At 38.3% G+C, this 72,089-nt stretch overlaps 2 protein-coding genes and 1 long non-coding RNA gene across 3 annotated transcripts in view; 1 reads left to right on the top strand and 2 right to left on the bottom strand.

The window, feature by feature from the left end:
* Window positions 1-887, bottom strand: part of LOC110884331 (probable beta-D-xylosidase 2) — a 6,571-nt gene extending 5,684 nt beyond the window's left edge. The window contains exon 1 of the mRNA XM_022132031.2: window positions 348-887. Coding sequence (XP_021987723.1) covers window positions 348-743 — 396 coding nt within the window. The 5' untranslated portion in view covers window positions 744-887. The remainder of the gene's footprint in view (window positions 1-347) is intronic.
* A 41,012-nt stretch (window positions 888-41,899) lies between these two features.
* LOC110884330 lies at window positions 41,900-45,162 on the bottom strand. The gene is made up of 4 exons (XR_002561077.2): window positions 44,849-45,162; window positions 44,232-44,282; window positions 42,925-43,216; window positions 41,900-42,297 (listed from the first exon to the last, which is right to left on the bottom strand). It is a non-coding gene; the product is annotated as an uncharacterized LOC110884330 (long non-coding RNA).
* A 20,633-nt stretch (window positions 45,163-65,795) lies between these two features.
* Window positions 65,796-69,085, top strand: LOC118482925. Its single transcript, XM_035978532.1, has 2 exons — window positions 65,796-68,220; window positions 68,810-69,085. Exons 1-2 carry the CDS (start codon window positions 66,751-66,753, stop codon window positions 68,825-68,827), a joined length of 1,488 nt encoding a protein of 495 aa, XP_035834425.1. The 5' UTR covers window positions 65,796-66,750; the 3' UTR covers window positions 68,828-69,085.
* Window positions 69,086-72,089: the final 3,004 nt, after the last annotated feature.

Below are 72,089 nucleotides of genomic sequence, written 5' to 3'. Positions count from 1 at the left end.
TTCATTTTTAAATGATCTTGGTAGTGGAGCAAGTGTTTAAATTAATTTATTTTTTTTGTTTGACAATATAGGCAAGGCATATTGCTTTTCCAAAAAGCCTTACACATAAAGGTCGAAACGAATATTACTAAAAATGACACAAATACCCCTAGTGCATTTGCCCAACAAAACCAATGACATGAAACTAATCAACTATTTCTATAATATATCACAATCGAAATTCGTTAAGTTTTAGTTTACTAATTATTATATCACCAATTATTCAATAAATCCTGTGTATTACACTGATTGAAAAAATAAAAATGATATAAATCATAAATCTCTAAATACTTTTTATAACAACTTACCCGTCCGATCTCTTCCCACAAGGACGTATTGAACGAAGCCGCGGTAGTAATAACCTGCGGGAACGCGGTGGCGCCAGGGAACTCGCCACCGAACCGTGTTCCGGGGCCCACATTGGACACTCCATGAAGAGCCTCGGACCACCACTCATACTCATCCATCCCCAACCGTGGCACCGCAGCCGCTTTGTCCACTAACAACCCAACTTTCTCCTTAAACGTCAACCGACTTAGCAAATCCCTCACTCTATCCGCCACCGGCAAGTGCACGTTGCAAAATGGCAACCCTTTCACGGCGGCGTTTCTTGGGTCACAAGCAAACGGCCGCCGTGCATCTGTTGGCCAAGAAATAGCCAAGAGAAAGATAATGAGAAGATAGTGGAGTATGGTGGTGGTCATGGTGTGTTTTGGATGATGAATGTGAAAACAAAGGAGGGTGTAGGGGTTTATATACAATCATTGAAGTGTGGGTTATGGGCATGCAAGAGAATCGCTTTGATCAGTAACTTGTAAAAAGGAAAAATAATAATAATAATTGCTTTTGGTGCAAGTTGTGTTGTAGCTGTACTATAATATATCAAGATAATAAGTCATGCATTTTTATGGAGGATTTCTTTTTTTATTTTTTTTAATGTTCAAGATTTTTGGTTAAATAGAATGGATTATGAGTTATGACAATAAATTAATTGGTGATGGAGAATAGTTTTTTTAGTGAATGGTCACAATGGAATATTAAGTGTTAGTGATAGAATCATGTTGATAAGATAAATCACACAGATTCACTATGTTTATGATTGTCTACTTACTAATTCTTGAACTTCTTGTCTTCACGCTTACCATCCTATCTAGCATTGTAAGTCTAGTTAAAAAAGAAGTTACATAAGCCGTTAATTTTAAGTAAAGAACTGAATAAATATATACATATGACGTATCTTTATTTATTGCTTAAGTTTATACAACGAAACTGGAAACTACCACTGAATTACAAAAAAGGTAACTTCATGTAATAGTATGAAGCATTGTAAATCCAGTTTAAACAAGAGTTAAATGCTATTTTAGTTCCAGTGGTTTGGATCATTTTGCCAGTTTAGTCCAAAGGTTTCATTTACCGTTGCCATTTTAGTTTACTGTGTTAACTTCATCCATTTTTTTGTTAACGAGAAGGCAATTCAGTCATCTTACATGTAATTGTTAACTAGAAGGGCAATTCGGCTATATAAAATGATCGAATTGCCTTTATCGTTAACAAAAAAAATGGATGAAGTTAACCTAGTGGACTAAAATGACACTGATAAAACCTTTTTGGATCCACAGACGAAAAATGAAACATTTAGACTAAATTGGCAAAATAACCCAAGACAAAAGGACTAAAATGACATTTAACTCTTTAAACAATTTATAGAATACATATTCGCGTAAAAAAATATGTCATTTCTCGTCAAAAGGACTTAAACAATGGAAATATCATGTCGTTTTTAGTAATACAAAATATATATGTTTAAAAGTATGAATGTAAGATTAATCAAATGATTGTTTATTAAAAATTAACCACATTCATCATTTTTAAATAATAATAATAATAATAATAATAATAATAATAATAATAATAATAATAATAATAATAATAATAATAATATAATAATAATGGACTCCTCAAATCGAAACAAAAAGAGAGAACGATTTCGAGCTTTCGTCTTTTTTTTTTTCAGTCACGAATCACGACTCACCATTATGCTGAAAGTGAGTGAAATAAAATTGGTACAATGAATTTATTTCTGTAGGGACACGTGGCAACATGTGATTTGATTTAGAGGTGGGCAAGTGGGGCCCATGTCCTTCCATAAACAAGGAGTAAGGGGAGCAGGTTTTTTTACAATGTCAAGTTGCAAATTAAAGCCTTAAAGGATAAGGTTGTATATTTTAGATTTTTTAGTACTGTTCGTAGGGATGGTAAAAATACAGTGTGACAGGTTACTGGTAGGTCCGCAGGATATTATTAATGATTTGAAAACATGACCTCTCAATCATATCGAGTTATCGACCACTCTATTGCTTTATTGGTTGGAACTCGTCGAATGAACTTAAACACGATAGGGCGAACTCGGCGTATAAGGCTATCGGGTCTGATGGAGTTGGGCCAACATAGACCTGATACACCCAACGTCACCCTTTATTTCTACAAGAGGCTGTTTCACGACTAGACCTCCAAGCCATATGAAGTCCTAACTAATGATTAAGATTATTTGAATATTACATATTACATAATTTTTAAATACCATATTGTACCCTTAGTTGTATCTGAAAAGGGGGAATTCTCGAAAATGGCCACTGACCAATCCTAATTTCTAAAATGGCCACATCTCAAGTCTTGGGAGAGACGTTTCACGGTTCCATGTGGATGGGAAGCGTGATTCAATACAAACATGACACGTGACACCTCCCAAAAGTCTCAGACGCCTCCCAGAAGTCTCAGACGCTTGCCAAATGTGAGGAGTTCAGAAGTCTCAGACGCTTCCCACGTGCCATGTTTGTATTGGATGACACTTCCCATCAAGGCCAGCCCTAAGATTTCGTGTACCCTGTTCGAGCTCGAAAAAATGTGCTCTTACGCCTTAACGAAATTAGGTATTGGGCTCACTAAAGGTCTAAACCTAATGCCAATAGGCTAATAACTAATCTAAACCATAAGAATAGTTTTGTAAGTGAGCCTATGTTGGTGTTTGTATGGGTATACCTATTAAAAAAATATATTTTACATATACATATCGGGTTTTTTTCATAAAGTAAAGTGCCCTTCGAAGTATCGGGCCCTGGCCGGTGGTCCTCCCCGCCCACCCCCAGGGCCGGCCATGCTTCCCATACACATGGCAATGTGAAACATCTCTCCCAAGACTTGGGAGGTGGCCATTTTAGAAATAAAGCTTGGTCAATGGATATTTTCGAGATTTTACTTTGAAAAGAACAAATAATAATCGATTACCTAGTTTTTTTTTTTTTTGAAAGAAAACTTCATTAAAACACAACTCCGACCCAAAAGGGCAAAAGGCCAAACAAAAAACAAATCTCTGACCCAAACGGATAAAGGGTAACAAATTACAATATATACAAAGGATATCTACACCATTCCTCCCATCTAGTGTATTTACAAGAAGATCTATTTTTAACCCACCCGAAACCCCTCGATTTAATCTCCCCTAAAATATCTTGAACACGTCGGTTTAGCTGCTTGAAGATCAATTCATTTCTACCTTTCCAAATACACTAACAAGAGATCATCACCATGCCTTGAATAATTTTCTTCGCTTTCTTACCCATCTGAAAGAAATTGTGTATGTCCATAATGTCTTTGAAACCGAAAGAATATATAGGAGGAATTTTGCACCAAACATTAAAACCCAACCAAACCCTATTGTTGTTCGAACAAACGGAAAAAAGATGATCCATCGTTTCCTCATATTCTTCGCAGAACAGACACATAATCGATGAGATGTCCACTCCCCTTCTTCTTAAATTCACTCTCGTAACTAACATGTCAAGATTGTCTCTCCAACCCATTATGTTGCATTTAAGAGGAACCCATTTACACCATTCGAATTTAGGGAGATTGTTCATCCCTCTATCGTCAAGTAACGCCCTTTTGACAAACTTCACCGAAAACCCTCCGGCCCCATCGCCTTTCCACAACCAAGAGTCCTTGTTACCGGAGAGGGTAACCGGATCAAGAACATTTTGACACTCCTGCCATTCTTTAAGCTCCGCATCCGTACCTGGCAGTTTCCGCCAGTTCCAAACACGACCGTCGAAAACCTGCTCCGAAGTAATCCTATCTGCAACCCTGCCAAATTTAAACTTCTCTAGACCGAACAGGAGAGGCCATCTTTCCATGAAAGGAATATCGCCCACCCAAGTGTCCACCTAAAAACGAATGTCCAAACCATTCCCCACCTTACCGGCAATTAAACGATTAAGACCCTTCCCGTTTAAAATAATCGATTACCTAGTAGTATGATGGTATGATGATTGTCCCTCACAAAAGTTACGTATGTATAAATTCCCGCAATTACAAAATTACTTAGTATTTAAGTGTAAAAATTACAGATAAAAAAGAAAATAAAATTCGGAAGAAAAAAAAAGCAAGTGTAAACAAATTCAAAAGAACAGAAAGTATATTGATTTCAAAAGGAGCAGAATAAAATAGTAAGGCATTTTTAAAAGACTATTTTATTTTACTATCCATAGACTAGACTGCTAAAATGGTTACTGAGGTTTGGTCACTTTTGCCATATTAGTCCAAAGCTCAAATCTTTTGAATCTGAGTCCCTGTGGTTTTAATTTTATTGCCATTTTCATCCAAAATTAAAATCCGGTCAGATTTTTTAGTTAACGTCCAACTTTTATGTTTTTTTTCTCCCTTTTAATGAAGGGCAAAATGGTCTTTTAACGTTCTATTATAACAAATTAAAAAATTATGACAATTTTGCCCTTCATTAAAAGGGAGGAAAAAGACAAAAAAAAAAAAAAAAAAAAAAAACTGGATGTTAATTGAAAAATCTGACCAGATTTTGCTTTTGGATGAGAATGACAACAAAACTGAAATTACAGGGACCCATATTTAAAATGTTTGAGTTTTGGACTAAAGTAACAAAAGTGACCAAACCTCAGCACTATCCATAACTACAACACCAACCTATTTCTTAGTTTAAATTTTCTTAGTTTAAATTTTAGTTTGTGTGTAATGGTTTAACACTCATGCCATGCAGAGCCATGAGTGACTGAGTGGGAGTGAAACACCGTGCAAAGGGGCGTGATAGGCAAGTCCGTGAAAGGAGTCACGTTGTGAAAGAAGTGAAGTGTATGGGGCCAAGTTTAAACCAATTATGCCTAATCATTTCCTTTTTGTTTCTTTAATGAAATTTGTACGTGAAACTTTTGCACACAAAAGTGAAAAGAAGTGAGCGAGAACTTGTCTCTATGTGCCAGTGATGTCGCAGTGAAAAAATAGACCCGTTACTATCTAAAAAAGAAAGTTCGTTCACAATAGTCATTAATCAGTTCAACCATTAATCCGGATTACTTGTTCAAATCCCACTTATAAAAAATGAGGGAATCCACACCAAATAAAGCAGCTATGAGTCTGGTTCACGGTCTAAAGAGGCATTGTGGAATGTCATTAATACCCTCGTCTAGTCAAAGAAGAAACATAACAAGAGTGTAAAACTATGTGAGGGTTAAAGAGGGTTATTTATGAGTATAGTTGGTGTTAAATACGAGAAATATCATGGATATTTAATATTTACTTGAAATAATAATATACTTTTATTTTATTAATAATATACTCTTTGGCCAGGATCATTTCAGAACCATAAATATTTACAGAACTCGCAGAACTCCTAATAAACAATCTTTTTATTTATATATTTTTATGTTTAGGATAATTTTATCATTTATTATGTGTATTTTTACGATTACATACATGTTAAGAGTAATTTTATCATTTTTTATATGTAATTTTATAATTACACATATGTAAACTAGTTTTTTTACATATATGTAATTAGTTATGACACATATATGTAATTTTGGTAATTAAACATATGTAAACTACTTTTAACATGTATGTAATCAAAGAAATACATATAATAGATGATAAAAAGATCCTAAATACAAAAACTTATATATAAAATGATTTTTTATTAGGAGTTCTGAAAGTTTTATAGTTATTTAGAGTTCTGAAATGAACTCAATCATATACTCTATTACGTATTTCAACTTTATTTTTTACGACAATTTTGGATCACATACAAATTACTTGAGTATCATCGTGCTACCAGAGAATTAGAGAAGCCACACGATCATATCCATCTTTACTAGACTATAATGTCTATACACATATTCAGAATGAAACCCAATAAATATGGACAAATCACCCTTATGGGAATCGAACCAGGACCTAATGGTTTATAAGTCTTATTCTACCCCTAAAATGCAACTAAACTATATTGCCATGGGCGTATTTCAAGTTCATGTAAAAAAAATAATAATATATGTTATTATTACTGAATTTATTAACAAAATATAACAATTGTAAAGTAGAAAACGTTGCTACACATTACAAAAATCCAAGATATCTAAGTACTTCTTATGGCCCGTAACGGTAGACGGTATCCTTATTTTGAGTTTGGACATGTGGAATTCGGCCTTATCAACCGAGCCATCAAGATTAGGCCTTGTACTTTTTATATAAAAGGACTTTATACTAGTGAGGACCTTTTTTATGTCTGATTCCTACTAGTATTTTCTTCTCTCTACATCCTCTAGCGGATCTTGTAAAGATAAAGATATGGGTAACACCTTAGTCGAGACTACTCGAAACCGAAGGCTCGTCCTCCACACTATTATACAAGTCCCGGTGTTGCTTCTATAGACTTTTGTAGCAATTGTAACAAAATAAAAATACATTTTGATTAGCAAAACAAAGCATGTTAATACTCCCTCTCATTAGAGAAAAAAACATAAGATAGATACTACGCATGTGTTAAGAGGGTGATATATGATCCATCCATCCATAATCGTTAATGTATGAGTAGGTTTTAGATACAAGAAAATGTTATAAGTATAATATCATAGATTTTACTGGTAAATTAATTAAAAATAATAATATATTGTTTCTATTTTGTATATACGATAAGTTAAAAATGTAAATTTATGTTTGTGGTAAAGTAACAAAAAATCAAAATAAAGCATGTTATGATTAATTAAATAAATTGTTCCGTTGCTATTATTAAAAAAAAATTATAAAGTCTACAACAAAGTTGCTAATATAAGTATCGAATTGCAAAATGCAAAGAATTAGTGTTTTTTAGGGGTTTTTATATGTTTTAAATTACTAAAAGATTTTTTTCTTTTTTTCTTTTATTATTTATTTATTTATATTTTTTGCCACAAACGAGTAGTACTTGGAAAGTGTAGTTTTGCGTTTTGAAGGAAACAAGAAAAACATTTGTTACGCAAAGCAGAAGGCTTATTTTGGAAGAAATGTTGGTTGTAACCCTAATTATGTTACCAACAACCTTACCTCCACTTCACTTGTTTGCTTCCCAACCAATCAATCTATCTATCTATCTATCTATCACAATGTTATTGATATTTTAAACAATCACATTTCCAAATCAAAGTAACGAATTTTTATACCTTTATTTCAACAACTCTTATCACTATTATTGATTAAACAGAAAGAAAACGAAGACCTCCAAATAACCCTACTAATATAAATTTGATCAGAATCAACGGATCGATCTATCTAGTTTTGCTCATATCAACGCTATATTGCTTTCAGGGGGCGTATTTAGGAATTTTTCTCTTACCGGTTTGGAAATTTTTGAAGGACGGACGATCGATTGTCTATCACTAAATTTCGGCTTTTTCTGTTCCCTCGGATTTAAGACAGTAAGGGTCATGTCACATAATAGAAATTCATTAAAGTTAAAGATTCAAATCCTTCAACTTTCTTAAAGGAAGATTGTCCAAATCAATAAATTTACGCATCCTAAAAGTTAAAGATAAGTCCTTAACCGTTTCTTTACGATATCGTTCTATATTCATAATTCAAACCCTAAAATACATATTAACACACAAAATTCACACATTTATTATATGAATATAAATCTATAACCATAAAATTATTATTTCAATCATAATTAAAAAAAAAAAACTAATGTTTCTAGTTTCTACACAAATAAGGAATTGAGAGGCATTGAAAGTGAATAAAGGAAAATAAATATACATGCTCCAACGAGGTGGAGACTGGAGAGCGACGTCCGACAAGGTCGATGATGTGAAGTTGCTTCTTTTTTTTTTTAACGGCCAACAAACTCAATCCCGAGCACTCTTGGGGCACCCACTGGACAAACGGAGTACTCCGAGAGTAACCCGAGTCCACCACCAATTCCGGGGAAAACCCGGTAACCCACCCGCCCGTAGGCACGACAGTGAAATTACCGGTAAAACCCGTTTGGCTCAAGGATCCAACCCAGGTTTCCCTGGGTCTCCTATCATTGCCCACCAGTGCCTCACTCTGCACCAAGTGGGAGTTGAACCTGCATCTCTCAAGAGAAATGCAAGCCCTCCACCACTTGATCTAGAGATCATTGGCATGTGAAGTTGCTTCTGCGAGACTTATTTGTTGCCTCAATTCTTTCCTATTTCCCTTTAGTGGTTTATTTGTTCCTTCTTTAATTTGATTTAAATGGTTTACGGGCTTAAGTCTTGATAAGTGAATGTGGGCTAAATAAGTTAATGGGTTATTTTTTAGTAGAATATGGACTTAATAAGTTATTCTTTTTAATTTAAATGTGAGTTAAGGTTCATTGTCAAATTTTCTAAGGTTCGGTGTCAAGTTTTCTAAGGGTTCAGCGTCAAGGTTTCTAAGGGTTCGGCGTCAAGGTTTCTAAGGGTTCTACGGGTTCGATGTCGAAATTTCTACGGGAGCGATGTCGAGATACGCACATATAGCACTAAAAAAGTTTTTTGGTATAGGTTTGGCCAATCCCGTAGCCTTCTGTGTAGCTGCGCCCCTGATTGCTTTTATGTCATGAATGTATTCATTTGGGGATTTCTGCCATAAAATTTGCGTAAAATATGTGTGGTATATGGTAATGATAATTGTGTCTATATATATGTATATATGTGTGTATATATGTATTATAAACATAATTTACATATACATGAATATCATATCATCCACTTGCTTTGAATATTGATTGCAAACATGATGACCCATTGACCCTAGCTTTTGACAACTTGCAACATCAGTAAGTTACAAACTCATTTAATTATGCCCAACGAGACTTGCCATTTATCCAAAGGGCCCAACATAACAACCCAGCATAACAACTACACACGATGGAATTATATAATACTATAATTTGAAGCTATAAACTTTAAAGCTTTTTATTGTTGTGTTCGAATTAGAATTATGGAATATATTAGTTTAGTTATATGTTTAATGTTGAATTCAACTACAGGCGGATCTATTCCTTGAACAAGAAAAGCAATACTGGAAGACTCGACAAGTTTATCCACAATAAACAACTGTTTGATTTCATCGCCTTCATGACGCCCGTCGTTTTGGACGTTAGCACCGGAAGCGGTCAGGCCGTCACCTCAGTAGTAAGGTATTTTTTCCCTCACTGGTTAATCGAGATTATTTATGTATTATAGTTGTTATCATTTGATTTGTGATTTATATTTAAGTTTTTTTTGTTATATATGTAATTCGAATTATTATTAAAGTCCTATTGACTTTTATAAACAGTTTGTATTTGTTCTTCGCAGCTTGCGAGCATATACAAAAGTGTAATCGGCACAAATGCAAGCAAAAATCAACAAGAATATTAAGAGTCCAGGATCCGGCAGGTTTGACGGAATTTTGGCCCCGAGATAACCGATTCGGTAGAGTATTATTGATAAGAAAGGAGTAGAAGAAGAATCGACACCGAATAAGTTAATTTAAACTGGTTTCTATTCAATGATTTGAAGATACATACCCGCGAAACCAATTGGACAGCATCTCCCCCCTGGGAACCAAAGCTTGTCCAAATGAGAAACCCCTCATCCCTTTATATAGGCATTGTCCATCCGCACAAACCCACTAATCACGGATGAACTTATAACAACGAACGAACCTAGGAGCGAATGGACTTTTTACGGATGGACCTGATGTCCATTCGCACGGATGGACTCCGTCTGTACGAATGTACATTTTCATCACAAAACCTTGTCCGTTTTCACACTATTCTATACAATATTTAACACACGCTCTATCTAGCCTATTCGCACAGTGGCGGACATACTAAATATGCACCAACAGATTCCCCCTTGTCCGTCGCATTCGAATCATGTCTTTTAAAACTTAGAGTCGTGTTTTGAATATTCTGCAAATTCAATCAGACATCTTGAAATCTTCAATAGATTCCCCCTTGATTGATTATTCGGGTTTGCATTATCTTCGTTATGCACAAATTCCCCCTGAAATGAATCTTTAGGTCTTTGTTTGCACAGTTCACGACTCTCCTCTGATATGCTAAACTGCAATCTTCACGAATAACCACCAACTTGAAATTAATCAATGCAGCTTCTCTGTTTCCGCTTTAACCACATCCACGTTTGGTTTTTGATATACCATTTCAGCACCATCGATCGCGCATTCCGCCTGCTTGATCTTTTAATGTTCAAAAACCCAACCGACAATTGATAGAAACTTAGAACACTACAACAATAACCTTCAAGTTTAGGAATATCCATGAAAATCTGAACTCCCGTTTTCCGTGATCACCTTTAAGCACCTTCCTAAATGATAGATCCGTATAAACGGTATTCTCCACAATCAGCAAATCTTCATCGGATAACACATCATCTGGTAATGCATTTAGATCTCAGAAACATTCACCCACGATCAGATTCACATTCTTCTTCTTCAGTCACGAAACAGATATATAATCTTCTCCGCTAGTTCTGGCAGCAACTTAATCAACAAACATCATCTTTCCCCGACGTTTAGTCCAAAAACAATTCATCTGCTCGAAGCTTAACCATTCTGACACTTTAGACTATCACACATCTGTGATATCTTATAAGCATCCTCAATACAGATGCATCTCCTGATGCTAATCCTGCTGACCGGCTTGACGAAGACCCGTGACTCAAACCCTAAGATGTCAATCTGACCCTAATCTGTAGAGTCTGCACTTCCTATGATCACGAATTCACAAATCCAGATCCTATGCATCTCCAGACAATCTGAAGTCGGAACCACCCGAATGTTGTTGCATTGTCACGAATTTCAAAAATGTTGGAATTTCAATATGAAATTTTTATTCCCTCTCATTTTTTCAAATTCTGAAAAACTTGACTATACTGAATTCCCCCTCAAATTAGGCAATCCAGTTCTTTCTGTTCTCTGAAAAACTTTACTATACTGAGAATATGGCAGTATTTTCCTAAACGTCAGTTTTTCATCATTGCGGGTTTTTCTTTACGGCCCATTAGTAGTCAGATAACCCAGATGATAATCATTCTGCACCAGTATCATGACGACCCCATTAATTTCCACAATTTGTGATCGCATCATCAAATCTGTTCGCTGAAGCCCCAAACGGTGTCCCTGAACAACCCAGCTTGTAAACAAATGTTCATTCCCTGCATTTACAAAACTAATCAAACTTGTTTTGATAGGTTAGTAAAATATAAGTTCATATCTTACATACCTTAGATGTATTGAAATATATGTGTTTTTCATTTCAATATTTCCTCGCTTAACACATGCTATATCAAATCGATAAATTCAATAAAGATATATAAATTCATGAATAGATAGTAAGAAATACTAATGCACAATTGCACTTAAACATGGTACGTCTAGACCATAAATTTAAATTTCTTTCATAGGAGACGATAATAGTCATTTTCTATATCAAGTAATTGAACAACCTTTAATATACTTAGAATAACGTATTAAGCATGTATGAATGATTGTTTGTTTGTGATTGTATAAAGTATGTGTGATTGTGTACGTTTTCATATTGTAAACATGTTGAACCCAAATGTGGAAAACGTAAAAAGGGTGTCGAGTATACTCACAGTTTTGAAAATCTGAGTTTGTTAATCCGCGATTTGAGAAGTTGACGAGAGCGCTGGAACACTGAGGTTACCCTACATTTAGGTAAACGTAGGTGTGAGTCATTTGGAGTTGAACGGATGATTCGAATTTGGATTAAAGTATGAAAGTATGTATGAAAATACGAAAATATATCCCGTCTAAGCACTCGTTGTGACACTAAGTTACTGTGATTTCATGGGTCCTAGTTTGCCCAATAGAATCAACAACGAGAAACTCAGAATTGAGATAAACAGAAAACCGAAGCATCACGACACTGTTCGTGCGAATGGAAAGTCCATTCGTGCAAACAGAAGTTCGTTTGAACGTTTTAACCATTATTCGGTTAACGTCGTGTATTCAGTTTAGTTTTATACGTTATATAACATAGTATTAACAGTCCAATAAGTCATGGAGTTCATAGAAGTCATGCATGGAGGTATAACACCTCGTTATAAGTTTCACCAAAGCACAAATTTATTAACATTGTTAACAAACCAGTTGGACATGAAGATAACAGAAATAGATAAGTAAATATAGATACACCAAATAGCTGAACAAGGACAACCCAGGCATGTCATTCCTAGTGTTGGAGGTGAGGCGGGATTTGGTTACGAGTTGATCTTCAGCACCACACTTCATCTCGTTATAGAGGTTACCCTCGTTAACAGATGAGTATTGAGCTTCTCGAATGTGGTTTCGAAGATCGTCCATGATTTACAAAGATTTGAAGAGTAGTAGAAAAAGTAGAAGAATCAAGTAGAAAATGTTGAAGTTAGTGAGCTAGGACTCACTTAGGAGCTTTTGAAATATCCTGCTAAAGTGTGCGAGTTTGAAGTGTTGGAGAGAATTCAGAGTGAGTGGAAGGTGTGAAGTGAGGGTGAAGGTTCGTATTTATTGGCGGAGGGAGTGATTGGTGCGAGTGAGATGGGGCGAAGGGGCCCTTCGCACGAATGGTGCCCAATCGTGGGAAATGTTAAGTTTTGATCGTTTTCACGTATTTCTGTCGGTTTTAAGTATTTCATACAAATGCAATGTATATGTATAAGTATAAATAAAATGCATGTATAAACTGAGGTTGCAAGTATTACATGTATGAGTTTGTGTATATAAGCATGTATCGATGTTTGCAACGTATAACGAGTATGTAATGAGTATGTAATAAGTATATAACGAGTATGTAATAAGTATGTAAAATAATCGAGTTTTATTATGATCAAAGACTCGGATTACAATGTTTGGAAAGAAAATACGAATACAAAGGAATTACAAGTTTCCAAAAAATAGAAATACAGACTTTCTAAATAAGGAACGTACCAAAAAGTGAAGCGTTACAACTTTTATATTTATTTTTAATAATCCACTCTTTTTTCTATAATTAATCTATTTTTACTGTCGTAATAATTAAATTAATAGAATATATCTAAAAATAATATTTATTTATAAACCAAATTCTTTTAACAATTTAAGTTAAAAGTAAATTTTATATTATTATTTTTTCCATAAAAGACTTTACATATTTTATAGAAGTTTACAATATTTCATTTTTTCTAATTACTTTACTATATCTTTTTTTTAAATTAAACTTCATTAAAACACACCTCCGACCCAAACGGAAAAAAGGCCAATACAAAACACCACCCCTGACCCAAACGGGCAAAGGGCAAAAATTACAACATATACATAAGATATTTATACCACTACTTCCAACCAATATATTTACATGACAATCTATTTTTCACCCATCCGAAACGTTTCAATTTAATCTCTATCATAATTTCTTGCGAACTTCTACTGATTTGCTTGAAAAACAACTCGTTTCGGCCTTTCCAAATACACCAGCATGAGATAATAACCAATCCATGAATAATCTTCTTCATTTCCCCCTTGGATAGAATTATGAATATCCATCAAATCTTTGAATTCGAACGCGAAGATCGGGGGAATGTTGCACCAAGCACTGATAGCCGTCCACACCCGCGTAACCACCATATAAGCTGTAAACAAATGATCCACCGTTTCCTCATATTCGTCGCAAAGAGGGCACATAACCGATAGAATATCCACGTTCCTTCTTCTCAAATTGACTCTGGTAACAAGTCTATCTAAGTTACCTCTCCAAGCCATAATGTTGCATTTAATTAGCACCCATTTGCTCCACTCGAAATTAGGGAGGTGGCTCACTCCCCTATCAGAAATAATAGCCTTTTTCATAGAATTCATCGAGAAATCATCCTGTCTGTCTACTTTCCAAAGTTATGTGTCACACCCCAACCGAAGGCGGAAACCTCGGGGCACGGCACTAAGCGAAACAGATTGTTCAAGAGAAATTCCATAACAACTACATTACCAGATAGTAAATATTATGTCCCATACCATAACCCATCAAGCAAATTAAGTTATTATAGACCGCGATATCTCAAAAACAAATAACATGTTCCGATCTCGCAACCCCCGATCCCAAATCCCCGGGAACGGGCGGCCGCGAGCCAGTTTCGGTGGTATCACGTTATTTGTCTAATTTGGCAGCGGAATTTACATCAGGACTGTAGTTAGAAAACATTTTATCAGAGTAAAATACCACATTTCCATAATATTAAACACATGGGTAAAACCCAAGTTTTTCAGTACACACAATTTCATAGGAATAATCAACAAAAACATCTATTTTATTCTTAGGTAACTTTATTGCCACTTTTCCAAGCCTTCAGTGCTGTCCAACTGGCTTCTATTTGGCTTTCACATATTGTTACCTGAAACGCGTTTTAAAACATTTTGTCAGTGGGAAATACTGGTGAGTGAATCCGAGTTCAATCAAGTTTAAATAAAAACCATTGTACAGTATTGAGGGCGATCTCGCAGTTATATTTGTTTCCAAGTTATATCAATTATCACCCGTGGTAATGTCGTACTCAACTTGTGGAAATGTTGCTCCTTGACTAGGTGGTAACAAATTTTGTATAGAAAACCCCAACATACCCACGATAATTGTATTCTTACAAATACTCAATAACTGCTTAGTATATTTAATTAAGTGAGGTTTTGTAAAAACATTTAACAAAAAGAGGATTACTCACATTGCTGTCTTAGGGTTTTCAGTAAGGATTTCCTGGGAATAATCTATAAATTACACAAATGCACGTGTGTTAGTATAATAACCCATTTTAGCATTAGTAATACTCTCCCCGAGACGGCATTTCAACGACTACGTCGGGCAGAACCACGACAGCCGTTACGGAACCCTAGATCAATCGGGCAGAGTATCTAATACGTCTCCAGGGGTTATAATACTTACATCGTAGTAGAACCTCGCTATTTAGGGGGTATTAGACCTGAGTATAATGCCCACTATTTAGGAAAAAAGAAAATGAACGAGCAGACTGAAGATCCGATGCTCTCCATTTATAGGGCCGATATTCGACTTTTACGCGGCCCGCGTAAGAGTAGCCAAAGGGCTACGCGGCCCACGTCAAACCCCGGTCAAAGCGTAGCTCGTCCGGATCAGGTAGTAGGCTCGACACGATGATGACACGTGTCGGCCTGGGGTGTTTTTGCGTTCTTGGTCTCTCGCAGCCCGCGTAAGCTTAAGGGGTGGCTTACGCGGCACGCCTTAACCCCTAAAATTCAATTTTTTATTATTTTTATTAATATTTAAAGTATTCGGGACCCGTTTTTACGTATATGGTGTTTTTAGGGACATATTGGGATATTTTAAAATATATTAGGGTGTCGGAAAATATTCGAGGGTGTCGGTTTACGTTAGGGTTGTTATATCCTCCCCACCTTGTTTTAGAGCTCGTCCTCGAGGTCTACTGGAATAGGTGTGGATATTTCCTTTGCTTTTCTGATTCAAGCTCCCATGTGTACTCAGGTTCTCGTTTGGAGTCCCACTTCACTTTGACCAGAACTAATTTTTTATGCTTGAGATTCTTAATTTTCCTATCTTCAATCTGTAGAGGCCTTTCTACAAATTTTAACTGTTCATTTACCTCTATGTCCTTAAGAGGCATTACGAGTGATTCATCAGCTAAGCATTTCTTGTGGTTAGATACATGAAATACATCATGTATTCCTGCCATTTCCTCTGGCAGTTGTAGCTGATAGGCCACAGGTCCTATTCTTTTAATAATTTCAAAAGGTCCAACATACTTGGGACTTAGCTTTCCCCGTTTGATGAATCTTACCACTCCTTTCCAAGGAGAGACTTTTAACAATACCTTATCACCTATCTGGAATTCTAATGGCTTTCGTCTTTTATCAGCGTAACTCTTCTGTCGTACACGTGCTGCTTTTAGTCGTTCTTTGACTTGAATGATCTTATCGGTTGTTTCTTGTACTATCTCAGGTCCAGATAGTTGTTTCCGCAATTTTTGTCCAACAGACTGGGGTTCTGCACTTTCGTCCATAAAGTGCTTCGAATGGTGCAGCATTGATACTTGTGTGATAACTGTTGTTATAAGAAAATTCTATTAAAGGTAAGTGATCATCCCAATTACCTCCGAAATCAATTACACAAGCTCTAAGCATGTCTTCCATTATCTGGATTGTCCTTTCGCTCTGTCCGTCTGTTTGAGGATGGTAAGCTGTGCTTAGATTCAACTTGGTTCCCATTTCTTTTTGGAAACTTGCCCAAAAATGAGAGGTAAAACGGCTATCTCTATCAGAAACAATTGATAAAGGTATTCCATGTAATGAAACAATTTCATTTACATATAATTTGGCTAATTGTTCCATACTAAAAGTTTCCTTCATTGGTAAGAAATGAGCTGACTTGGTTAGTCTATCTACAATCACCCAAATTGTATCATTACCTTTTCTTGTTTTGGGTAACTTGGTAACAAAATCCATTGTTATCAATTCCCATTTCCAAACTGGCATTTCTAGCTGTTGTAACAAACCTGAGGGTTTCTGATGTTCAGCTTTGACTTGAGAACAAGTTAAACATTTAGAAACATAAGCTGCTATATCATTTTTCATTCCTATCCACCAGAAATTTTTCCTTAAATCCTGGTACATTTTATCACTACCTGTATGCATCGTATATTTAGATTTATGGGCTTCTTCTGATATGCGATGACGTAGGTTTCCTAATTTAGGTATCCACATTCTCTTTTTATGGAATCTCCAAATTTCATCTGTTCCTTGTTCTAATTCTTTAATCATTCCTTTTAATTTTTCAGTATCATCCTTGATTACTGATTCTTGTGCTTTTCTTATTTGATCATTTAAATCTACTTGTAGATTTAATTTAAGAGAACGTACCCTTTTTGGCTTTTCGTGATATTTTCGACTTAAAGCATCTGCCGCTACATTTGCCTTTCCTTCATGATATTGAATATCACAATCGTAATCACTAAGCAATTCCATCCAACGTCTTTGTCTCATATTCAACTCCTTTTGCCCGAAAACATACCTTAAACTTTTATGATCAGTGAATATGGTAAACTTACTACCATAAAGATAATGTCTCCAAATCTTAAGGGAAAAAAATATAGCTCCTAGTTCTAAATTATGGGTTGAATAATTCTCTTCATGATTCTTAAGTTGTCTAGAGGCGTAAGCTATAACCTTTTGACGTTGCATCAACACACATCCATAACCTAACTTAGAAGCGTCACAATAGACTACAAAGTCTCCAGTTCCTTCTGGTAACGCTAGTATGGGTGCATGGGTTAATCTTTGCTTAAGAATTCTAAAGGCTTCTTCTTGTTTTGGTCCCCATTTAAACTTAATGGATTTACAGGTTAACTTGGTTAAGGGAATGGCTATTCTAGAAAAATCTCGAATAAATCGTCTATAATAACCGGCTAATCCTAAGAAACTTCTAACCTTAGTTGGTGATTCAGGGGTTTTCCATTTGGTAATTGCTTCGATCTTTGTTGGATCCACATGAATTCCTTCATGATCGACTAAGTGTCCAAGAAATTGTACCTGTTCTAACCAAAACTCGCACTTTGAAAACTTAGCATAAAGCTTTTCCTTTCTTAATAAATTTAAAAGTAGGTGCAAGCGCTTTGCATGTTCCTCTTTACTCTTAGAGTAAATTAGAATATGATCAATAAAAACAATTATGAATTTATCCAAAATATGGCTTACATATTCGGTTCATCATGTCCATAAATGCAGCTGGGGCATTGGTTAAACCAAATGGCATGACAGTAAATTCATAATGGCCATACCTTGTTCTGAATGCAGTCTTAGGAATGTCCTCTTCCTATACCTTTAATTGATGATATCCTGGTCTTAAATCGATTTTAGAGAAAAATCGAGCTCCTTGCAGTTGATCGAACAGATCATCGATTCTTGGTAATGGATACCGGTTCTTAATCGTGACCTTGTTCAATTCACGGTAATCAATGCACATACACATTGATCCGTCTTTCTTTTTGACAAACAGTATCGGTGCTCCCCATGGCGATGAGCTTGGCTGTATGAATCCTTTCTCCAACAATTCGTCTAATTGTTTCTTCAGTTCTTGCATTTCGGCGGGTGCCAAACGGTAAGGTGCTTTGGCAATCGGTGCCGTTCTTGGTAGTAAGTGGATTCTGAATTCAACTTCTCTGTCTGGTGGTATTCCTGGCAATTCTTCTGGAAATACATCTGAAAACTGGGACACAACTGGAATGTCTTTTAGTTCTTCTCCTTTAGTGTTAGTGATTATAGAAATCAAATACACTATAGATCCTTTTCTTATATATCTTGCAGGTTTCATCACAGAGATGAATTTAGTGGATCTAGATGGTTTATTTCCTTTAATTGTGATCTTTTCACCCCTTGGTGAACTTACTTGAATTGACTTTTGATCACATAAAATACTGGCTTTATTGGCTATTAACCAATCCCTTCCTAACACGACATCAAATCCTACCAGATTCATTGGGTAAAGGTTTGCAATAAATTTTTGATTAAAAATTTCTATTCTTGCTTCCTGCAAGATTTCAGAAATCCTAACGGTTTCTCCATTTGCGGTCTCTACTAGACATTCTTGTGGTAGTCTAGTTAATGATTGATTTAGAAGTTTGCAAAACGAAGTGTTTATAAAACTTTGGTTTGCACCAGAGCCAAATAATACTTTAGCAAAAATATCATTAACTAAAAACGTACCAGCTATGACATCCGGGATCATCTTGGCTTCATCTGCAGTTAGAACAAATGCTCTAGCATTTTTAGTGTTCTTATTGTTTGCAGGTGGAGCTAACTTCGGACAGTTTGGCTTGATGTGACCTTTTTCTCCACAAATGAAGCACATTCCATTACTAGATTTCCTCCTGCAATCTTCTTCCTTGTGTCCTGGTGCCTTGCAGTAATTGCAGTGAGTGGAGCATCTTCCGGAGTGCTTCTTTTTGCAGATCCTGCAGTATGGTGTAGAGGTAGAACCTACATTCCTACGGTTGGAATTCCCAGAACGGAATTCTTGAGTAAGCCTTTGAGTTAAGTTTCTCCTCTGGTCTTCTTCTCTAGTACGGATTAACTCATCTGTCAAGGTATTGGCTAGTTCTACAGCTTCTTCTATGGTATAGGGTCTAGCTGCTTTGACCACATGTCTAATCTCCCCGATTAATCCCCAGATGTAACGGGAGATTATTACCGGTTCAGGTGATGCAAGGGTTGGCACTATTCTAGCATATTCAAAGAATGTAGTAGTGTATCCCTTACTATCTACTCCGGTCATTCTAAGGTTCAGAAACTTATTTGTTATCTGCTCCTTTTCATTGGGAGGGCATAATTTCCTTTCTACCATGTTTTTAAACTCCTCCCATTCCATGTTATAAACCCTATCACTTCCTCTTGACTGGAGGATAGTGTTCCACCATTCTAGGGCTGAGTTCTTAAACAGATTTGAAGCAAACATTATCATATCTTCGTCAGCACATTTGCTTATCTTCAGAACAACCTCAGTCTTCTCAATCCAGCGTAGAGCTGCAATGGGTCCTTCATTGCCCGAGAATTCTATTGGTTTGCAGGACCTGAATTCTTTGTAAGAACAACCATATGGCATGGTTCTTCCTCTTTGGGGAACGGGCACTTGAAGTATAGGTCCATTGTTTACGCTGTGTTCAGGTTCAATTGGTCGCTTACTGCTATGCTTACTTTTATTATCCGTTTCCTTAACAGTTTGGATAATAAATAGCATTGCATCTATGATTCCTTGTGCCACTATGTGTTGGATGGAACTATTATCCACTTGATTTCCATTGCTATTGTTGTTTGGATTCTCGTTATTCAGATTATCATTATTTGAGTGGTTGTCGTTCTGGATATTATCATTCTGGTTTTCCTGATTCACTTCATTGTCCATCTGAATTTTAAACATTTACCACATATTAATATCACCAATAATATTTGAATCTAGTCAATCCCATGACACGCACTTTGGTCAAAAGCGTCGAGCATTGCGACTTTTACTCTATTCATATATTATGCGTCTATTACACACTAGTACTGAAATTAAAATTACAATACCAACTGAAATTTAAAACTACACTACTAGTAATAGGCATCCGTAGTTTTTTAACACATACACACATATATTATATTATTATTATTATTATTATTATTATTATTATTATTATTATTATTATTATTATAATTATTATTTCTATCGTCTCCACCATCGATTCAGGGATATGGATTCATCCAAAAATCCATATCGCGTTCATCGTATTTCCATATGAGACGCTCTCCCACTTGTCGCATTCTCTCACTGCTTTCTAAAATTTCCTCACCAAAAGTCCTAAGTTCTTGTACGTTTTCTGCACTCATTGGGGGTGCAGGTTCTAGGACTGGGTTCAGAATCTGAGGTGCGGGTTCCTGGTACGGGGCTTGGTATGGTAAGGATTCTCTAAGATCTCTCTAATATATGCATCGTTATCAAAATAAGGATCTAGAGTATCTAAACCTAAGTAGGCTCCTAGGTTTTGCATCGGCATGTCTTCTGGAATAGGGTAGCATTGCACATAGTCCCTGTTATCGTCCCACCATGGGTCGTAATTTGGGTATAGGGGATTTGGTGCAGGTATCCTAGGTATTTCTTCTGGATTGAAGTCATGCATTTCTACTTGGTTTCCAGGGTTTTCTATCTCCATAGGTTGGTCAGGAATTGGTGGTTGTGGTTGGGGTGCTAGCATTTGCTCCAGGTTTGGGTCAGCTGCAGTGGTTGCTAAAATATGGATATTAGCTATACCCCTATTAAGCATATCCTGGGCATATGCATCAGTTTCTCTTTTTGCTGCGGCTAGTGCTCTCTGCTCTTGTAACTTTTTCATACGCTTTCTACGCTCGTGTGCTCCTCTACTGAACCATCCCCTCTTTTTCCGAGGAAATGGCTCTTCAGATTGAGCCTTAAATACGAATATTCCTTCTTCTGTATCAACAGAGTACCCTGAGAGGGCAGGCTGAGAAGAGGCACCTTCGCTACTAGGCGAACCAGACAATTGACGATACGCGTCAGATAGTCCTTGGTCTCTCATACTGTAAACTAACAAATAGTCAGATAACACATAACAAGAAAATACAATTATACCTGTATTCCCGTTATTTATTTCCTAACACTTTGAATTTTGATGTCAGCAGAACACTTCGGTGGCTGAATCAGTAGCATAGCTCTGATACCACCTTCTGTCGCAACCCCCGATCCCAAATCCCCAGGAGCGGGCGGCTGCGAGCCAGTTTCGGTGGTATCACGTTATTTGTCTAATTTGGCAGCGGAATTTACATCAGAACCGTAGTTATGAAATATTTTATCAGAGTAAAATACCACATTTCCATAATATTAAACACATGGGTAAAACCCAAGTTTTTCAGTACACACAATTTCATAGGAATAAATCCTATTTTATTTAACAAAAACATCTATTTTATTCTTAGGTAACTTTATTGCTACTTTTCCAAGCCTTCAGTGTGTCCAGCTGGCTTCTATTTGGCTTTCACATATTGTTACCTGAAACGCGTTTTAAAACATTTTGTCAGTGGGAAATACTGGTGAGTGAATCCGAGTTCAATCAAGTTTAAATAAAAACCATTGTACAGTATTGAGGGCGATCTCGCAATTACATTTGTTTCCAAGTTATATCAATTATCACTCGTGGTACTGTCGTACTCAACTTGTGGAAATGTTACTCCTTGACCAGCTGGTAACAAATTTTGTATACAAAACCCCAACATACCCACGATAATTGTATTCTTACAAATACTCAATAACTGCTTAGTATATTTAATTAAGTGAGGTTTTGGAAAAACATTTAACAAAAAGAGGATTACTCACATTGTTGTCTTAGGGTTTTCAGTAAGGATTTCCTGGAAATAATCTATAAATTACACAAATGCACGTGTGTTAGTATAATAACCAATTTTAACATTAGTAATACTCTCCCCGAGACGGCATTCCAACGACTACATCGGGCAGAACCACGACAGCCGTTACGGAACCCTAGATCAATCGGGCAGAGTATCTAATACGTCTCCAGGGGTTATAATACTTACATCGTAGCAGAACCTCGCTATTTAGGGGGTATTAGACCCGAGTATAATGCCCACTATTTAGGAAATTGAGATTGAGAAAAGAAAATGAACGAGCAGACTGAAGATCCGATGCTCTCCATTTATAGGGCTGATCTTCGACTTTCACGCGGCCCGCGTAAGAGTAGCCAAAGGGTTACGTGGCCCGCGTCAAACCCCGGTCAAAGCGTAGCTCGTCCGGATCAGCTAGTAGGCTCGACACGATGATGACACGTCTCGGCCTGGGGTGTTGCCGCGTTCTTGGTCCCTCGCGGCCCGCGTAAGCTTAAGGGGTGGCTTATGCGGATAACCCTTAAAATTCAATTTTTTATTATTTTTATTAATATTTAAAGTATTCGGGGCCCGTTTTTACGTATAGGGTGTTTTTAGGGACATATTGGTATATTTTAAAATATATTAGGGTGTCGGAAAATATTCGAGGGTGTCGGTTTACGTTAGGGTTGTTATATCCGACAACTCAGATTTAAAATAAAATAAATTGTTCGTTTGTTTCTATACTCTTCCTATCTCGGTTCCACCTAACAAGCATCCTAGCAGATAGCATCCTAAACACCTATCACATACGTTAAAATACGGATCAATACACATAGTGTAAAGGTGAGTATACAAGTTTGATATAGCATAATAGAGTTCGAAATCGTTTGCGCATAACCAGCATGTACAACGTATAATGTGAAGCATGTAAGTTATTGACAAAGATTCTATCAATACCAATGACTGCGATTTGACTGGGAGTACCGAGTGCGCAACACATGTTCACCACTGCGAACACGTGAAGTAATATCCTTAACAACCCCTGTCCATATCAGGTGCTGAGTCCAAACTATAATACTATTTTTGCTAAGGCAGGTAGACAACAATCAATGTGTAAACATAACAAACATGCATTCATCGAGTCACGTATAACATGCAATAGTGGTTAGCGTATAAATAGTGTTTGCGTTGTGTGTCGATTGTGATTTGAATATAGATAACGTATGTAACACCCAAAAGTGCGTAAAGCAAAAAGGGATCGAGTATACTCACAGATTGTGTTTAACAAGTAAACACTCTTTTGGATTGAAGGGAGCGCTAAGAAAGATTAGCCTGAACAGTTAACGATAGCATAAACGATAAGCGGCGCGTAAAACGATGCAAAGTGATGAGTGTCGGATGGTAATCCGATCGGGTGGCCAGTCGATCGGGCCAGTCGATCGGATGTCAATCCGTTCGGATGGTCATCCGATCAGATGGCCATTCGATTAGATTGACACCTCGTTTGGCGAAGACGTGTTTATGTATGATGGTTCATTTTTTGAAGTTTTCGTTGTAGCATTTTGAAAATAGAGAAGTATCTCTACCCTTCAGGTCAATCGATCGAACGACAGTTTGATCGGGTGACGATCCGTTCGACGAGGGATTTCTCAGAGAACAAGTTCACAGCAGTGTTGTCACTCGATCGGATGGTCTACCAATCGGGTGGCAATCCGTTTGAAGTGGTAATGCATTGAACATGTTGAAAATTGTTTAAGTGTTGAAGTCCCAAACGTCACATGGTCGGATGGTCGTTCGATCGGATTGCAATCCGATTGGACGGCAATCCATTCGGCGTTCACAACTTGAATAGTCAATTAAAAAGTTTAAGTGTTGGAACCACGTGTAAGCCGATCGGGTGACAGTCCGATCGGATGGCAGTTCGATCGGACGGCAATCCGTCCCGTGACCTGATCATCTTTGACACTTTGATTGTGTTGTTAGTTTGTAGTTTTGATCGAGACGATGTGATAACGTGCTAAACAACAGAAACCTCGTCAAGACTCAAGTGACCCGATCGGACAGGAACCACCCTGGTCCGACCAGTTAACTGTTCGAGACGGTGTTTCATGTTTAACCCAAAATCGGTTGTCTCGTTGACAGAATCCGGATCTTGAACCAACACAACACCAAGAAAGAGTAGAAGATTAGAACGAGCTCAGATTCTATCGGTTTTGAGTGCATTGAGTGTAAATGAGTTGAAAGAAAGTTAGAAAACCATCTTTCAATCCTTTTCACCATGAATATGTTTATATCTATGCAAGATCTTTGTTTATTCATATGGAAATCGTCCAGATCTAAGTTGTTCTTGGTGGATTGAAGCCAAAACATGATATGAACTCCATGATGACATCACCCTAGAACACCTCAAATCCACTGATTTCATGATTAAAAGTTAAGATTCAAAAGATAGAAAGATGAAGAAGTGTGTGTAGATCATAGAAGTACAAGATTTAGGTTGAAAACTTACAAGAATCGTGAGAAATCGAGAGAAAGAAGCTTGAGAGAGCGGCTGGGTCGAGTGAGAGCTATCACATCATAAATGATGTGTTGGTGCACTACATCTCTTGATTTCGTCTTAGATTGAGTTTTTCATTGTATTGTATAGATTAGGGCGCGTTTTACGAGAAAACTGGAGAATTTACGTGTTTTAGAGTGTAGGTCCGCTTATACGGACATGCCGAATAAGAGAACCTACCTGGTCCGCTTATACGGACATGCCGAATAAGAGAACCTACCTGGTCCGCTTATACGGACATGCCGTATAAGAGGTCCACCTCACCTATAAATACCATATGAGAGGTCCACACTTGTAACTTTCCGGATTCCATACCGAGGTGCTGCCGGTGTGAGAACTGAATGTAAACGCTGTCAAATTAATCAGAAAAGTGATTTAAGAAGAATATCTAGCTGTTTCTACGTCAGGTACTTGTTTTCCGCACCTGTATCTGATCAAACTTCTCTGATTGAATCGTTTGGGTCAGAATCCGATCCTACAAGTGGTATCAGAGCTTCAGGAGGAGGAGTTCTATTGAAATTTGCTGGATTTCGTCACATATTCTTCTTCTACACCTTCTTTCTTCGCCAGAACAGGTTTTCATGGTCCGTTTCAGCTGATTTTTGGATATGTTGTGCGCCTATACCTGATCTAAAACCCTACCAAGTTTCAGATCGAAACTCCAAACCGTTTAGGAGAAATCGAGATTTTTTCATTCGAATTCGCGTCAAAGTTGCAGACTTGAACCGCTTATTTGAACAGACGTGAACTGCTTTTTGGTCAAAGTTTCAGGACCGCTCCATAATTAGTTGTTTAGATCGCTCATAGGTGTAACAGTTGAGGATTGCTCCAAAACAATAAGTTGGTTCGCTTATTGTGTAAAATTTCAGGTCCGCTCAAAAGTTAACAAGTGATTCGCTCATTTGGTTAATCTTGCAACAGTTGTCGGCCACTGTTAAAACTCATGTGATTTTTAAGAAAAGTCGAATAAAAGGTAGTAAATAATCAGTCGCTGTCATCATTCATATGTTGTGAAGTAGTGGGCCAATTTGTTATCATTTAGAATTTTATCACCGCCCCACTACATACTTTGACTCTATAATACTTGCCACCCACTATCTTTTTGGCCCAATAATCGTTCAATCAACATTGCCGCCCATATGCATGTTTTAAAGAAAAAAATGTTTTGATATTAATGTTTGTCAGACATCATTATAACTATGCATGTGATAGTAAATCAAAGTTGCCGTCAATTCAATCAAAAGGTGCCGCCCACTTTTATATCTATTGGCTTAGTTAGTTGGCCCAATAACAAAAAGGCTTAGTGGAATTATTGGTCAAAAACAGTTTGAAGTGTGTTCAGGTCGCGTGAAAAGATCCAATTCATTTGAAAGAAATCATTTCGCTCGGAAGTTTGTTCTAGTTCGTACGGTTCACAATTGTCAAAAGTCTATCAGTCCATTCACAGTGAATCTGGTCGTTCGAGTTTGATTTGAGTCAGCAGTTCACACAGTTTGTCAAATTTCAGTCTGCACAGTTTGTCAACATTCGGTCCGCACAGTTTATTCATCAGTTCGAGTGATTCAGTTCGGACAGAGTATCAGTTTGATTCAGTTGCTTTGATAAGTGTTTTAAACTGATTTTGTTTTGTTTGTTTGTTTCAGGTGTTTCACGAGGTGAATTATTTCATTCGAAAGGGGATCTAGTTTGAATTTGATATTTCATTTTAAGTGACTGTCTCGATAAACGTGTTTCCGAATCATGGACTTAAAATTCTTTAATATGACTAGTGAAACAGTTAATAGAATAAATGTATTAAAGAAAGAATTTGATTTGTTTTCAGGTTGTCCAGGAGAAAGTACAAAGAGTATCATTGAGAGGTATAGTTATCTTGTTCGCTTAATGTCTGAGAAGGGTATTCAGAAAAATCCAAATGAATGGGTTAAGAGATTAGCCAATTCCATACCTCAACAAGAATGGGGTACATATCTGTTGGAGTTAAAAAGAAATGGAGAATACTCTAGATTGTCAATTTGTCAATTCATTAAGAAGCTTGAAGAACAAATGAAGAACAATGATGTGAATAAGAAGAATCAAGAAGAAAAATCCGTTTCATCTGATGAAAGTTCAGAAGAATCAATTGTTGTTGATCAAACATCAACTGATTATGGTTCTTCAGATGAAAGTTCCGAAAGAGCATTCGTTTTTGATCAAACATCATCTAACTCTGGTTCTTCGGATGATAGTTCTGACAAATCAGTAGTGTTTGACCAATCACCAACTGATAATAGTAGTGTTAATGAGAAGATTATTGAAGCAGAAAAGGTGACTGAAGCTGAGAAAGTTGTTGAAGTTGAAAAAATCATAGAGATCGAAAAGATTGTTGAAGTCACAAAACCTTGTCTTACGTGTTTAGAGTCTTGTAAACAATGTATAGAGAAAGACGAGAGGTTTAGTGAGTTAGAAAAGTTGAAAGAACAATTGTTATTTGATGTAAAGAACTTGAAAAAATCATATGATGTATTGAATAGGCATGTGAATGGTCTGGAAAAGACTAACTCTGAACGAGAGAAAGCTTTGAAGATGCTAAATGCAACAATGATGACAAAGCAGAAAGAGATCAACATGTACATAGAAGAATGTGCAAAGTTGAAGAAAGAGTTGGAGAATGAAGCAGCTGAGAATGAAAGAATCTGAAGATTGCTGCAAAGTTACAAAGGTTGTGACTACGTAATGGATAGAATTTATCCAACAGTTGAAGGTTTTGAGGCATTTAAAGATGAACAACCAAAGAAGAAAACGGATACTGGTAAGAAACAGGGTGTCTGTTATAATAAGTGTCCGCCTCCGATTTGGGAAGGGTACTCGCCTAGAAAACCTAACGAGGAAGAACTAAAACAGGCGGTCAATATTAAGTTAGAATCCGAGAAAACCGATGTTTACCAGACAATATTGACGTCACGTTCACAGCGTCCGACACAGATCATGAGTCTGAACTGATAAAACGAGTGGTCGATCAAGTGTTGGATAAGGATGAGGAGTCAGAGTCAAAGTCTGAGTCCGAAAGTTCGTGTCAGTCAGTCAGGAGTTCGAGTTCGTCTGAAAAGAGTTCGAAATCATCGGGAAAACGGGTTTACAATAAAGAGTTTTTATTGTCAAAATCTAATTTGAATGACGAAACGTTTGAAGTTGCATATACTTTGAATGGTTCTGACAAATTATATTTTGATAAGGAGTTTCTAATAAGAGGTGTTAAACCAGAAATGATTAAAAAGGTTTTCAAACTAACAGAAATTAATATTTCTGAAATAAAAGATGAAAATCTTATTGTAAAACCTAAATTTTACACCTCAAGAGTTCAACAACGACTAAACAAGAAAAAAGGTTACAATTCTGGTTCGGGTTTTCAAAAGAAACCAAACCAAAATCGTAGCTACAAAAAGAAAGGACTTGGTTTTACTCCACCAAAAAACTATAAAAACAGAAAATTTTCTAAAACAAATACAAAATTTGTTTCAGGTACAAGCTCGGAAGAGGAAGCAAAAAGCTCATTCTGGAAACAAACAAATCAAGAATTTCTAACCGAGAAGAGAAAGAATGGAGCTTACGTGAAGAAAGAAACCAGAACCTGTTTCCGATGCAATGAAGCCGGTCACATTGCATGGAATTGTCCGAAAGCGACGAACACAAAACATGGAGTTTCTGGAAAATTGAAAGAAGTTGTTGTTGATAAAACCGAACCACCAACTGAACAATTTAAAGTTTTCAAAAATTCAACATTTGAAGTTGGTGAATGTTCGAAGAGATTTTACAAGCGAAGTGTAAAACTTGACAACCAAAAATGGGTTGTTAAGAAATCTGAGGTAAAATCTGGCGATGAATCTGATTCCACAAAATCAGAGGAGCCACAGTTTGATGAGAGTGATCAAAACTCAGTTCCTTCAATGGATGACGAGAACTTTCCACCATTGAGGACTGAGAATTTTAAAAGAAAAGTTGGAAAGACTGAAGTCTCAAATCAGGATTATTCTGAAAAGGATAATATTGATGTTGAGAAGGTTTTTAATGGGAAAGTAAAGAAGATTTTTGGAAAAATGGTCGATGGGAAGGTGAAAGGGGTAAAAGACTTCTACGCTACAAAGAAAGCAACTTACACCCCAACAAAATCTGAATTGAAATCACCCAAGGCTGGTCAGGCTTGGGTGGACATTTTCTTTGCTTGAAAAACCTGACTTGCCGGAGATCCCAAGTTTGTAATCGTGGATCAGGAATCGGCATTATTCATGTATTTTGAGTTTGTATGAAAAATTCTTAAAATTGTTAAAACTTTACAGGTTGAATGACTACGCCGGAGCTTCCAGGTTGGTAAGTGTGAAGCAGGAATCGGCATTTTGTATATACATACAAGTGATATTGTATGGTTCTTTTTACAAGTGGTACAGGTTGCTTGATTGCAAAACGGTAAATCAGGGACATTGAGTTGTACTTGATTTACTACATTTGATAAACTGACAAGATGATGAACCAGATCCCCGTACTCAAACAAAGTGATAAACCTACACGTGGTTTTATCTTAACAAACTCATTTTCCGGAAAAATCATTTTGATTAAAACAAACTTAAGTGTTTTGAAATATAAATGAGAAAATGGTTTGTGAAAGGGGGAGTTCAGATTGTTTATGCATAGTGAATGGAGAATTGAGGCGATTTGATATTGGTTGTCATGATTCTATACAGTTTGTGTTGTTTTCTATGTTTTCAAGTGGGTCCAGAATCTAGTTATTTTCAAATTTCCTTTGAAATGTGTTTGCATTTTAGGGGGAGTAGGGAAATTTCAGAAAATCCAAAAACATTAGAAAATTTGAAAAAGTCAAAAACATGATAAAATTCAAAAAAAGAGTTTCGTTGTGAATAGAGAAAATGATAGTACATCAGTGGACTGTCACAACATGCTAAAGAATGTAAAGTAAAACTGTGATAAATAATCTCACTGCGGATATGCCAGTAGGTTTTTACACATTTAGTAGATTGTGACGAGATATAAACCTAAAATTCAAACTTGCTTATTCTGTGGGTTAACAAAACTGCTTGGATATATAGGTAACCCCTGAAATCTTGTTTGAAAGGTCCCTTATTCTGAGATACTAGGTCTTTATGCTCAGTGATATCTGGGGTATTATCCCGGGACTTCTGCTGTATGGAAGTACTGACCTAGTCCCCGGATAATGCTTTCCGCAAACGCTTTGAAACATAAGCGTCGCCCTCAGCAAGCTGATGAAACAATAAAATTGATAGTCGCTGCTGTTGAAATTAAAAGATCATCTAAAGGGGACACACCGAAAAGTCGAAGCCGTCATCTCTCTGCGTATACGGAAGTATCGACCTGAGCTCTCACGGCCCTCGCATTTAACCCCTGAACAGATATCATCTGTGGTATACTCACCTGTAAGACTGAATATTGGGATCTGGATACGGGAGTATATTCAAGTAGTGGGACACACGGATAAGTTTAAGTTCTTAAGACATTAATATCGTATCTCGGATCAGTTGAACTTTGTGTGAAAATTTAAGTGGACAAACATACTGACAATCTAGGTGAATTGTTTAGAACTTAAAATGAAATGAAGCTTAACGGTGTTGGTGATTTGTCTCAAAAGCTGATATGATTCTCTTACACGAACTCACAAAAATATCGTTTGTAAATATTTCTTTACTGCATTACATATTTCTTTATTCCAAAATTCAAAAAGATTTTCGATAACTGATATTGGAAAGCTGATTTTCAAAATTCCGAGTGCTAAACATGATGAGCAATATTTGAGGGGGAGTGTGTGTGTGGAATTAAAAGTTTTCACAATTTAACCTTTCAAGTAGTTCATCAAGATTGTCACTGATAAAGTTTCAGTTTGATTTGTAGAAGAGTTTGTTTTAGTGCATATATCTTTATTCTAAAAATTGTAAAACTTATGTTTTGGGTAGAGAATTTGCAGGAAAAGATGAGAAGCTGTTAGATGAAAAGACAGACAACGATCCTGAAGATATTACTGAAGAACAAAGGAATGCCAGTAAATCGAGAAGGGGAGTCTGAAGATAGAGAGAAAGAAAGCCCAGAGAATGATCAAGACTGAAGATGTGAAGACACAGCATTGTTGTGACTCGATAGTCGACTCCATCAACATCTGAGGGGGAGTCTGTTGGTGCACTACATCTGTTGATTTCGTCTTAGATCGAGTTTTTCATTGTATTGTATAGATTAGGGAGCGTTTTACGAGAAAACTGGAGAATTTACGTGTTTTAGAGTGTAGGTCCGCTTATACGGACATGCCGAATAAGAGAACCTACCTGGTCCGCTTATACGGACATGCCGAATAAGAGAACCTACCTGGTCCGCTTATACGGACATGTCGTATAAAAGGTCCACCTCACCTATAAATACCATATGAGAGGTCCACACTTGTAACTTTCTGGATTCCATACCGAGGTGCTGCCGGTGTGAGAACTGAATGTAAACATTGTCAAATTAATCAGAAAAGTGATTTAAGAAGAATATCTAGCTGTTTCTACGTCAGGTACTTGTTTTCCGCACCTGTATCTGATCAAACTTCTCTGATTGACTCGTTTGGGTCAGAATCCGATCCTACATGATGTGACAGGCTGGTATTTATAGGGTTTCCCAAAAAGGAAAGTGCAAAGGATCGAGTGGGTCACCGATCGGATGGTTGTCCGATCGGGTGGTTGTCCGATCGGATGGCAATCCGATTGGATGACTATCCGGTCGAGTTGTCACTCGATCGAGTGGCTCCGACGATTTGAGTTTCGGCGTTTCGTTTCGTGCATTGAGTTTTGCGATGCGTTTAAGTGAGTGATGCGATAGAATTTCCCATTAATCCCAATCACTATATCTAACATACAATCACCCTAAGTAAGTTGTTTTTAGTGTCTGCGATTCGATTGCGATAGAGTTTGCGATTGCGTTACGTTTAATCACCACAACATAAACATAAATAAACATGCACAAGTAACACATAAGTAGCACACACACGTAAAACAATATCCAGCACGCATAAATTCGGGTTGCGAATGCGATTGCGATGCGATAAGCGATAAAGCGATAAAACATGCGATAATTAGCGATTAAACCTCGATTATTAATAAGTACTCCACATAATACAACTAATGCGATAAAATAAATAGAATATCTACTAGTCAAAAAAGTCAAAATAGTAGTGGAGCAAGGAGTGACAGATCGCAATTAACAATCTTTTCTTCCTTTGACTTCAATCTTGACTTTGACTTTGAGTTTGACTTTTGAAACACGGTGTGTTACACTATGAATCCTTATCATTTGACAATCTCATTCTGTTGATAGCTTCTTGACATTCCTGCCATTCCTTAAGCTCTATATCAGACTCGGGATGTCTAACCCAATTCAAAGAATAGCCCCCATTTCCTTGTCCTGATCCCAATCTATCCGAAACCCTGCCAGATTTTTACGATCCCAGAACAAAAAGATATGGCCATCTTTCCACGAAAGGAAGATCGCCGACCTAGGAAGATCCCCACTTTACCAAGAATCACCCAATTTATACCCTTCGCATTTAATTTCATTTTGGATATTAATTTAACAATATTATTCCAGCAACCTGTAGATTTTCCGTTTAGCGGCAGGAAGCTTCTTTGATTGTTTTTACTAGACAAGCTTCCACCACTTTCCTCCACAGATTTTGTTTCGACCCTATATCTCCAACCCCACTTATATATAAGAGCCTCATCGTAACACCCCAACCCGGAAGGGCAGACGTGTCATAATAACGGTAACATAAACAAAAGTCATAATTCCATTTATTTGATAATGATACAACCACACGACCATTAAAATTAAGATTAATATACAAGCGGAGACATTCATCTTAATTAACTAACATCTTCAGATTTATTCCTAGGCTTTATTCTTCTCTCTTTTCCCCTCCCAAAGTAACCTGTGGACCTGTATATACAAAAAGTTTACGGAATGAGCCGAATGCTCAGTACGGAATTTTAGGCTCAAATAACAAATAATGCTTTATATGAAATCTTATCCGGATGGAACCTTATGCGAAAATGATACGATGCAAGAACATAATTTCATAATCATATCTTACGGATGTACCCATGAGCAAACTTAAAACGTGACAATACACAGGTAGCTACTCCTGCATAATTATCACATGAGATGGCGAATTGGCATACCCGTTATCCACCTCCTTATACTTAAATCCTAGGATCGATCCATACGCCTCCTAATAGCCTTATGTACCACACTTGTACTTAAGAGACGCCGTGAATTGATCTCTCCGTCACGGATGGAGCACATGATGTTGATGCCGCAACAACATGCTCGTGGGACACTCCACGAGAAGCGATACTCAGGGTATCAGAGTACAAATGGTCTTATTTACATAACTTATAAAACTTATTTTCATAACAAAACGGAACATATATTGGAACATGCGATAATGAGTATAACATAATACTATCGCATGACATGAAAGCTAAATCAAATGATTAGGATAGGAATCGAACGGACTGTCAAATGAATCGATAATCAAAGACGTGAGGAGTTTTTAACAGATATAATAATTTAGTGGTTTTATAACAATTTGAATATGAAGCAATAAAGAGTGGGGTAAGGATCCGTACCTTAATAACTCCAAAGTGAAGCTACCTTGTGCTAATCTTTTAGATTTATATGGGCAGAGTTTAGACTACTGATTAATCTTTTAACCTAATTTAAATAACATGCACACAAACTAGGTTAGTAACTTAATACAGCATTTACGATAACTCACGAGATCAAATTCTCACAACGAACGACAAAGTGCGATACTTAAACATCCATCGAATTAACGACGAACGACAAAGTATGATACTTAAACTCATCCATCGAATTAACGAAGAACGACAAAGTACGATACTTAAACTCATCCATCGAATTAACGACGAACGACAAAGTATAACCCTAATGTGGGCAGCACTTAAACATCCATTGGATATATTGATCGATCGGACAATGAATCGTAATAGCGTTCGAGTTATTACCCTGATTGTGGCAGCACTTCGTGAATTAGTGTGTGTTGTGGACTGATTTAACTATAACTCGACGTACACAGAACTTATGAGCGTCGTTTCAACTTCCCAGATCAAGTCCCAATGTCCTCTATTTATACTAATTTTTGGGACATGCTTACCTACCTGCTTGACATGCCTACCTATCTGCTTGACATGCCTACCTACCTGCTTGATTGACATGCCTACCTACCTGCTTGACATGCCTACCTACCTGCTTGACATCCCTACCTACTTGCTTGATTGACATGCCTACCTACCTGCTTGATTGACATGGCTACCTACTTGCTTGATTGACATGCCTACCTATCTGCTTGACATGCCTACCTACCTGCTTGACATGCCTACCTACTTGCTTGATTGACATGCCTACCTACCTGCTTGATTGACATGCCTACCTACTTGCTTGATTGACATGCCTACCTACTTGCTTGATTGACATGTTTGGGTGTCTTAATTAGGGTTTTCTAGTGGTTTATATTTACTATTATTCTTTTTATTTCTAGAATAATGATTTTAAATTTATGGGTATTACACTCATTGGCTTCTTTTAGTCTGTTAATACCCAACCACCCTTTCTTCTTGGGCCAAGTGACCCAAACCCAAGCGGCGCAGTTCATTTTGTTATTTTCACTAGATCCCGCCCAGAGAAACTTGCTCATCTTAGCCTCAAGAATCTTAATTATACCGACTGAGGCTTTATATAAAGAAAAGTAATATATAGGTAGAATCTCTAGAATAGATTTAATCAAAATAAGTCTCCCCCCTATAGACATAGTTTTAGCTTTCCAAACCGATAATTTTTTTGTTGAAAATCTCAATAATTGGATACCAATTGCTGATTCTGTTCATGTTGACCTCAACCGTGATATCCAAGTAAAAAAGCGGAATGTTATCAGTATTACACCCAATCACTTTAGCCATATCCTTGATATCACAACTATCCACCCCCAACCCATATAAGTTGGATTTGTGCATATTAATTTTTAAACCCGAACACAAGTTAAAAATTCTGAGGCATCTAGCCACATAATTTACTTATGCATCGAATACAACTCACTAAAGTTACAACTTACTTATGCATCTTAATTAACGTCTGAAAGGCAAAAGCACATTTTGAATGGATATAGGATATTTTTTTTTGAAAAGTATACTTCATTAACGAAACTGCTGACCCAAACTGGGCCGACAAAACACAACAACAAAACAGCTTACATATTTACAAAAGAGCACCACTCCCCTCACTCTATCCCTTCATAATTCGATCTATTCAAGAACTAAAGAAAACCCAAAGCTTTGACCTCACTCAATATACCTATCTATCTTAATCGATTTATTAAAGACTTTAAAGTTCTTTCTACCATGCCATAAGCTCCAACAAAAAATAGGATATAGTTACGTTAAAACTAAAGAAAAAGAAAAGTCAACTAAAAGTCAATTTTATTTATTGACGGTACCCACCATAATTGTGCATTTGGTTGCACGTATTGCGTGCGGCTTCCGGAAATATCATCATCTCCAATGGTAAGTTTAGAAAATGCAGTGCCAAAGAAAAGCTGAAGCTAATAAAAATACTTTTTCTCTCTAGAATCCGAAACGTCGCCGGTGTGTTGCCGGAGACTGCCTATTCGATATAGTGTGTGAGGTCCCGATCTTCTCCTCGAAGGTTCGGTTCGTACCTTCCATCCTATCTTGCCTTAGCGTCTCCCCCACCCGGCCGATTTCTCTTCCTTTTTTCTCGGCAGTTGTTACGTAATCTCCTCTACCCTCATTTCCCGCAGTGGTTTCTGGATTTCTTCGGGGCTTAGTGGGTCTGATATTGGTCGCGGCTGTCTGAGTACAGTTTAGCTAGATCGATTTGAATCCCATTAACACCCTTAGGGTCGAGTGGCCATTGCTTCTTTTGTTTGCTCTGGAGGGGCGAGGGGTGTTACCTATTTGGTTGGTCAATCCTTCAACTAAAACTTGTGTACATCATGGGGAGAGAGGACGATAATGGTGGCCCTTGGCATGAAGTGCAATACCGGAAAAATAGGAAAAGCAAAGGAGATGGTGTTGAGTGGACTTTTTTGATTCAAAACCTGGCGGATAAAGTTAACAGGAATATCCTATGGAGAGCCTTCCAGCAATATGGGTTTATATCGGATGTCTACGTGGCCCGGAAAAGGGATGCTCGAGGGAGGTGCTTCGGATTTGTCAGGTATGTAGGGGTACAAAATATGGAGGAGACTCTAGCATCGATGAATGCAGTGAAGATGTTTGGCATGAAAGCCATGGTGTCGCTAGCAAAGTATGATAAAGATCATAAGAAGTTTAATTATTCCCCGGATACTTATGTTCGAAGCGAATGGCGTCCAAAGGAACCAACTAACTCTGTCAATAATCGAGACGGTGGAACCAACGTACAAGGGAATCCCTCCATGAAGACCTGTTCTTCGGGTCCAAGTTCTGCAGGGACTGCATTTGTTCATAATGGTATTTCATATGCTGACCGGGTCAGAAGTAATCACCAGGGGAACACCCATGGTGCTAAGGTCGTCACGGTGGAAAGTAAAGGAGCCCTATACCCGTTACACTGTATCGGTAGGTCCATTATCGGCTATGTCAAGGAGATGCAATCTATTAGCAACATCAGGAAGGCATTGTCCGCTGAAGGGTTGGTAGAAGTTGGTCTTTCTTATATTGGAGGAGTAATGTTCATGATTACATGCAATGACAAGGCAGGTGCTAGGGATTGTCTGGAAAAACATTCTGCATTTCTCCATAAGATGTTTTCTAAGGTTTTCATATGGAATGGGGAGGATATCCCGCTTGTTCATTTGGTAGATCTGCGCATTATTGGTGTGCCGTTTCTTGTCCGGGATGGATTATTGTATGATAAAATTGGCAATCAGTTTGGCGAGGTGATACAAAAGTCATCATTCTCCTGGCAAAATGAGGATAATTCTACTAGATCAGTAAAGATAGTTACGTCATGTATGGCAAAAATTGATGAGGTGGTGGTTATAAAGTGGAATGAGAAGACCGTCACGGTCCGGGTGGTGGAATCATGTGAGCAATATTTATTCAACTGTGATACTGATTCTTCGACGGACTCTAGTGACTCTGAGCTAGAATCAGAGTCGGAGGACGATGAAGGTCCGGTAGACATGGAGGATGCCGAGGAAGGTGAAATTAGGGAGAATCCGTCTGGGGATTACCACAACCAAACCACAGATGCCCAACCGGCGAGTGTCGAAGAGGAGCCGCCGACCGGAGGAAATGAAACGGCTCCGGTGGTTGTTGACAGGTTGCCGGAAGTTCATGCGTCGCCAGCTGGTCAGGAGTTGAACGGTTTTCTAGGGAATGTGGAGAAGTGCAATATGCATGGGGAAGGGGTGCACGTGTCTATCTGTTCTAACATTAATGATGTGAATTTGGGTATGCCTAATAAGTCAACTCCTGATGGTAACGATGAGAATAGTGGCCCAAATAATAATACTTCTGGTGAGAGGTCAAGTGGGCCTAACAACCTATTTGATGGGGAAGACTATACCCCGGCCCAACACCTAGGAAAAAGGAACAGAGATGAAAGGAGCCCACCTTCCTTTGGGTCTATCCAAGGCCCGGCACAACGTCCTGTTTACCAATCACACATCCTCCCTGATGTCCAAATTGACCTGAACTCCCCCCTTGGCGACAATTATGGTTTACAGGAGGTTTTCTCTGATCTCCCTGAATCACATGGTAATAATCGAGTGGCCCGGGATCCGGGTAGAGCTGATGACACACGCGATACAGATCCGGTGGAGAATAGGGTTCAGATTGAGCCAAACCAACTGTCCGATTTGAAGGAGGAGGTACGAAAACTATTCGTATTGGGGCTGCTATTGGTATCAATCTCAACGGTTTCGAGTCGGAAGCTGAGAAATTAGTTATTGAAGAAGGTGTTGACAACGGTGCATCATGAATTGTCTGTCAGTGAATTTGAGGGGGGTGCGAAATTCTCGCAAGTCGGAATGGATACGTGGTCTAAAAACTAGTTATGGGGTGCACTTTCTTGCTATACAGGAGACAAAGTTACAAGATTCGGAGTCTTTCAGGTTCAACCAGTTTTGGGGCAGGGCGGAGTACAAATTAGCAGTGGTGAATTCGCAGGGCAGATCCGGGGGACTTGCATGTCTCTGGTGTCCAGGTGTGTTCAGGTGTGATGATGTTCTCTATAATAGGTATTTCATTGTAGTTTCGGGTACCCTTGTGCAAACAGCGTCTCGAATTAATTTTGTCAATGTCTATGCACCTAACGATGCAGCCTGTAGGAGGTCTGTTTGGTCGGAGTTATTGGGGGTAAGGAATTCTAGACAAGGGTGGTGGGTTCTGATGGGAGACTTTAATGAAGTACGTTATGCGCATGAAAGACTGAATTCGGAATTTGTTGAAGGCAATGCCGACGAGTTTAATCACTTTATACTAGCGGCTGGTTTAACGGAATACAACATGGGAGGTGGGAATTACACTTACATATCTGATAATGGGAAAAAACTGAGTAAACTGGACCGATTCCTGGTGTGTCTAGGTTTTATGGAAAGTTGGCCAAACACATCGGTAATTGCAGTAGACAGAGTTGTATCGGACCACCGGCCTATCATCTTGTCTACAGTTCAATCTGATTTCGGACATATTCCCTTCAGGTTTTTTAACTCATGGTTCGAGCACCCTGGCTTTCTTGATTATTTGTTACATATATGTGGTTCCTTCTCTTTTTCTGGGCCAGCGGATCTTGCCTTAGCTATAAAACTTCGGTGGTTAAAAAATCGCGTAAAGTACTGGATCAAAGGGGTCAAGATAAATAAGGAAGGCTCTTATGAAGGTAAAAAAAGCAGGCTGGCTGCTATTGAGAACTTGGCCGAGGAAAGAATGCTTTCGGAAGAAGAACTAGCCGAGAGAGCGGAGTGCAGAATTTATATGGCTGAATTCGACAGGTTGAAACAAATGGACTTGTGCCAAAAATCTAGGTCCAGGTGGGCATTAGAAGGGGATGAGAATTCTTCGTTTTTTCATCACGTTATTAAATCGAATATTAGCACGAACAGGATTAATGGGTTGATGATTGACGGTACTTGGGTGACAGATCCGCTTTCTATCAAAGAACATTTGTTTGGTTTTTTCGAACATCAATTTTCCGAGCCTCTGTCTCATAGACCGTCATTAGTATGCTCTATCTTGGCTTCTCTTTCCGTTGATGAGGCGAATATGCTTGACGCCCCTTTTTCAGTTGAGGAAATCAAAGCAGCAATCTGGGAATGTGATGATGATCGAGCTCCGGGACCGGACGGGTTCAATTTTAAATTTATAAAGAAATGTTGGTCGGGCTTTCGGGATGATTTTGTGAAACTTTTTGAGCGGTTTTATGCGGATGGCTCGCTTAATAAATGCTGCACCTCTTCCTTCATTGCCTTGATTCCTAAGGTGAAGGACCCTGTTAGCCCGGTGGATTTCAGGCCTATAAGTCTCATTGGTGTGATAAACAAAGTGATTTCTAAAGTCCTTGTAAATAGACTAAAAGGGGTTTTGGGGAATTTAATATCGGAACAGCAATCGGCTTTTTTGGCCGGAAGGAATATAATGGATGGCCCACTCATGCTGAATGAAACTCTAAGCTGGTTAAAAAAATATAAGAAGAGTGGTATGTTCTTTAAGGTCGATATAAAGAAGGCATATGATTCGGTCAATTGGGCGTTTCTTGACTCGATGATGCAGCAAATGAACTTTTCTAGTAGGTGGCGAACTTGGGTTATGGCTACACTTCGCTCTGCCAAAGCCTCGGTGCTAGTCAATGGATCCCCAACCAGGGAGTTTACTTGCTCACGTGGACTACGCCAGGGAGACCCCTTGTCTCCATTCCTCTTCGTTATGGCCATGGAGGCCCTGTCAAGTATTATGAAAGTGGCTGACTCTACGGGCCTGTTTAAAGGCATTAAAATCACTGGCGACGGTCCATATTTATCCCACCTAATATACGCGGATGATGTAATGTTTCTTGGTGAGTGGTCCATGTCGAACATTAACAACCTCCGTCGTATGCTCAGATGCTTTTACCTGGTGTCGGGCTTGAAAGTAAATCTTGCTAAGTGTAGCATCTATGGTGTTGGGGTAAGCGAGCCTGCTGTCCAAGAGATGGCGAACCAGTTGAAGTGTAAGCAAGGTATGTTCCCGTTTAAACACCTTGGCCTAACGGTCGGGGCTAACATGAACTTAGCTCGTAATTGGAAGTCGGTCGTAGATATTTTTAAAAACAGATTGTCGATCTGGAAAGCCAAATCCCTTTCTTATGGTGGTAGGATAACGCTCATTAAGTCGGTGTTGAACTCTTTACCCACATATTATTTCTCGCTCTTTAAAGCGCCGATTAAAGTTCTTGAATCATTGGATAGGATTAGAAGAGTTTTCTTTTGGGGAGGTTCGGAGGAGAAGGCTAGGATGAATTGGGTTGCGTGGGAAAAAACAATAGCGCCCCTAGAATACGGGGGGTTGGGTTTTGGTTCCCTTAGGGATGCAAACTTGGCTATGCTAGCAAAATGGTGGTGGAGATTTAAGACGGAAAAGTTTGGGTTATGGAGAAGGGTAATTTGGGCCATTCATCATAATCCAAGAGCGTGGAATGATATTCCGGTAAAAAACTCAGTTGCGGGCCCATGGAAGAATATATGCAGCATTCGTCACACTCTTCTAAACGCGAATATGGATTTGAAAATGGCCGCATCTGCGGTTTTAGCTAACGGCAGCAACATTCAATTTTGGCTGGACAGTTGGGCGGACCAGAACCCTTTCTACTTACTGTTCCCGGACCTTTTCAAAGCTGAAACAAACAAAACCTGTTTGGTGGCCGAACGCATATTCATGGCTGCAGATGGGAGGGTCTTTAACTGGGCCTGGCGACGGCCTGATCTAAATGGGGCAGAAGCGGCCCAATTCCAACAGCTATTGGGTATCATTGGGGGTTTGGGCCTGTCCTCGGGTAGGGACAAATGGAGCTGGAAGTTTGCAAAGGATGGCCAGTTCAGCGTGGCTAGCATCAAAACACCCCTTAGTTCTCATAACCGGCATCGTCCAGATATTGCTTTTGTTTGGAATAATTGGGTCCCCAAGAAGGTGGGCATCGTTGCTTGGAGAGCGGACTTAAACCGGTTGCCGACTAGAGCAGCCCTCTTGGCTCGTAACATTCCGGTTCAAGACCCGATGTGCGTTTTCTGTGGTAATTACGAAGAAACTAGCGAGCATCTATTTGTTTCCTTTCATTTTGCGCAATCGGTTTGGCTAAATATTGCCGGTTGGTGCATGATTCCCCCTATTATCGCCTTTGGTATAAATGACTTACTGTCACTTCATGAGTTCGAGTATAGTGCGGCGTTGAGAACTAAAAGGAAAGGACTACACGCGGTGGTTCTGGTTGCATTTTGGTGTATCTGGAAATTAAGGAATGAGGTAACGTTTAGACAGGCTACTCCGAATTGCATGAAACTTTTGGATGAGATTAAGTCGATGGCATACTTATGGGTCAAGAATCGATCAAAATTGGCATCTATAACGTGGGAAGAATGGAGTCGATTTAGCTTTGGTGCTTAGTTGTAATGTAATTTTGTAATCTTGTTTGTAGGTGGGTTTGAATTGTGTATGTATGTATGGTGATGTATGTATGGTGGGTAGCGTCTTGCTACAATGAATAAAATAACATTTTGTCGGCCGTTCAAAAAAAAAAAAAAAGAAAATGCAGTGCCATATCATCCCAAATACAAGGTAAATGCCCTGCATTTATTCTTATGATTAACTAGGTTATAACCCGAAAACTTTCCGGGTAGGAAAATTTATTTTACAATAAATAAAAGTATAAAAATAACACTTTTAATATCTAAAGTATCATCTTCCCTTTTCTCCACTATAAATTTTTAATTCGGTTTTTTTAAACTTTTTCTTGTTGTAAAGAGTCATAAAAAATACAAAAGCAAGAATGTAAAGTACACATTTATCTTTACAGCATTTGAAAGAAATGAGAATGCTTTTTTTACAATAATAAAATGAAGCATTTAAATGATATAGAACTGTTGTTTTAACGCATCAAAAATTGCATAAAGCTGGGTATTTTATCGTCTTTCAACAGCAGCCCAAACCAAACTAATGAACATGAGTTCACCACACAACAGTCTGACACGACCCGACCTGACACAAACGTCACTCCTATCTCCAAAGTCGAGTCCTCCGATCCCTGGTACTTTTGGGACATATGCTCTAATACTTGTTTTTTGTTGCAGGGATTCTAGTGCAAAATATCTCCCCAAAAATCTGAAGGATTCCTTTGTTGTAGGCATTGGCTCGCATGTCGTAGCTGTATACAACATTCTCATATGAAGTCTGCAAAAATAAAATGGAAACAAAACGTATGAGATGTTTAGTTGGATGTAGTAAAATGAGCGGGTCTCAACTCTCACGGGTTGGATAATGCGTAATTTGGGTACTGGCTAAAGCGGACTAATGTGACATTTGTCATTTTGAAAGATTCAACAGACCTGTTAAATGTCATCCATTTTAGGGATTATATGTGACTTTAAAAAATAGTATTATTCTTGTAGTTTTTTATATGAAAGGTTGCAACTTATAAGGGACAATTTTCAAAATTTCATTTATACCACAACCTCACAGGTACAAAAAGGTAAATGAATCTATTTCCTGATAATGTCTAATGCTCTAATATGATTAAAAAATCACTATTCCAATAAATTTTCTAAAGGGTTTAAATAAATGATGAGGTTTATGTATTATAAATGCTCCTTTCGAAGCTTTGACCCATTTGAGCCATTCATATCCTACGGGATAGACATGCCACTTCCAGTAAGACTCCCGGCTCCAAAATCATATCCATGACATATGATTAGAAAAATAATAACTTAATAAGTACCATTCATATCCTATGGGATAGACAGGTCACTTCTATGGAAAGTTTCTTTAGATGACAAAAAAAAAAAAAGAAAAAAGTCAGACCTGATGTTATGATGTACAGCTGCAATGACTTCCTGCCACAAACGACCTTTCTCCGTTCTTGATCCCCACCACCATTTTGCAAGGAGCACACGATTCATAGCCTGAAGAGATCCAATGACCGTTCCACCTTTAACTTTCGAAGCGGTAATCCAGACCCACGCAATCCAATGGTGGTTTGTAGAACTCCTGCACTTTATTTTGATATGAAATAAAATTCATATTTAAGGACCTTGCAGTAAGATATGCAGCTCCAGAGCCATCTGTTGGGGCTTGAATTGTAGCGAAACGAAACCTACAAAAGAATAATCGAGTTTAAAAAAGTAACATTGAATGAAAAGAGCGAAAAATATTATTAAACAATCATCTAAAAATTACACATATATTATAATCTTGTGTCTCGGGTATTAGGTGATCATAAATGTTATCTACCACTTTAAAGGATATGAGAGACATATATAGACAAATATTTACATGAGAAGGGCTCACTTTTATTTCTATGCAACTCAAGAACATGAAAAGCTATCTCCTTTCCTTTTAGCTCAAGAACACTCAAGAACGCTAAACAGGGGCGAAGTATAGTGGGTGCCCGGAGGTGCACTCGCCCACCCCCAATGTTTCAGTTAAAAGTGTATAAGTTCGGATTTTTCGTTCGAAAATTTTAAAATTATATAAGATCGTCCCTCCGATTATTTTTCCTAAATTGTATATTCTGAATATTATAAACTTTGTATATAAATGATGGGTAGTTTGGTAAATATACACTTTGTTTTATTTGAAACTATTTTTATTTGACCCGACTTGAATCGAATAGCCAACCCGACCCGACCCAAAACATAATGATAGGAAAAAAAATTGGGTCCCATCACTTTACGCCTCCTCGAAACTTTTGGTTAAGCTCCGCCACTGACGCTAAAGAAAGAAACAATAAAACTTCCTTTTATGTTAAACTCAAAAAACACAAAAAGACAATATATATCCTTTGTGATACAAACTATTCTTCCAGCTATGCAACTTAGATGCCAGCTCTAACTTGCAAAAAAAAAAAACACATTTTTGCTTCTTGTAGTCATATGTATTCCCATTTACAGGTCCATGAAGCACCGTAAGCATGTGACTATAGAAAATAACTCAAAACAGTTGTTGTGTTTAACATAAGTAGAATATCCTCTAACCATGTAATAAAATCATAATCAATGTATTAGATTTATAAGAAAACGCCATTCCACAACTCATACAACTGACCCACGAGATAAAGGAATTCCGTGTTTCAACCAAAAACTTGCATAAGAGTAAAGAGCTGAACTTACACATAACCAAAGAGAAGCCTTTCTTCTCAAATCTACCATGATTTCACCAACCTGCACATAATCAAATTAGTTGAAATCTAAAATAAAACACAATCACAATCATATAGAAAGCATTTTAGAAAATCTTAGACCAATTTTTCAATAAGAACGTGTACATCACGAAGTAAAAGTTGTACATTAACAAATTTCCCTATATCTTTTTCTGTTTGTTGCGTCTTCAATGGTCTCTCAAACCTTTTGATTTAAAATCCATAACCCATAATATAATCAGCAAAACCCATGACCAAATTCATCAAAAAAAATGAAAACAAAATTGAGAAATTAAAAGTTAGGGTTTGCTTAGGGTGGGAAGAAGATAAAGCAAAAAAAACGATACCTTTATGTACCTGGATGAAAATTAGGATCGGGTAAAACCAGTTTTAGTATCCACTAACAATAAAAAGAATCAGATGGATGTGCGCCAAAATCATGGAATATATACAACAAACAAAAAAAAAGTGTTTATCCAAAGTGATTTTTCATGGAAATTTTACATCAATCCAAAATATAACATCGAAACATTACTCACACAAATAGGTAGACTGAGAAGAGAAACATTCAAAATAGTCATCTGTTACCTTAACTTAGGGCTTATTTCGGTTGTCTGCAACACCAAAAATAAGAAGATAATCCAAGTTTGTGGTGGTAACGACGATTAAGCGATGATGAAGATTTAGATTTTAGAGAAAATGAGACGTAGGAAGAAGAGGCGATATGATTATGATCCACGCATAAATATGGACATGTGAAGAGATGATCAGTTGCTTGGAATGGAGATGGAGAATGATGATGGAGATGGAGATGGAGGCTCTCTAGGGTTTTGGAAAAGAAACGCAGATGTCGTACAAATGAAGTCGGGTCAAAATTAAAGGAAACGGATCCCGCATTAACCCATATACACCAATTTTTATGACCCGAATTTTGGAGCCAAAACCAAAATGTAGATGGTCTTAGCAAATGCCACATCATTTTCCTTGCTCTTATATAATGTCACATAAGCCCTTATTTAACATGTTTATTATATATAATAGATAAGTGTTTGTTAAACCGCAACATTAGTACCGGTTGAGGAATGAAGTGCCTATATGTTCATGGGTCTAACCAAACTTTAACCAACAACAAACTTGAGAAGAAATTCTTGATATTGTTTAATACCTCTAAACTAACAAGAGCAACCATTATAACACATGGATATAAATTTATCTTTTAAAATCAAAATATGATCATAAGTATTTGAAATTAAACAGCTTGTGTGAATTGTGATTAAGTGAAATTTATGAATATATTAGATTCTTATGGTTAAAGTCTTAACAAACAAAATACCCTTAACATAAGAAGTGAAAGAAAAATTTTTTCCCCATCTTATTAAGCACGTATTTTAGTTCTAGAATTCAAAAAAATAAAAATAAAAAATAAAAAATAGTGATTTTACACTAGTAAAGTAATAATTATGTAATTTTTTAGAGTAATTATAGTTAATCTACAACAACTACTCTATTACTGTAAAATCACAATTTTTTACATTTTGTAATTAAACATCATTCTTAAGTAGTAGGGAAAAAATTATTTTTTTTTCTTTTTTTTTTATCCTTCACTTATTATATTAAGAGTATTTTGTATGTTAAAAGCTATTTGTATTTGATCTTTACACTAGATTCGTAATATGGTACAAATCTTAAAAGTTAGGGAAATTGCAAAACTTGAGGCAAATATTAAGAATGTAAGATATCATGTATTATTGATAAAGTATTCATAAAAGCAAAATTTCCAAACTATAAATTAAAAACATTTTTATGCTTTATATATTTGTAACATATGTATTGGGAGCTTTTCAAAAAAGTTTTTGCATTTTTCACTTTCAACCTAATTGTTTTTATCTTTCACATTTTAACCCCTTTGGCTTTTTTAGTTTTAACCCAAAGCTTTTCAAATTAACCCCAATACTTTTTTTATTTTCAACTTTGGTCTTCCCATACTTTTCATCTTTCGCAAGTTTTTCGTTTTGCATTTCGTTCTAAATTTTGCGAGTCAACACGCAACAATATGAGTGTGGGGTTCAACGTTTTTCGCATGTTTTTCCTGTTTGATAGACCCGTCGCAAAAAAGTATTCGGAGCTTTTCAAAAAAAGGTTTTGCATTTTTCACTTTCAACCCAATTGTTTTTATTTTTCACGTGCATATTTTAATCTGCGTACCGGTATAAATTCGATTTGCTCTACGGGTCGACATATTTTTCTGAAAACGAGTTAAGTCAAATATAATACGTTTTCGTTTAAAAAACATTTTTACGTGCATATTTTTATGTACGTTTCGGTATATATTTGAGTTGGTGTATGTTTCGACGTAAACTTTTTTAGGAAACAAGTCATGTGATGTTTTGTAATTTTTGTTTCGGACCGAATGGAGTCAAATTGTGGTTTCTTTTTTCCATTTTTTCAAAAGCTCTAATTCATCTCTTTTGATTATACGTGTTAACTTTTTCCATTATACCTGTTACATTTTCTCTGTATGACTCGGGTCACATATAATACGTTATAATTGTACGGTATAAATTTGAGTTACTTTATGTTTGATCCAATTGCAATGCTTATATAGATTACATTGAGTTCAATCAGATACGTCGAAACGCGTGTTTTCATATGGTTAACGCATTACATAACGTTTGGACTAATCCATTTGATGTCTGCGATGTACCGCGCCGCAACGCGTGCGGCTGTTATTGCTAGTTAGAAACAAACTTCAACTTAATTAATATATATTTTTGGTCTCAACTGAGACTAACATACTTTATATAATATAACAATAACAATAATAACAACAATAATAGATGATGCATTCATGTAACGCCCTGCTTATTTGTACTTTCCATTTATAGCAAGTCTTGTTTGTACTTCCATTTTTGAAAACTTTGTACTCTTGTAATCGTTCTTTCTTTGTAATCATTGTAAACTCGAGACTTGAATCATGAATGAAAACTTGCATTTCTTAAATACATATTATACATGCTTCATACATAATTATACATTTGATGGCGAAACAATTTGATACATAGTCGCGATACTTACAAACGTGCGATGAAATCTCCTAATACGTGACATACATACTTGGTACCGGGATTACATACGAGTCTTATACTTAATATTATTCTTTTGATACTTGAGATACCCTTGATACATGTTATATATGCTAAAATACCCTAAAATGGACATAAAACACGTAAATTATATCATTGGGACATGTTACAAGACATTAAAACAAGAATTAAAATTCTGTGTCTCCAGCCCTATGGCTTACGGACCGCAAAGGACCCCTTACGGTCCATAAGGGTGTCTGGCGGGCAGCGGATTCAATCAGCTCGCGAATTTGCACGAAATCCCAAGTTTTCTCCTTCTCCAATCACCTCTAAACCTCCATTAAGCACCTCCAATCAACCCTAACTCCTTCCCCTATAAATACACACCTTTTCCAAGCCATTTTCCACTTTCACAACTCTCTAATCTCTCCAAAATCACTCTCATAGCTCTTGCAAATCAGGAATTCGGACAGACTCATACCTTCATACAAAAGTGAGCATAACTTGCTCAAAACTCAACCAAATCACTTGATTCTTCTTTCTAATTGCTTGGATAATCTTTGGGTTTGATTCCTTGATCTCTCCTTGGAGAAATCAGACCCGGAATTGCCTTAAAAATGTCCATAAACTTTCTGTTGTGTTTTAAATTCTTTCAAAGCTTGTCTAAACTTATCAAACTTGAGTCTAACTCATCTCAAACCTATGTCCTAATGCCTACAACCTATCTTATGGTTGGTTAGGCTTAAAAACAAAGTTGAGACATACAACATCAGAGGTTAAACTTCAAATATTTTCTGTTTTGTTTAGGGTTTTTAACCCACAAGTCATGTTCAAGCTTCAAACTTGATATAGGAGTGATTATGGAACACCTTGTGTTGTCCAACATAAAATCCCCACATGACTTGATGATTTCTCATAGCTTAGATTGTTTACATTCTTGTACTAATCTTAGTTCATGACCCTCCTTGTTTGTTGTTACAACAAGTGTAGTGGTGAACGTATACGAGGTGCGTAAATGGAAGCTTGTTCTTCCTACCTCCTACATGACTTCTATGACACATTTAGAGGTACCTAAATGAAGATGTAATCTTCTACCTCATGCTTGAAATACTTGAACATTTGGACCTAATAATATATACTATACAACCTAAATAATATCTATGTACATTCGAACCTTTGATGTTGAATCCATGTTCATTTGTCAAAGTAGTAGAACATCGTCTAAAGACCTAAACCTTGTTATGATTCTTATGGGTGTTCAACTCATGAAATCATTATAACCCTTGTGGTTACCAAGTGTCATACAAGTGTTATGTGTTGAAGATGATTATTTTGATATAATATTTTCATGTCACTTTAGTTTCGAATCCTTAATCTTCCGATTTCCCCAAACTCATACACTTTGTTCCTTTGTGTAGAAGGACAAGGTGCTCCAACTAGCTAATCCAACAACCAACTCACTCTCGGATTCTCAAGTTCAAGACTTGCAAAACCGTGAGTACACTCGACCCATTTACATTTTAAACCACTTTTGGGTTGTAACATGTTACCATACAAAATTACACTTACACACACATAAACATGCTTTATGAACTCAATCTGTTATACATAATACTTGTTATGCTAGATAATACATGCTTTATGCCATTACTATGTTATACCCTCGCTTAACAATTATAGCGCTATGGGAGTAGCACACCACCCGACGGGGGTTTGTTAAGTCAATATACTATACGGTCTCGTCACTTTTGTGGCGAGGGATGCTAAATACTAGTGGACACTTTGGGTTTAGACGGAATGTTATGCATGCTAGTTACCTTGTATACAAATTGCCATGTGGATTCGAGTAAAATGCTTTATACTTATGCTATACTATTTAAACCTTGTGTACTCGCCTTTGCTTTTGCATTGAACTTTATTTTAACATGTTACAGGTTGATGATGATGATGATGTTATGAAATGAAGTAGTGTTGATGCCTAGATACACATATAGACGTTTAGGTTTAAATGTTGTATCAATTTTGATTATGTTGTTATGTATTTATTTTGAACTTGTTGTTATTTGAATTCCTTGTATTGTTGACAATTTAGTTTATGAAATGAAATCGGTTTATTAAATATTGACACAAATAGTGTTATGAAGTCTCTAGCAATCTTCACACTTCGTCTCATCCCGATGTTTCCGCCATTGGTTGGGGTGTGACAATTCAGTAGTCAATTATGAGATATTTTCCTACATACGTGAAATAATGCAGAGTTAGGAATGATCAATGATGAGGGAGTAGGATCAAATATAAACCACATTTCGCATACAAACTGTAAGAAAACATTTAAAAAGTGTCACGTGTCATCCAACCAATTATAGAGAAAATAATAAGATAGTATCCTAAATAATATCAGTTATATTTAATTCCCTATAAATATGCTAACAAGCAATTAATTCTTGGGTAAATTACTTTTTGAGTCCTTGTGTTTTATTGGTTTTAACTAGTTGAGTCCAAAAGCAAAAAGTTTAACGACCTGAGTCCCCATAAGCATTTTCTTTAACCATTTGAGTCCAAATTTCTAACTCCATCCACCAAGTTTGTTAACTACAACGGTAATTTGGTCATTTACACACAAAGTACAAGTCTTATATGCACAAGAAACCACCACAAGTGGCCTAGTGGTGGAGTGACTTGGGTTCTCCAATGGAGACCCAAGTTCAATTCCCATTAGTGCCACTTTGGTGGCCACCTACACCCGCTTTAAATCCGGACCGAGGACACTCGAGGTCTCGGGTTCGAAACATGTTTCTTACCCCTCTTTGATGGCTATGGGTATTTGCCGCCAGGGATCCTTGTCGGGTGGTGAACTGGGAAGGGAGATCCCTTCCGCGGTCAGAGGTACCGTGCAACTACCCTTTTTTTATATGCACAAGAGTACAAGGAATAAGTCTTTAATGCATAAATATTTTGATATTATATATAAAATAAAGGGTAAATTACTCATAAAAAATCTGCAATCTCTCTTAACTCTCTCCTCGACCCTCTCTCATCCCTCTTTCTCTCTCTCAAACACCCACCTCCAATACCCGCACTAACCATTTCTAATATTACCACCTGAAACACCATCAGCCGGTATATCCAATTCATTTCCGGCATTAGAAGACGGAGGCATCAGGTAATTATTTTTCGAAACCACCAGATTCGTCGGCTTAGAACACCTAGGACAGTTAGCTTCCGCCCGCGTCACCATCGTTGTCTTACCACCATTATAATCCGAACCACCCAGACATCATATCAAGAAACTATATAATCCAATTTATTCAAAAGGGTATACAAAATCTTGAATCTTTTTGCAATCTATTCAAATGGGTATGCAAAATCTTTTTGAATTTCTTTCTTGCTTCACTCATCAATTGATTGCGAATCTGGAATTTTGATTTCAAAGCTAACATACCTTCTATACTGAATCTGGAGTCTGGATTTGAAGCATAATCAACCCATTGAATCAAGAATCTGGATTTGAGGCATAATCAACCCACCGCGAATTTCGATTTGCTTCACATACCTTCTATACCTTTAGATTTGAAGCATAATCAACCTAGTATGAATCGAGTTCGGGTTTTATGGAAGAATCGACATACCCGATACATATATTAACCATCAGATCTGACAAAATGCTTTGATATTAACACTGTCCATGAACCATATAAACCAGCAGATCTGACGATGGTGGAGGTGTTGCGGTGTTGGTACGACGGTGTTGGTGGAGGTGGTTGTGCGGTGGTGGTGGAGGTGGTGCGATGGTGATGGTTGTGGTGCGGCAGTGATGGTGGTGGTGGTGATATACGGTGGCGGTGCTGTATGATGGCTATGGTGGTTCTTGGTGATGGTTGTTTTTATAGAGAGAGAGAGAGAGGGGGAGAGAAAGAGACAGAGAAAATGAGTGTGAGTGTATGTGTTTTAAAAGAGTGTGAGTGCGAGTGTTTTAAAAGAGAGAATGTATGTTTTTATTTTTCTATTTTTTAATATAGGGGTATTTTAGTCTTTTAATAAAAAATTAACTGAAAATTCAAACGGTATTAAAAATTTGGACTCAAATGGTTAAGAAAAATGGCTACAGGGACTCAGGGCGTTAAACATTTTGATTTTGGACTCAAGTGGTTAAAACCCCTAAAACACAAGAACTCAAAAAGTAATTTACTCTTAATTCTTTATTTGGATCTTTCTTTTGTTTTCAATGTGCTGATTAAAAAAAGTGCTAATATCATTCAAATATGTGATAAAATCAATTATCATGATAAATTTTCATGTGCTAATATAATTTAAAAATGCTACTTTTATGTATATATTGTTTTGGTATGTGCTAATTTAACATTTTTTAAGTGCTAGGATTTGTTCTTACGGTTTGTATGATAAATATGGTTTGTACCGGAACCAACCCCCAGTGATAAGATCCTACAAGTTTTTCTCTCAGTAACTAAATTACACGTTAAATAGATTACATGGATACAAACACTTTGACACTCAACTTAGTTACGGGCATGGTTGTAAAACAATGTTTCCAAGGCCGAGTACTCCCCGAATAGTCGCTACAAGGTAGGCTGCCGAGGCGACTTTCTTCGACTCCGCCTGATTACTCGGAGTCGGTCAAACGCGGTCAACCTTAGCCAGAATTCGATCAAGTAGGTCAACTCGGGCCTAGTTTGCCTTAAATAATAATAAAACATATTTACTATGCCTATCATATTAAAGAATAAATATCATTTTCACATATTTTGTTATAAATATTAGTAAATTTATGTTATTTGACATATATTTAATCTCCAAAAAGTAATTTCTTTATAACTTAACATGTCCGAGTACTCTCCTCCTAGACCGAGTACTCTCAACTCCCCGGTCGACCGACTAGGGAGCGCCTAGCGACTTTTGCAACCATGGTTACGGGTAAAAAGTTAATATTTAGATGACAAGCGTATCTAACGCATATGTCGATAAGGCCAGGGGGTGTGGGATACCGCCTCTGGCCAACTCAACTTCGTTAGCGTCCCATAGTACCCTCGTGCCATCCCCTGTGCGCCAAAGGGGGGCGTCATTGAAGGCTTGCTAGCCAGTAAAAAGCCCTAAAAGGAGGGGCTGGTGGGACCCAATGTTTTCAGTTAATCAATTTTTTTCTCTTTATTTTTGTTTTTTTTTTGTATTTTGTTTGATAGGAGGCTTTAAAGAGGCTTTAAACATCGCATGCAAGTTAAAGGAATGAGCTTTAAATTTTCCTATGTGACATGACGCTGATGTGAATCTGACGTGGCATAATAAAACCACTAGAGGCTTTAAACCACACCCCTAGCCTAAGGGGGGAGAGGGTGGTCATCACTTGCAAAAATTCCATCACTCACAACATCCAGTCAAGTTCTGCCATGTCATTAACCATTATTCCATCACTCACAACCTTTTTTAGTGGCAATTGTCATCACTCACAACACCCAACAATAAACCCTCACAACCCCTCACATCCATTATCACTCACAGCCCATCACTCGTTGATTTTATCACGCCAAACCTTCCATCACTCGTTGAATATGTTGGTGACGGTGGGGAGTTTGACTTGATCACGTGTGAACAAAGTTTATCAACGAAGAAATTATGTACCACCCTAGTCCCCTAAGAGGTTGCATCAATCGTGTTCTTAACGCATTAAGAAGATACAAAAAATATTATTTTTTTCTATTTAATTCATATATATCCCATCTTCAACTTTGTTGAAGTCTAAAAGAAAGTTCGTTACTTTCCCCCATATTAACAAAATAAAAAATAAATAAACAAATCAATCAACCCTAACATATCCAACTATTCATATATCGGTTCCAAAACCGGTTTCCACATGGGCGACCTACACACACTCTGGCCCGTACTAATACTCTCTTCTGAATTTCCCAAAATTTCACCGAAACTCTCACCCGTCTTCTCCTCGGGCAAAACCTTAGCTCTGCGACGTCGTTTCACCCGCTTCACCTTTCCACAACCCGACCGCAACATCACCAACTCCGCTTCCGTAACAAAAGAGTTCAACCTACTAGCAGGAATCAAAAAATACAACTTCCCATTACTCAACACTTGATCTGCACGCAATGCCGACAACCTAAAAACCGATCCGAGATCATCAACCACCGGACATATGAGGTATCCTGGTTGTTCCAGAAGCATGATCTCGGCGGCCGTTATTGGAACCTTAATGTGTCGTAGGTTCCCGTCACAGTCGATTAGTTTTGCGGATTGGATGTTTTGTTTGAAACATGAAGTGAAGTTTCCCATTCGTTTGGAGTGTGAGTTTACTATGAAGAAAGTGTTGATTGATTTGTACATATTGAGGAATGAATGAGTTATTTATATGTGGTGTGGGTGGAGTGTGAATTGGGTGTAAACTGTTGAAAGGTTGACTGTGGTTGACTTGTGGATGAAACGTATAGTTTTAGTGTTAAAAAACGCGTTTGATGATAGACATTCAGTTTACTTGTTCATGGGCCTTTACCTACACAATGGGCTAAGGGATAGGCCGAATATACCCCTAGTCATAACCCCTTCCAAGAAAATTCACTTTAAAAATTGTGAGATTCACTCCTTAAAAAAATTCTAATTAACATTAACAAAGTATAAGTTAACAACTTTTGTTGGATTATGTGTTCTACATCAAGCTAAACATTTTCATAATTTGTATTTTAACCTTTTTTAATTTTTTTACTTTTAACCCAAAGTTTTTCATCTTTTATAATTTAAAACAACACTTTATTATTTAGAACTTTGGTCACCCATACTTTTTATCTTTCACAAGTTTTACGTTTCGTTCTAAATTTTGCGAGTTAACACGTCGTAGCGTGCATGTGAGGTTCAACGTTTTTTGCTCTATTTTTCATATTTGATAGACTCGTCGCAACGTGTCCATTTTTTTCCCTTTTGACATGTTCGCCGCAACGGGCGGTCCTAGATCGACTAAGTTATTATTTTCTACGTTTTACGTGTTTATGTTTCTGGTTAATTTCTTCGCATTAACACACTGTAACGGGTGTGCGTGGTTCAACGATTTTAAATCTGCTTTTCGATCAGTGTAATATTTCCCATTTTATCTATATTATTTTTACCATGTTGAGAGTCGATACCGTTGTAGCATTGGTGCTACTTGGCACTGTTTTACGAACGTTTTTAACCTATTAATTTTTTTACTAATATTTTGTTTCGGTTTACCCCTATACTTCCTTTACTTAAAAACTATTTTTTATGTGCATATTTTATGTACGGGTAGGTATAAATATGATTTGTTCTACATTCCGACGTAAACTTTTTTTATAGACGACTCAGGTCAAATATAATACGTTTTCGTTTAAAGAAACCATTTTTACGTGCATATTTTTATGTACGTTTTGGTATATATTCAAGTTGTTCTACATTTCGACGTAAAATTCTTTGGGAAATGATTCAGGTCAAATATAATATTTTTTCGTGTTTATTTTATGTATGTTTCGTAAAGTTTGTTTCGAACCGAGTGGAGTCAAATTATGGTTTCTTTTTCTCCCCTTTTTTCGAAAGCTCTAATTAATCCATTTCGATTACATGTGCAGATTTTCCTTCATACCCGTTACGTTTTCTATGTATGAGTTGGGTTACATATAATACGTTATGATTGTTCGATATGAATTTGATTTACTTTACGTTCGATCCAATCACAATGCTTATACAGGTTACATTGAGTTCAACTGGATACGTCGAAATGTGTGTTTTCATATGGTTAATGCATCATATAACGTTTGGACAAATCAATTCAATGCTTACAATGTACCCACGCCGCAATGCAGGCGGGTCTTAATCCTAGTTTTTATGAAAAAGAAAAAACATTATTATATGCATTTCGTTAATACAAAGGATATAACTTTGGTGATAAATTTAAGATTTTCCTTAACATAGATTAAATAATAAGTATATCTATATCTATATCTATACTGTCTAATAAGGTACATATCTTGGGGACACATGTATCTAGGCCGTCAATTATAGTGTTTTTCCGCTCAAAACTCATTCCCTTTTAGCGTCGGGTTATGTGGACCCATATAATGAAAATGGACAGAAACGCTCGTGACTTTATATTTGTTATAACATGTAAACAACTTGACTTTTCTTATCTCATTAGGGTTTCATCTTCTTCCACACGTTTTCAACTCACAGCAGTCTACCTTCTCCCCAAATCTTCTAGGTAAGATTTCAAATCTCTAAATATGTAAGCGAACTATGAATCCTAATCTGTTAGTAAGCATCATTCTTGAATTTTTTCTTTCCGGTTTCTTCAACTTACCAACACTGGTTACGATCCTCATCCTTTCCTCCATCGCTGAATCTTTCACTCCGATTTGTTCATGAACTTAGAGATACGGTTCTAACTCTTAAATAATATTTATCACTGAGTTTGTTAATATTTATTTCAATACTAAGTGTTTTGATTTAGGGTTTTCTTTGATCCTTTGGTCAGTCTGTTATATTTTTGCTGATTTCTACTACAATATGTATTCGATTTTAGGGTTTGATTTTTTCTCAAACTTCAGGTTTTTTTATTCTAAGGTTTTCACTCCGATTTGTTCAACTCAAAGGTACGATTCTAACTTTTTAAGATTTTCACCTGTTTCTACTACAATAGATTTTTAGCTTTTTACAACTTTTTTATATTTTTAACTATTATGTATAACTTATTTAAGTTGTAGTGTGTTGTTTTTTAATTGATTACATATTCAGCAGCTTTGATCAGAATCTCATTTGTATGATTGTTTAAAGATGAAAACACTTATAGATGTTTATACGTGGGGTATAAACTGTAGTTTAACAACTACTTTGTTTCTTTGTGTTAAATTACTTACAAATTGTTTAAAGATGAAAAATACAACTTTATGTACCGATAATGAACCGAACTGTACCAGTATTTTCGATACCAGTACCGAATGGTATCGACCAGTTCAGATCGTCACGATACTGGTAATGAAAAAAATTATCAAAAATGAAAATCATAAAAATGAATACAGGTACATGTAACAATGTTGTTCGGTAGAATATGTCAGTTTATCAAATGTAAAACACTAAAAATAAGTATCGGTACCAATACTGATGTTGTTCGTGCGGTTTCGGTTTGGTTGACTATGGTAGCGGTACAAAATTCATTGCCATACATAAACCATACAAATGAGTACCGTTACAGGTACCGATGTTCGGTATTGTATAGTAGCGAGACGAGGTCCGTTTATAGAAAGCAAAAACAACATAATTAAATACCGGTTTGTCGAAAGTAAAAACAATTTAAATACATATATTATTCGGTCGGTTTTTGTTCTCTTTTGTACGATAGTGGTACAACTAAATGTAAATAATAATATGTCTAATAGAATCTATTGTAGTATCAAAACTGGAAATCATAAAAATGAATACAGGTACATGTAACGATGTTATTCGGTAGGATAAATCAGTTTATCAAATGTAAAAACACTAAAAATAAGTACCGGTACCAAGACCGATGTTGTTCGTTCGGTTGACTATGGTTGCAGCACAAAACACATTATCAAACATAAGCCATACGATGTCAGTTTATCGAAAGAAAAAACAATATTAATAAATACTGGTTTGTTGGAAGCACAAATAATATAAATAAATACTGTCACACCCCCAAAATCCACATGCGGAGTATCACCGCTTGGAGGCGTGACTGACCAGGATCCAGCCACCAATCATATTGAACATAACAAGTAATAAGTAAAATTCAAATACACAATATGAAAGGTATTTCAAATCAAAACGTAGTTAAGTGTTTAGCGGAAGCATAATTGTAAAACCCAATGTAAGTATTAAGTACGAAATAAAGTAATGTTTTTAGCATGGCATACACTGCCATGTCCCACAACGACCGTGCCTCCCTGTGCAAGCTCCATGAGTACCTAACGATCTGCAAGGCATGTAACAACGAGTCAACAACAAAGTTGAGCGAGTTCACAGTTGGTTGTCAAGTTATAGTATTCGTTTTGTAAATCATATGTTCGTTCTGTAAACCATGTATCGTATTAATTTGTATCGCGGTCTCCCAGACATGTGTGCAAAGATTAGGGGGGGCTTCCCATGTGTTACTAGACCGAGTGTATCGACTGCTACGAAAATGTAAGAGGTGCCCTAAGTCAATGTCTATCAGCATTGACCCTTTGCTCATAGTCCATTAGTACACGCCCGTCCGACCGGCACGGTGTGAGGTTTGTTAAACCTAATAGCGCTATTAACTAATGACCCGCTCGCCATAGGCCTCGGCGATTAAGTCGATATAACGAGGGACTTCAATGATAGAGGTTTGGTCCAGTGTGTATTCTTGGCATCCTACTCCAGAGGATGGTAGTAATTATCGTTTAGTTCGTTTACTCATTCCCAACCCTTGGGAATCCCATGCCTTGGAAAGTGTATGAACTCACCTTGGTTTGCTCGGCAGATACACGAAAAGGTTACTTGAGCTATATGTCGTCAACCACGTCCTAACATGGTTACCATACAAGTCAGGTTTTGGTTTCAAGTAGTGCACATAAGTTTACACATAAGCTAACAGGTTACGAGCACGTATTGATCATGGCAAAGACGTAGAGCATGTTAACAGTCAAAAACACACATGATATCCACATTGTGCGACTCGGATGATTGGGCTGTTGAACTTATACGAGCCCAATCATCTTGTGCGATCCAATAATAAAGCCCAAAGACAACCGGCCCAACCTGTTGTGCGTCAAGCACATCTTGTGCGACTCACAACAGGTTGTGCGATCCAAAAACATACCCGACCCAGTCTACAAATAAGCCCAACAAAATACACAGCCCAAACAAAATAACATTCATTAGTCTTGTGCGGTCCGGATGGACTTGTGCGACTGACCAGTCCTTGTGCGATTGGGATTGGGCTTGGAGGCCCAACAGTGTAACAGTTTTAAGTAGTTTGTGTGTGGCCCAAGCCTTGTGCGATTGGCGCTGTTTTGTGCGATCCACAAGGTCTTGTGCGATCATGCATAAACTGATTGTACACGGCGCTTAGTGTGATTGTACCCGGCTTGTGTGATGCACCTTGTGCGATCAGATCAGGTCTTGTGTGACCTGATCTTGTGCGACCGAGAGGGAAACTTGTGCGATTAAGAGGCTGGTGTGATCAGTTACATCATTCCTAAAATCTTGCAATCAGTTACATGGTTTCCATTTATGAAATTTATCAATCAACACTAACACTTTCCAATCATACAATTAATCAATCAAACAAGGGTTTTTAGCCTCAAATCTCTATGAACCCTAATCATATACAAATCATAGCAACGATTTATAACACCAAGCTATATTAACACGGTTCATGTTCTTGGATTACCAGTTTATATTCAATCACGACAACACAACAAATCGTCTAACATAAACACATCACAGCCGAGTAATATATGATCGGTTCTTGATTAATATCATGCAAATTCCAAATTATATGAACATTATCAATTACATATGTGAGCCGAGTTTATGAACACAAATCATAATCAAACACATAACCTCCCTAGATCATCATGTAAGCCAACACATCATCTATCATGCAACTAATGATTAAAACACTAACCGATTATAACACAAGGATGATCCGAATCCAGGAAGTCTTCGATGGAAAAGAGGGGTGTTTGCCGTCGAGTTTGAGAGAGAGGATGAGAAGGATTTAGGCTTTACTAAACTTGTGTGATTTGGTGAAGTGTAGGATTTATACTAACACCCTTGGTAACATAAAGGAGTGGGCCGGACCCTTCATGGGTTGTCCTTGTGTTTTCGAGTGCAAATAGTGTGGCCCGAATGGGCTTGTGCGATTGTACAAGTGTTGTGTGACCACATAACATATATACATATGCAACATTTATTCATTAAAACCAACACATAAATTAGTCACGTAGAGTTCATACACGATGCATTAAATACAAAGACACATTCCAAGATACGAGTTGTCACATTATCCCCAAGTTGAAAGAAATTTCGTCCTGAAATTTGGTACGTACTCACTGAGGAAGCTAGTTAGGTCGCATGGTTTCCAGGTTTTCCTGGGGTGTCACATCATCCCCCCGTTGATTTAGAATTTCGTCCAGAAATTCCGCAGTAGCTTCAGCCTCAGTAGTAGTTGCATTGTTGTCGAACAACTAGGGATACTTGAGTTTCATTTGGTCTTCTCGTTCCCAGGTGAACTCTGGGCCACGACGGGAGTTCCAACGAACTCAAACAAGAGGTATTCTAGTGTGCTTAAGGACCTTAACATCTCGGTCCGTGATTTCAACTGGTTCCTCGACGAATCGCAACTGTTCGTCGATAGTGAGTTCCTTGAGAGGAACTATGAGGGTCTCATCTGACAGACACTTCTTCAGATTTGACACGTGAAAAACGTTGTGAACTCCACCGAGTTCTGCTGGTAGGTTCAGTTTGTAAGCCACTTTGCCTATTCTTTCTATGATTTCGAACGGTCCGACATACCGCGGATTGAGCTTGCCTCGATTGCCAAAACGAACTACACCTTTCCAAGGTGAGACTTTGAGTAGCACTCGATCCCCAACCTGGAACTCGAGTGGTTTCCTGCGCTTATCTGCGTAGCTTTTCTGACGGTCACGAGCTGCCGCCATTCGTTGTCGTATCTGAGCAATTCTTTCCGTTGCGTCAACTACAAGTTCTGGACCCGTGATCTGACTATCACCCATCTCTGCCCAACAAAGAGGTGATCGGCATTTATGCCCGTAAAATGCCTCAAATGGAGTGGCTTGGATGCTGGTGTGGTAACTGTTGTTATACGAAAACTCCACTAACGGGAGATGTTTTTCCAAGTCGTTGCCGAAATCGATAACACATGCCCGAAGCATGTCTTCTAGAGTCTGGATGGTGCGTTCAGACTGCCCATCCGTTTGCGGATGATAAGCTGTGCTCATGTCTAACCGAGAGCCAAAAGATTTGTGCATTGCTTGCCACAGTTCCGAAGTAAAACGCGCATCACGATCGGAAATTATAGAGGTGGGCACCCCGTGCCTCGAAACCACTTCCTTTAAGTAGATGTCTGCTAAAATAGAGAACTTGTCTGTTTCTTTGATAGCCAAGAAGTGTGCAGACTTTGTGAGTCGATCCACGATCACCCAAATAGTATCATTCCCTCGTTGAGATCTAGGCAGGCCAGTAACAAAATCCATGGAAATTTCTTCCCATTTCCATTGTGGTATCTTTGGCTGCTGAAGTAGGCCTGATGGTTTCTGATATTCCGTCTTGACTCTCGCACAAGTCAAACACTTGCTAACGTAAGTTGCTATGTGGGCTTTCATGCTAGGCCACCAATACGTAGTTCTGAGATCGTGGTACATCTTATCTGAACCATGATGTAGCGAGTAGCGAGACTTATGTGCTTCATCCATCACAAGTTCTCGTAAATTACCATAGAGTGGGACCCAGATGCGTCCTGTTACGTAGTAGGCACCGTCTTCCTTTTGTTCTAACCGTTGCCTTGAGCCGTGTAAGGCTTCAGCCCTGACATTTTCTGGTTTCAATGCTTCTACCTGAGCATCTCGTATCTGTGCTGGAAGACTAGACTGAATGGTAAGTTGTAATGCTCGCACGTGTCTAGGTGCAGTATCTTTTCGACTGAGGGCGTCGGCCACAACATTGGATTTGCCTGGATGGTACTTTATAGTGCATTCGTAATCGTTCAAAAGCTCGACCCATCGACGTTGTCGCATGTTCAACTCCTTTTGCTTGAAGATATGCTCGAGACTCCTGTGATCAGTGTAGATGGTGCACTTGGTACCGTACAGGTAATGTCTCCATATCTTAAGCGCGAAAACAACAGCTCCCAGCTCTAGATCGTGTGTAGTGTAATTCCTTTCATGGATCTTAAGTTGGCGCGATGCATAGGCTATGACCTTGTCACGTTGCATCAACACACACCCAAGACCCTGAATGGATGCGTCGCAATAAACCACAAAATCGTCCGTGCCCTCTGGCAATGAAAGAATAGGTGCGCTGTAGAGCCTATCCTTTAAGTGCTGAAAAGTTGTTTCCTGTGTATTACCCCAACGATAGGTGACACCCTTCTGTGTCAGTAGGGTAAGCGGCTGCGCAATCTTTGAGAAGTCTTTGATGAACCTTCTGTAATAGCCCGCCAAACCCAAGAATTGGCGTATTTCTGTTGGTGTACGGGGCGCAGGCCAGTTCTTGATCGAGCCTACCTTGGATGGATCAACATGAATCCCATCCTTGTTTACCACGTGGCCTAGAAAATGGACTTCACGAAGCCAGAAGTCGCATTTTGAGAACTTGGCATATAGTTGCTCTGTACGAAGAAGTTCCAAAATAAGTAGTAGATGCTGCTCGTGTTCCTCCTGACTCTTAGAATAGATCAGAATGTCGTCAATGAAAACTATAACGAACTTATCCAGGTAAGGTTTGCACACCCTGTTCATAAGGTCCATGAAGACCGCAGGTGCGTTTGTCAATCCGAAAGGCATAACCAGGAACTCGTAGTGTCCATAGCGAGTCCTGAATGCTGTCTTAGAGATGTCCTCGTCGCGGACTCTCAGTTGATGGTAGCCTGACCTCAGGTCAATCTTCAAATAGTAGCTCGACCCTTGCAATTGGTCGAACAAGTCGTCAATGCGTGGAAGAGGATAGCGATTCTTCACGGTCACCTTGTTGAGTTCACGATAGTCAATGCACATCCTGAAGGTACCGTCTTTCTTCTTCACAAATAACACTGGAGCTCCCCAGGGCGAAGAGCTGGGACGTATGAAACCCTTATCCAAAAGTTCTTGCAGTTGCTTGGACAGTTCTTCCAATTCTGGTGGGGCTAAACGATACGGTGCTCGAGCTATGGGCGCTGCTCCAGGAGCTAGCTCGATTTGGAATTCGACCTGGCGATGAGGCGGTAGCCCAGGTAATTCCTCAGGAAACACTTGAGGAAAGTTACGTACTACAGGAATATCCCCGATTTTCTTCTCTTTCGATGATGCGTCAGTGACAAGTGCTAAAATAGCTCTGTGGCCCTTTCGCAAACACTTCTGGGCCTTTAGGAAAAAGATGATGCCCACCACAGCACCACTCTTGTCGCCTTGAATTTCGAGAGGTTCTTTACCATAACGGGGAATACGAACAATCTTCTCTTTGCATAAGATCTCTGCTTGCTGTTGGGATAACCAATCCATCCTAATGACGATGTCGAAACTACCCAGAACTATAGGAATGAGATTGATAGAGAAAGTCTGACCAGCTAAAACGATGTTACAACCCTTGACTATGTGCGTGGCTTCTAAACTTTTACCATTGGCCAACTCTACGACATGTTTAGTGTTTAAAGGAGTTGGTGTTCGTTTAAGCATTTGATTAACTCTCAGAGACATATAACTGGTATCCGCACCCGAATCAAATAAAACAGTAACATAAAAGTCATCAAGAAGGAACTTACCCATCACTACGTTAGGATCATTCCTTGCTTCACCCTGCCCCATCACGAACGCACGACCCCTAGCACCATTGTCATTATTGTTTCCCCCATTGTTGTTCCCATTGCCCTGATTATTGTTGTTGTGGTTCTGATTCTAGTTTAACTGGGGGCAGTCCCGCTTGAAGTGGCCTTCAGCACCACACTGAAAGCATCCCCTGTTGCCTCGATGCTGTTGCTGCTGCTGGTTCCGTGGAGCTGGTGGTTGTTGCTGTTGGTTCTGACTCGCAGGTCGTGGGCTCCTGCAATCCTTAGCTTCATGACCCATCTTGTCACACCTCTGGCAACGACCCCTGTTGCACTGGCCATTGTGGTGTCTGTTCCAGGTATTGCACTTCGGGAGGTTTCCTCGATATCCACCCTGCCTCTGACTACCAGAAGATTGCTGACCAGGACTCTGGTAGTTATCAGTCTTCCGCTGCTGCGCCTGGGACTAAACTGTAGTCGAACCCTTGCTGGAATCCCCTTCCCATTTTCGCTTGTTGTCACTGGGGGTAGCAGAAGTAGTAGCACCGATACGCTTGGGGAGCTTGTTCTGTTCCACTGCCTGATCTGTGAGGCGATGAGCAAGACGAGTAATATCCTGGATGGTAGCAAGGTTGGCCGATGTCACATGACTTTGAATTTTTAGTACTAAGCCTCTGAGGTACAACTCAATACGCTTGATGGGAGGATCCACCATAGTTGGACACAAGATGGCCAGCTCGTTTGACCTTTTCGTATACGCCTCTATCTCTTACCCCGTCATCTTCAGGTTAAAGAACTCCACTTCCAACTTGTGGATGCCATCACGAGTGCAATATTCTCGCTTAATCAGTTCCTTGAAATCGTTCCATGGGGTAGCATTAGCAGCCGCCAACCCCAGCATCTGAACTTGCGCATTCCACCAAGTCAGCGCAATGCCTTCGAGAGTACCAGTGGCATACTTCACTCTGCGAGCCTCAGGGCATTCACACATCTCAAAGACCGATTCGAGCTTCTCAAACCAGTGGAGGAGTCCAACGACCCCTTCAGTGCCACTGAATGTGCTAGGACGATAGTCCATGAAAGTCTTGAAGGTGCAAACAGGTGGCTGAGCGTGCTGACCTGTTGTGTATAAGGACAAGGTTAAACACAAGATTTGGCTTAGGAGTGTAGGATCTAAAGACCCTAGAGTGAGTTGCAACTGCAGGATATACCTCCTGCTTGGGCGGCTGCAAGTGCCACAACAACTTGTTGGTTAACCAGAGCCGTCAACTAGGCTTGAGTCATGTTAACGCGTCCAGCCATGATCTTCATATCAAGGGCAACATAAGTGAGAGAGGTTCGCGAAAATGCGATGACAGAAGAGAGTAAGCACACAAGTGTTTTCAAGCAATAGTTGTTACGTTTATCTAAGCATACCATGAGCAAAGTTCTATGTAATCTAGCAAGTAGGTAATGTAAACATAAATCATATCACCTAGAATGTTGAGGCTTGCACGTGGAGCGAAGCGTCGTTGTGGATCGTTGAGCACTGTACAGGTTATAGTCTGGTTTTAACAAAACTTTTTCCCCTTATTAAAACCAAGTTCACTATAACCAATGGCTCTGATACCAATCTGTCACACCCCCAAAATCCACATGCGGAGTATCACCGCTTGGAGGCGTGACTGACCAGGATCCAACCACCAATCATATTGAACATAACAAGTAATAAGTAAAATTCAACCACACAATATGAAAGGTGTTTCAAATCAAAATGTAGTTAAGTGTTTAGCGGAAGCATAATTGTAAAACCCAATGTAAGTATTAAGTACGAAATAAAGTAATGTTTTTAGCATGGCACACACTGCCATGTCCCACAACGACCGTGCCTCCCTGTGCAAGCTCCATGAGTACCTAACGACCTGCAAGGCATGTAACAACGAGTCAACAACAAAGTTGAGCGAGTTCACAGTTGGTTGTCAAGTTATAGTATTCGTTTTGTGAATCATATGTTCGTTCTGTAAACCATGTATCGTATTAATTTGTATCGCGGTCTCCCAGACATGTGTGAGAAGATTAGTGGGGGCTTCCCATGTGTTACTAGACCGAGTGTATCGACTGCTACGAAAATGTAAGAGGTGCCCTAAGTCAATGTCTATCAGCATTGACCCTTTGCCCATAGTCCATTAGTACACACTCGTCCGACCGGCACGGTGTGAGGTTTGTTAAACCTAATAGCGTTATTAACTAATGACCCGCTCGCCATAGGCCTCGGCGATTAAGTCGATATAATGAGGGACTTCAATGATAGAGGTTTGGTCCAGTGTGTATTCTTGGCATCCTACTCCCAGAGGATGGTAGTAATTATCGTTTAGTTCGTTTACCCATTCCCAACCCTTGGGAATCCCATGCCTTGGAAAGAGTGTGAACTCACCTTGGTTTGCTCGGCAGATACACGAAAAGGTTACTTGAGCTATATGTCGTCAACCACATCCTAACATGGTTACCATACAAGTCAGGTTTTGGTTTCAAGTAGTGCACATAAGTTTACACATAAGCTAACAGGTTACGAGCACGTATTGATCATGGCAAACACGTAGAGCATGTTAACAGTCAAAAACACACATGATGTCCACATTGTGCGACTCAGATGATTGGGCTTGTTGGAACCTGAAGGTTTATTCATGTAGGTTAGCAATGTCTAGGGATTGATCTTGTAATTATCTAGTTCTTTATGTTTTGGGTCAAGTAATGTGGTTTGGGCTGGTTAGTAAATATGTCGCATGGGCTTAGTAGGTATCGGCCCTATATGGTTTGTATATAAACAACCTTAATCAATCGATTAAGGGTTGTTGATTGCGAATAGAAGTTTGGGCAACACAAGCATAAGGAACCGAGTTCCTCTCGAATACTTGTATCAGTCATTGGTAAACATTGAATGCAAGTTTCGGTTTGTTTATTGTTCTATTCATCGTTTGATCTTTATATTTGTTCTTGAATCAACTTGTGTTTGAATTCCGCGCTTTCACAAGTTAAGATTGATATCATTGAGAGATCCTCACGGGTTTTACAATTGGTATCAGAGCCATTGAAGCCATTCAAGGGCTCGGTTTTGATATCATTCGGATTCAAGAATTTTCATATATTACTGATCCGGTTTTTGTTGAGTGTTTTTGCAGAAATATTTATTATATGTTCTTGACAGAATCATCGAAAAAACCACTGATTTTGGTTTGTTGATTTCAGTCTTGGTGTTTGCTGATTTTTCGGGAATTCGGTGGTCAACAGATTCAAAGATTACAATATCTTTGAATTTTGGAAATTGCTGAAAAGTAGGGATTGCGAGTAAACAGATCTTATCACTTATTGTTTTGCAGGTTACGACTCGCAATCACTCAGTTGCGGTTCATCACGCTCAGTTACGACTCGCAACCATTGCTGGTTTCGGTTCATCACGTTCAATTACGACTCGCAATCATTGCTGGTTTCGGTTCATCTTGCCTCAGTTACGACTCGCAACCAGCAGTTTGATCTTCACTCGCAACCGTGGTTTCGGCTCATCCTGTCTTGTTACGACTCGCAACCTCTTCGGTTACGACTCGCATCCACAGTTGACTTGACTCGCAACCATCTCCATTACGACTCGCAACCCAGTTTCGACTCGCAACGACAGTGTGTTACGGACATTTGGACTGTTGACTTTGGACTTAATAAAATCAATTAATTAATTAACTGATTAATTAACCATATCATCGAACAACAGTGAACTGTCTGCCCTAACTCAACAACAAGAACTGGACTCAAAGCTTGGAACTACAACACGTATTCCGAGATTAACTGATGCTAATGACTTTCCCGAGTGGAAGTGGCGCTTTGAACAGCATCTGAAGGTTAAAGATTACAAGCTATGGCGCAGTATCTTGAGAGGACCTAGGGAGATTATGATGGAAAGTCCTACAGAACCAGATGTCAAAATTAAAAAGCCTCGAGATAAATACACTGAAGATGATTTGCTCATTGTTGAAGAAGATGATCGTGCTCTTTCCTACTTAACTATGGGTTTAGGTCCTGATATTGCTATTGGCTTTCGCTCCTGCAAATCTGCCAAAGAATTGTGGGATTCTCTGATTGAAGTGTATGAAGGAAACGAAGACATGAAAGAGAGCCGAAGAAACTTGCTGCAACAAAACTTCAACAATTTCAACCATATTTATGGTGAAACAATAGATAATCAGATTCAGAGATTCGTGAAGCTAGTCACTCAAATGCAAATGGAAGAGATTCATACAACTAATGCATCCTCCAATCGACAACTTCTCAATGCACTGCCTAAGAGTTGGGATCATCATGTTGCAATGATCAAGAAGACAAAAGACTTAGCTAGATGTACTCTGTCTGAGATGATCTCTCACATCAAGGCATGCGAACTGGATGATAAGCAAAGAGAAACGAATTACAAGAACAGTATGCTAGCTGCCGGTTTCTCCATTGCTCCCGCCTCTTCCAACAACAACAACACAGCCTTACTGTCTCAAGGAGGTTTTCAGATGTTTCGCAATAATTCATCCGCTTCTCAAATTTCAGCAAAGGGGCACTCACCTGGATCCTCAAATCAAGTTGTTTCCTCAGCGTCTACTGTTACTTCTCCTTCAATTCAAAATGCTGGAAATGTCTCTACTGTCGCTCCTACTTCTGCCTTCGCTGCAAACAACGAAATGATAGCCTTCTTCGCCAGTCAATCAAAAGAAAAACTGGAAATAGCAGCTTCAGTGATCAACTGTTTGAATGCTTTCATTGCAGGAAAGCTTGATCCACCAAAGTGGAGTCCTAATGATCTGTCTCAGATTCATCCAGATGATGTTGAAGAAATGGATATCACTTGGCAGATGGCAATGGCTGCTTTCAGAGCTCAAAAGTTTGTGAGAAAAACAGGTAAAAACAGGTGGGGAAATGCATGGAATGGAGCTGCTAAAGTGCCCTTTAATCTTTGTTGTTTCAACTGTCATGAGGAAGGACACTATGCTCGTAACTGCCCAAAGCCACTTGTAAACAGAGATCAAGCTTCTGCAGAATTAGCGCAACCAGCAACACCTGGTCAACCTGCAACTCCTAATCGAGAAAGGGCTCTTGTGACCACTACCAGTATAGCAGATGCTGAAGCTTCTGGAAGTCCACAGCCGCAAGGATTAGCACAAGCACTGGTGGTACAGCCCAACATTCACTTTGATTGGTCTTCAGAAATTGAGCGTTTGAACATATCAGCTCCAGAGAATCAAACTGCTACATCCAACATTGCTTTCATGACCTCAAGCGAACATAGCTCTAAGCCAGAGGAAGAGACTGCAGCTGATGATTTTGCATTCATGACTCAAATCCTGTCAGCACCTGTCAAAGGTCTCACGAAAGAAGAGGTAATTTCTGTTTTCTGCACTCCTGAATGTAGAGAACGAGTTGAGTCTTATCGAATTCACAACGCTGAGCTAATCGAAGACTATAATGAAATTAAACGTAAAAATTTTACTTTAACGAAAAACGAAAAACTTTTCAAAGAGAAAATCGAAGCTCAGCGTAAGGACATCGTTCAACTCAAGGACGATGTCAGTGTAGCCGAAGCTCAACTCATGATAGTCAAAGAAAAATTGTGTGAGGTGACTAAAGAACTGGAGAATGTTAGGGATAAATATCAAATAAATCAATTGAACATTAAGAAATTCGATTCCTCCAGTAAATTAGTCAAAAATCTGTGCGATCAACAATTGGCATATTCCAAAAAGAAAGGGTCAGGTTTGGGCTATAATCAGACTCCTCCTCCGTACAATGATAATTACACTTATTTACCAATGACAGAGGAGGAGATGCTGAACGAAAGTAAAATGACATATGGATCAAATAACAACAAATCGTCTGTTCATAACAGACACGTTGAGCCACAAAAGTCCTCACCATTGAATTTTGTTCCTAAAGGCACAATTGATCCTAACGTTTCATTGTCATGTGCAGATGATAGCTCTGAAGTAAAATGTGGTGATGTTCATGGGAGTGAACCAGTCGTTATTGCAAATGTGTCTGAACCTTATTTTGAACATTATTCTGAACCTACTGAGTCTGACATTGCTTTTACTAATTCTTTGTTTGCGTCGTTTTCTGCTTTCGTTTCGTCTCGTCTTGTGAGCCTGTTGTTTTGGGCAAAACTGATAATGTTTGTGTGGATGATTTGAACAATAAGTGTGGTGATGAATGTTTTTCTTCAAATGCTTGTGATACTAACATACCAAATGTTTCAGCTTGTGAAAATGTTACAGGTGAGGTCCCTCAGGATGCATTCAGTGAAACCACTGAAACGCCTTCTCAAGAAAATCAAGTGTATCCTGATTCTTCTTCTGAATCTGTCTCAGTGGGCGTCCCTAATGTTGAATCTAGTGGGACCCCATTGGAAACTGTGTTAAACAATGAATCTGAATCTGTGTCACAAGATAAATGCTCTGAAGAAATGCATATTGATGAAAATTTTTCAGGATCATAAAAGAAATCTGAATCAGTTTCACATGATAAAGGCATCGAGGAAGAGCATACTGTCGAGACTTCTTCTTGTTCAGGAAGTGAACCTGAATCAGCTTCAGATGATAAATGTGTTGATAAAACGCATTTGGATGAAACTCATACATGTTCAAATTCGGAATCAAGATTAAGTGAAAATGAAAAGAATGTTGGTCAAAACGAGAAATCATCAGAAGAAAATCAGTTAAAAGAAAAACCACAAGTCAAACATAGTCAGAAAACTAAAACGTTGAATCACACGAAATCAAGCAAACAGAGTCCAAATGTCAAAAATATTCAAAGTGTGAAACGTCAAACATGTTTTAACTGTGGCATTGCCGGTCACATTGCCAGAAATTGTGGTAAACTCCCAAGGACACTGAACAAGAAACCATCAGGGCGAAATCAGAAGGTCACGTCTAATCGATGCCACTGTTCGGAGTCCATGAAGTCTGCAAGGACTAAGACGATGAAGAACAACAATCATCATAGGACTAGACCTTCTGATCAGGATTGGAATGCAGCCAAACGCCATAATCAATATCAGAATAGACAAACAAATTTTTGGCGTAATCGAAGTAATTCTTTTGGTAACGTATTTGAAAGTTTTAATTCTAACTCGTCAAGACAGTTTTGGAAACCTAAAGTCAATGGCATGCAATCCAATCCAATGAAATCATATCATCAAAAGGTCGCCAACAAAAATGTTTCAAAATTTCTGAATAAAGATAACTTAGTTTGGCAGAGGGTAACGTATTTCGATGCTCAAGGAAAACCCAGATCCACTATGGGCTGGGTTCCCAAATCTAACTAATCCCGCTACTCGTGCAGGAACAGCTGTGGAGGACTACCGTGCGCCTCTGGTACATGGATAGTGGCTGTTCCAGGCACATGACAGGAGACTTATCCCAACTTGTGAATGTCAAAGAATTTAATGGCGGATATGTCTCATTTGCGGGAGGTGAATCTGGCAGAATCACTTTAAAAGGAACTGTTCAAAACGGTGTTCTCAGCTTTGAAAATGTCAATTATGTTCCAGAACTGAAACACAATCTGTTAAGTATTTCGCAGATTTGTGATCGAGGGAATTCAGTTCATTTTACGAAGAAGGGATGTCATGTTCTTAAGCCTGGGATTGTTATTCCAGAAGACTGGTTCTTGATGACAGCTGAAAGAAAGGGAAATGCTTACGTCATTGATATGAACAAGAAACCGTGTGAAGAGATCACTTGTTTATTTTCAAAGATTTCAGAGCATGATGGTCTACTGTGGCATCGTTGACTTGGGCACGTGAATATGAAAAATCTGAACCGTCTAGCTAAAGGTCAATTGGTACGAGATCTTCCGATCAAGGATTTCATGTTGGTGGAAAAATGTGTTGCATGTGCGAAAGGGAAAGCTCATCGAAAACCTCATAAGACTAAACCAGCACCTTCGACAAAAGCTGTACTCGAACTACTTCACATGGATCTTTTTGGTCCAGTGAATGTGCTGAGCATTGGGAAGAAAGCTTACTGTTTGGTAATCGTCGATGATTATTCTCGCTACACTTGGGTGTATTTTCTCAGTCACAAAAATGAAACTGCTGTCTTGGTAAAACAATTCATCACTTTGGCTGAAAATCAAGCGAGCACTAAGGTGAAGGTTATTCGATCAGACAATGGGACAGAATTCAAGAACGTGATTTTAGATACGTTCTGTGTTGATAAGGGAATCGATCGTCAGTTCAGTGCGCCTCGAACTCCACAACAAAATGGAGTGGCTGAAAGAAGGAATCGTACTCTCATTGAAGCTGCGCGTACTATGCTGGCTGATTCAAAGCTTCCTAGCTTCTTTTGGGCCGAGGCTGTTAGCACGGCTTGTTACGTCCAGAATCATGCTTTAGTAAACAAACGTCACATGAAAACCCCTTATGAGATTCTGGAAGGACGTAAACCTTCGGTTTCACACTTTCGCATCTTTGGTTGTCCATGCGTATTATTACTAATGGACTCCAACGGAAAGTTTGAGGTCAAAGGTGACGAGTGTTACTTTATTGGATATGCTAAAGGCTCTGCTTATAGGGTATACAACAAAGTAACTAAAAAGGTCGTCGAGTCGTGCAACATTGAGTGGCTTGAAGAGAATGCTACGGACGCTAGAGTTGGTCCAGATTGGTTATACGATTATTCTGCTCTGTTTAAATCATTTAACATTTTGTCAAGTGATGTTTCAGTTGCAGGTGTGTCTATTCCAAAACAACCATTGTCATTTGAAGATACAGAAGACGAAGCCCAGATGCAAGACAATGTGAAGCATCATACCGTTGATCCACCGGGAATGGTGTTTACGCAACATCCTACACCGACACCGATGGTCAATCAATCCCCTGAGGGTGCAGCAACTAGTGACTCTGCATTGTTTCCTGATCCAATTCCTGAGGATTGTACTGTCACTTCTCCTGTAGTTCATACTACAACCGCACCTAATGAGGGGGAGTCTAGCAACACCACCACTGAAGAGGAGACTGTACCTGATTTGGCCATACCGACGAGCGTTCAACGCAATCACCCAATCGAGAATGTGATTGGTCCTGTAAATGCAGGAATTTTGACCAGGAGTCAATCAGGAACCATTAACACTTGCTTATATTCTTGTTATCTTTCTCAAATCGAACCTAAAACCATTGATATAGCTTTGCAGGAACCTGGCTGGGTAGATGCTATGCACGAAGAGCTGAACCAGTTTGAAAAACTTGGAGTAT

The sequence above is a fragment of the Helianthus annuus genome, chromosome 10 (assembly GCF_002127325.2).
Source record: "Helianthus annuus cultivar XRQ/B chromosome 10, HanXRQr2.0-SUNRISE, whole genome shotgun sequence".
NCBI lineage: Eukaryota > Viridiplantae > Streptophyta > Magnoliopsida > Asterales > Asteraceae > Helianthus > Helianthus annuus.
This window is presented reverse-complemented; position numbering and strand designations above follow the sequence as displayed.

Bases quoted from the DNA above. Each gene is read 5' to 3' on its own strand.
- LOC118482925 (XM_035978532.1), top strand. From the start codon at position 66,751: ATGATGGAAAGTCCTACAGAACCAGATGTCAAAATTAAAAAGCCTCGA.